The 72089-nt window shown below is 40.5% G+C and overlaps 2 protein-coding genes across 2 annotated transcripts; one reads left to right on the top strand and one right to left on the bottom strand.

The window, feature by feature from the left end:
• The first annotated feature begins 14601 nt into the window (after window positions 1-14601).
• Window positions 14602-19711, top strand: LOC115807713 (L-lactate dehydrogenase B chain). Its single transcript, XM_030768837.1, has 7 exons — window positions 14602-14900; window positions 16040-16157; window positions 16524-16697; window positions 17220-17393; window positions 18388-18505; window positions 18599-18722; window positions 18864-19711. Exons 1-7 carry the CDS (start codon window positions 14769-14771, stop codon window positions 19026-19028), a joined length of 1005 nt encoding a protein of 334 aa, XP_030624697.1. The 5' UTR covers window positions 14602-14768; the 3' UTR covers window positions 19029-19711.
• A 3183-nt stretch (window positions 19712-22894) lies between these two features.
• On the bottom strand, window positions 22895-37757 carry mpped2 (metallophosphoesterase domain containing 2b). The gene is made up of 7 exons (XM_030780923.1): window positions 37707-37757; window positions 36153-36403; window positions 33768-33949; window positions 32171-32396; window positions 24167-24282; window positions 23787-23900; window positions 22895-23016 (listed from the first exon to the last, which is right to left on the bottom strand). Exons 2-7 carry the CDS (start codon window positions 36278-36280, stop codon window positions 22898-22900), a joined length of 885 nt encoding a protein of 294 aa, XP_030636783.1. The 5' UTR covers window positions 36281-36403; window positions 37707-37757; the 3' UTR covers window positions 22895-22897.
• Window positions 37758-72089: the final 34332 nt, after the last annotated feature.

The following is a 72089-nucleotide window of genomic DNA, read 5'->3' on the forward strand; positions in this document are numbered from 1 at the left end:
CTTTCCTTGGCTGGCGCAGGTCACAGACACACGTTGGAGGCTCAGCTGAGGAGAAGAGTGACTACTGATAAAAGGAAGGTATAAATAGGTGGAAATGGTGAAGGGCAGTTGGACAGCACGTGAAGAAAAATCAGGTTAGAGGAAACGGACCTGTGAACACCCATTAACTCCCTCTCTGAGAACAGTACCATAAATAAAGACTTTAGACAAGCAGTCTCTGAGGAGGATATTACAGTACACTCATTCTCATAAGAAAAGAAAAGAAAACAAAAGAAAAAAGAATTGAAAAAAGATAGTGTCGTGCTCCTCAGAGCACGACACTAAGTCCTGCAAAACAGTTAATTACCAGCTTAAAGGTAGGTCCACAGGAAACAGGTCACTCTGCCAAGCAGTTTGAATGGGGATCATGTTTTTATCTCATCGTACCCCTATTTTAACAGGGCATCTAAAGTAGGAGAACTTTTAACAAAGTAACTTTTAGTAGGGAGGCACTGACCACTCAAATCTATAAAGACAAACAAATGTTTTGAATAAGCAGCCCCTAATTTTGTGGGCATTGCTCTGATACTCCTCAAGAGGGTATGTGAGACAGTGTGTATTTCAGATGTAAAAACGATTAGCATAAGAAGCCAAAAGGTTTACACAGAGACAAGAATAAGCCATCTAATAAAGTTGGTTAATTGTGGACTTTTATTCTGCCAACTTTGATTCTGTGTGATACCTAGAGTAACATACCTTAAATCCAAGACACAGGAAGATCATAAAACACTAATTGCAGGAAATGCAAAACCAAGTAATTGTCAAAGCAGGATGATGTCAGACATGTTTCTCAAAATGTCCCACCTCACTCTTGAAGAAAATCAACCCCAAATATACATGGTTACAAAATTACTACTTTGGGAAGTAATTGTTGGGAGTAAGTATGTGAGGAAAAAGATGGAATTAATTTTCAGTCGGATGCATGAACATAATAAAGATCAGGATGTTTCAATTTACATAAAGTAATAAAATCATAATGACAGTATTGGTAGGTGGAAATGACTATGTGTTCCAGCATAATAAGCCAGTTACTCAATGGAGCCAATGGAAGATGTCCAACACTCATAAGCCCTTCTTCCTGTGCTTAGCTGGAATATAAATATTAAGAAAAAAAACAACCCACCTTACCAAAGACTTACTGTGTGCTTCATTTCCCGTATAAATTTCCTACATCTCCTTGTACATATGAATCATGATTTTCAAGCCTAATATATAATTTCATTTCCAATCATAACACCTTGTTCATCAGAATTTCATGCCCCCAGAAATCCATCATTAACATTTGACTGAATATGAACAGATGTAAATGGAGGCCATAGGTAGAAGGTAAATGTTTGTGTAAAATTGTGATGTGGGAGGTCAGTATATGTGCTCCTGCCTTTCCAAAGGCTGCACCAGTGCCATTTTCTGTTAGTCTGGGATAGACTTCAACAAGATGAAACACACAAACAGTTCCATTCTTGTTGTCAAGTTCATGAGGTTCTTGTTTAATGAAGAAAAAGAGAGGGGGGTGGAGGGAGAGAGAGAGAGAGAGAAGGCGCGTTTCCATTGCCGTTTTGCGCAAAATAGAAGCGATTTTTTTAGTCGACAAAGCACGGTTGATGGTCTGTGTTTCCACTGAGTGATGTTACGCGATTAAACCTGAATTTTCTCCCCTCGCCACGGTCATTCCAATTAAACATGGCGACTGATCTACACGATCTTATCAATTTTGGCTCGGTGGTTGGCGCTTCATGTCATGTCATGTCATGTCATGTCATGTCATGTCATATGACTTAAATGCGAAAAACGTGTTTCCATTTCAATTTTGCGAAATATCAATTATGCGAATCGTATGAAAAACCACCCTATAGCGCGCCCAGGCTATAAACTTTTTAGCAATAAATGAGAGGGTTTTTTTTTCGAAATTCACGTGTTTTCATTACTAGTTTTTGAGTTCGCAATTTCAAATTGCGTACTACGCAGGTTAATGGAAACGAACCTAGAGAGAGAGAGAGAGAGAGACGTTCGACAAGGTAATTTAGATATGTGCATTATCGGAATACACTAAATGACCACTGGCCAGTAGAGGGTAGCAAACACTAACTCCTCTACTATGGCCTCAGCTTCTCAAGTGTTTTACACATTCATTTTCCGGTGTATTTCAAACGAAAGGCAATAATACTGTTATAGGATTAAGAAGATGTATTAGGTCTATCAAATATCAGGGTCATATGGCGACAACTTTCCTCCTACGTTTGGAGTATTCCGACCAAAAAACAAACAAAAAAACCCAACAATTAAGAAACCACTGCACTGACTGAGCGATGTCAATTAACGCAGTGATATAGCCTTTGCATGGAATCGAACTGTGCAAAGGCCAAAATCTGACAACCGGTTCGTGCTTATCCATCTAATAGATCTGGCTGAAAAGAACGGGTAACCTCTAACCTATTTTATGACAATAATCGACAGCACATGACTGAGGCGTATGTTTTTATGTATTTTCCATTTTCTTACTCAGTTTTGTCCTCTGGAATGCGTTCTCGTAATATGAATAGGGCTGATGTGATAGGCCTAACTTGTTTTATAACCACAAAATTGTTTATCACTTTCCCTTTAAGTTCCGTGTTCTCCTGTAAATTTCAGTAGTATTGTGTTTAAATTTAAAAGAAAAACTTCTTATACTCCACCCCAATTCGTGTGGCCTAAAGGCCGGGAACGGGAGACCTCTGACATTCCCAATCAAATAATTTCTTATTGTCGGAAAAAGTCGCTTCATCAGTAGTTCACGAAAAGCTAATGCATATACAGCTACGCTTAGGTGCTTCGTGCGTGCTCCCTGTGCGTGACATTTCTCACTACACTAAGAAATTGTCTCAGCGACATCTCAGCTCTCAACGCTGACGTGTGGTGTTTCCTGCAGGCACATTTCAGAGAAAAAATAAAGGCAACGCCAAGAAAGTATCCAACAAAAGAGCGGAAATTGTTTTGACCCAGGCTATTATGTCTGATTCATCTGAGTTATATCGGGATGATTTGTGCCAAAATTCAACCTACTTTTGAGTTTGATGTCGAGGACGTATGAAGACGTAAGAAAACTCAAAGTAGGGTACAATTATGACCCAAATCGTAAAAATGTTCGTGTTTAGCATCAAGTTTTTGTATCAAGTACCTTCACGATCTGTTTAACATAAGTCGTTTAATTATTGTCGATTAACTGTAAGAGTAAAACACACCGTACATTTTTGTTCGTGCAGACTACCAGTTCATACCACATTCGTTATTTCATGAATTCTTAAAGACAAATTCTTACTCTTCCGAAAAAAAAGAAAAAGAAAAAAAAAACGTTAAACGCTGGTGGCAAATAGGATGATGTCATCATTCTAAGATTGGTGGCTGATAGCATGTCAGTTCTCACAGCAAGAAGGTGACAGTTGTTTAAAATGCAGGGCTTAACATTTAACGTTCAGAGGTGAAGGTTTATGCTTGTGGGCACTTAAATAAAGGCCGCAGTGTTTGATGCTAACGTAAATTAACTGTGCGTAAATAAGCTCAACCTAGCTGCCAGATTCAAGGAAATTAACTATTTGCCAAAAATTCTTCAACCCATTTTGGGTGTGAGGGTCGTTGAGGGATCCCCCTCAACCCAGAGTCCGCATGTGACTGTGGAGCATTCCTGATGCTTCATCTATTATTTAGAAAAGCAAAGCCTGAGGAGGAGAATGACGACCAGAAAGGGGAGAGGGGGGGGGGTCCTTTGACAAAACACAACAGCCAAGAGGTGGTCCTCACACCCCTACTCACTTATTTATTAACACGGCTGCTCCCATTTCGATCTGAGAGGGAGAGCAAAAAAAGAGAGAGAGAGAAAGAGAGAGAGAACAGAGGAGGGTTAAAAATTCAGCACCCAAACACTTTTTTGGTTACCATCTTTCAGTTCCCTTTCTTATGGAAGAAGAAAAATTTGTCCTGTCCAGACCTAATGAGGCCTGCTTTAAAGTGTAGACCTACATAAAATGTTCCCAGAAAACATATTTTCAGCATTAGAAACTTTCCTCCATGTGGTTCGAACAGACAAAAAAGATTTCCTTTCTATATTAATGTAATTAATTTGGTACACATAAACAGTTCTTATTAAGCATTAAGTGATATAGTGGTTTAGTATTTTGCTTGCAAATACTTAAAGTATAAAATTCAGATTCGGGGAGGCATCTAAAAATAGACTCTTGTGGTGCACTCCACTGGAAGAACTTGATACAAGCTTATCCAAATAATTGTTTCCTGCTGATCTGGCAAACTTGATTGATTGAAACAGACAACTCGGCAAGAGCGGGGCCCAGTGGATATGACAGGGAATTGAGTTTGCCAGTTGCACCTTTCTGGAGACTCTTATGGGCCTCTACTATGGATGTGATACATTTAACTGTTTTTAGAACTATAAAAAAAAGACCGAAACATTGATTTGGCATGCTGAGTATTCACAAAAATGTGCTAGCTACTGTTACTATTAATGCAAACCAAAGTTATTTTTGGACATAAGGATATGTCCATTCAAGATTTTCTGTTACCACAAAGCAAGAAGCTGGACTTCTGGCAGAGAATATGGGACACAAGGGACTTCACGTGGTAAGAGAGGAAACGTAAGGAGTAAGCCTAGAGGCAGACAAGGGCAGAGAAATAGTCCTAAATGAAGTCATGTCCGCCTGTGTCAGGACACTGGTCTGCCCCCATCACATCAGTGCAGCGTCTCACAGTACACCGGTACAAAGCATCAAGGCCCAAAGCCCTGACGAAGGAGAGGGAGAGAGAGGGGGGGGGGGGGGGGGGGCGGCTCAAGAATGCTTCTTTCTTCACCTCAGATACACTTTTCATTTTTTAGCTGTTAACCATTCTATCCTGATGTGAACTTTTTTGGAGATGAGTCATTCAGTCCCAGACTTGGTCATTTTTTTTCTATATCTGTGTGGTCTCATTTATTCAAAACAACACTAATCCTTAACAAAGTCTAGAAATATAAAATTAATCAAATGAGCACCCTTTTGTGAACATGCAAATAATTTTTGCAGTGACAACACAAGAACACCTCATATTTTTGGGAAAACTAATTCTGCCTTCTTCTCTAAGAATGTGGACTGGACTCACACATGATCTGTCTTCCATATGAATGAAAATGCAAGCACATAGAGAAAAAGAAAGAGAGAGAGAAATCACATTTCTGATCATAAGTCAGAAATTATTTTTCAGAGCAGAGAAACTCATAATGCGTTTAACTGTGTGATATCTTCAAATTACCACGCAGTAATTATGTTTCTAGTTCCCCAAAGCCATGTAGTTGTCTGTGGTGAGGAAAAGGAGAAATTAGAGTGCTTCAGACAAGCATTTTAAGGGATCAAGACAAAATTTTAAAAGGGCACCATCAAAGCATAAGTAAAAATCCCAAAAAGAAGATACATCTGAGTCCAGTGACTAAAATTCATTGCATATGAAGCTGGAAAACAAAAAGCTACCTAGAGTGAATCTGTTCAGTGTGCTCTGATGCTCACACTAACACAATCCTGTTCCATTAGCCAAACGGTTTTTGATCTCTGATCAATAAACCTCTCCTGAGAGCATGTGCCAGGCCACTGACACATGCAGCTCACCCTCAAGTCAAAATTTTACATTCCTCTGAAGTCAAGGCAAACCCTCACACAAACATAACTGGGGAATATGTTAGCAGAAATAAGGAGGAATAAAAGATCAAACTCCTCCACTTACATGCATCATTTTTCCTTCTACCAATTCTGAAGCCAAAACAACATCACAACAGAAATTAATATCAGAAATATAAAATTATAATAGTATAAATTCAGCTAGCACCTAAATCGTTTAACAGAGAATGGGCCCCTCCAGGCCATACTGTTTCACAGTAACTCAGAAACACAACGGCAGACTGCACTAGCTGGACTGGGCTCTCTGGCACTCTGTTGTCTCAGTTGTAGGGCAGAGCCAAAATGGCGGATTAAAGGCAGCTAAAGAGCCAAAAGAGCAGATTACAGGAGTAATCCACCATCTCCTGACACCAACAAACTGATCCTGCGATGATTTTTGCCTCCGAGTCAGCCCATACTTGTATATGTCAATATGTCCTGGTGTAAACACGGCTCTGTTTTATGTATTGTCTGTCTTCATTTAATGTATTCACGTGTATTTGATTTTGCCTCAGCTAAGAACATTAACATTACATTAAACTATTTCATATAAGAGAATATGCCATACACAAGGTTATCTTCCATAATTCTGCTTAAGTTGTGTGTTTTTATTTAAGCTATAATTAGCTGCTGTAAAGCAGCAGGGTATGACAGGTCGCCATGGTGACATGCCAGTGACAGATCCTTGCGTGTGGTGATCATTAGCACAGCGTCTGGGGCTATGGGATTCACTGTTATACTGATGTGGTATTAATGCCAGCCTCATCACAGGTGCCATTCTCTGCTCCCATTTTCACCAACTTTCTCCTCAGACGAAAAGAGAAGAAGATGTGAAATTATGAGTGGCCTACATTAAACACTGTGTATGACTGGTCTGAAGTCTTGCACCACCTCCTGGCTACCTCAGTGCTGTTATGGAGTAAGACTAAGGTGATCATGAACCAGCTGTAGATGCTCCCATCTACAGCTTGATTTCATAGAAAAGCAATGGGGAATACAGAAAAGAGGAACACATACACCCGTAGGTGAGCAGTTATCAGAGCTATGGCAGCACATAGAGAGCAGCAACCGCTGAGTTTTTTTTTTGCCAGCAAGAGTGTTCAGTGTCAGGTGAGAACAACATAACATACAGCCATCTGTAAAATGTATTCTTTTGAAACCAAAAGTATCTTGAGGCAACTAAGAACTAGAATAACATCAAATACCACATAATATACCTGCTTCTAATAAAGTGTATGGCCATTTGTTTTAATATTTTTATAGCATGTGCTGCATATCATTGTCTCATTGTAGAGTGAGGACCAAGTCCAAATTGAGTTGCTTTGAAATGTATATTTGTGCACTGACACATGCAGGGGAAAACACATATGTAATGAGAGCAGCTGGTCAGTTACCTCATCTCTTTAGCTAATCTGCCGCAGATGATAGAAAGAGAGAGAGAGGGGGGAAAAAACGTAGAGATTAGCATAACAAGAGGAGAAAGAGGGGAGAACGACGACAATGGAGCCCTACAGAGAGAATAATAATCGTCCATAGAGGGAGAGAGAGAGAGAGAGAGGGTCCCACAAACTGTGGTAACCAAAATTCAGCACCAACAAGAGTAAATGTCATATATGTAAAATATCACCTACTGCCCTGAGATCTCATGCTTTCAAACTTATGTTTGCTGATTGTTGTCTGAAAGCACAAAATTTCTGATGTGCATTATTTTAGTCTAAAGTCTGAAATGTACGACCAAATTACAGATATACAGATATACAAGCAGAGCAAAAATAAAGCAGTTGTTAAAACTGCACTTTTGGATAGATTACTAATTTTTTAAAGAGTGCAACATAATATTTTGGATAAATAGCACAATCAGGAGTAGTAGTAGAAGACATTCTTGTGTTCTTCCCTCTGAATTGGAAATGTGTTACTACAATACCGAGTGTGGATTGAAAGCAAGCTCAAATTGTTCTCCTGAGTTGCAGTGGTGCGCTATTGTGTGTGTGTGCGCGCACACACACACACACACACACACACAGCCTCAACGATGAATGTGGTTTCCTATAAAGAAGAGCCTGTGAGTAACCTTGAAGCCAAAAGCTCTCCCCATCTCTACCTAACACCAGAGCTCTGCTAGCTTTGACACTGGTACAATGAAAAAAAGAAAAAAAAGTAGAACCTGACATTATGAATGCAGAATGTGAAAAACAAAAATTGCACATTGATGGCTTTTCAGTTGCAAGAACTCTGATGTCCTCTCTCTCTCTCTCTCTCTCTCTCTCTCTCTCATTGAAATGGAAATCAAAAGCCTGACTGACTATGTGTCTCTGGAGCTCAGGAGATGCAGAAAGGAGGGACAAATGGAAGTAAATGAAAATTCAGTGAACTTGTGTCACAGGGATTTTTAAAATCATTCAACCACAAGCTTTGTGACAGTAATAAATTATTTATGTGGGAGTACAACAATGCTCCTTGCTAAATTTCAAACTGTTTAGACCATGCTCTGTGAGCCAGTCCTGTAAGAAAAAAAAAAGAAAGAGAGAAAAAATGTTCACAATATTTTTTGGCTCTCAATCAGTTAAAACAAAAAAAAAAGAAAGAAAGAAAGAAAAAAAAGGGACCTCAAGAGCTCAGTAAATCTTATCACAGAAATCTAGTCAGAGTGACAAATTCAGTTTTGCCAAATTGAATGTACACGTTTCCATTAAAAGTGAATACACTCAGCACACTGGCATTGTGTTCTCGGCGCTTCCGTGTCACATTCACCTTGATTGGGAATGGATCGGCCCCTAGTGGTATTAAAGCTGGCTCCGAGCTGACCATTGATATTAGCTGTGTATCCACTTTAGCATATAGTTTACCCTCCACATTCCAGTTCACTTATCTCTGCAGCGTCTGAGGGACTGCTGTGTACACCCAGAGGTTCAGAGAAAGAGGAAGCTGCAATAATCTCCCTTTGCTCTCTCAGAAATATGATTATTAATTGATGGTTTTCGCTCTTTCTCTGAAGCTCTTCTAACAGACATGTGTGTGTGAAGAGAAGCTCTTGATATGGTTTCTTCTATTCAAACACTGAATCCATAAAGGTGTGCCCAAAAAGGTCATGTGAGTAGTCGTGTTAAACCAATGAACAGTCAGTAACACAATGAATAACACCACTAAAATAGAGCTCCAGATGGGTTTATCCTCTGGTTAAGACATATCAAAATAAGTTTACTGAATGAATGAATGAATGAATGAATGGCATGAATGAAAAGAGGAAGCTGAATATGCACACAATATACATTCACTACATCTCCATTAAAAGTGAAGTCAAAGTATCACAACGGTCTGGTTTGGTAAACCTTTGTTGTAAGGATCCTGACCATAATGCCCATGTAAGGTCATGTAAGATCATGGGTAGACCGGGGACTATGGGGCAGAGATTTTCTCCTGAAACCGATGAGAGGAGAGAAAGAGAGAGAGAGAAAGAGAGAGAGAGAGAGAGGACATCTGTTGTCCAACTTACAAACAATTCTCTGAGGGATACATCATTCACAAACAAAAAAGTGAGTACAGGGGTTGGGTCAAGAGGAGACATTTCCTCTCTGTTGACAAATCAATATTGAATAAATAATGATGATGAATAAATAATGTCCTCATAATACAAACCAACACGGTGACTAAAAAGGTCACTTGAATTTAAATGAACTGTCCCTAAAAAGAAGGTTGTTGTTTTTTTTTCTTTCTGTATTCTGTTCTGTAGATTGACCGAGGTGACTGAAAGGAGGTTGCATGCATCAGGAGATGAACATATTTAAATATGACTGGTCAATATCATTTAGAGACAGATAAAGAAAAGGTAATCATATGCTCAGTGAAGGAGGGGTAAAGGATATTGTTCAAGCACCATATGTTCATTAACTTTTGTTTTAGCAACTTAAACATAGCAAAAAAATAAAGCTATACTGCTAATTTGGTAACTGCCCTCCTCTGTCAAGATCAGTTGTTCTAAGGCCATTTGTATGGCCCCAAAAAAATTTAATCTAAGTCAAAAACTTGTTTTCATTGAAGTCATAACCAATGACTGAGCAATTAAATCAAGCATCCTAGTGTAGATCTTATGTAAAATGATGACAGTAAAGAGATTTTTGGTTATTATATGACAGAGAGAGACAGTTCCAGGCTTTTGTATTAATCAATTCAGCACTCTGCCAAACTGGAGCACCGTCAAACACAACAATGGTTCTAGGGACAGCTGTGATCAATAAGCTCAGACTGATTTTGAACATAATTAATAATATTTGTGGGAGAAACAGAGCTTATAATAGAAGAGCCAGCTCATACATTAATTAATGTCTGCCCCTTGATTTCCAGTTCATATATGCTTATGTCACTTCTACTTCATCACTGCGTATCAGGACAATCCAGTCACTGCTTTGAACAAGCGAGGAAGCATCATTTCCATCTCTGGTCTTTGAGAGATTGTCTTACCCAGTGGAAATTACACACTACATGACCTACTGTTAGAGTAGTTTTGTCGAGCAGGGTCCGGTGAGAACAAAGGTCAGGCCCTATGTTCATCTGCTTATTCAGCTGGATGAGCATGAAGCCACCTCTCTCCCCCGGTTCCCATCAGGTCCCCCCAGCCCAGTCAAGCACAACCACCTGCCATCTGCCAAGCCTTCCCAAGGCTTCAAAGCCTGTAGCCTCCCTACGCCACACTTCACCACACATCACAACGCAAAGGGTCTACCAGCTACAATTACAAAAAAACAACAACCAATAAACAGAAACAGAGTGGTGTAAACCAGTGCTTGAAATGATAAAATCATGGAATGTGATATCTGCTATATTCATAAATGAATCACCAGTCTTTGCCAGGAGACACAGATCATCAAAAGACATAAATCACCAAAAGGCATAAAGACAAATGTAAGCAATTAACCTGCATGAACAGGCCGTAAATAAAGTAAAAAAAAATGTTATTATATTTTCTTGTTTCATTGTTTACATTGCAGTCTGTCCTGATTTTTAACTTTGCTGACCCAGCACTTAGAGGGAGTGGGAGGAAGGTCTAGGGAACCTTCTAGAATCAGCACCACGGCCAGGTGGGAACTTGGAGGTAAGCTAATCCACCCCTTTAGGGGAACCTCCTGTCCTCCTCAGACGGCAGAAAAGTGTTCGTTCGGAGAGACTGACCCAATGACCAAGTGTCTCCTCATTCCACTGCACACTCCTCCACACACCCCGTACTGCCCTCACAGTCGTACACGCACTGTGCCAACGAAAGGAATGCAGTTTAGCCCACATATTTTATCTGATAAAACTTGAATTTTTAACTGGCAATGAAGTCTAAAATCCATTGGTGATATCTCTCATAAACAGTGTTCTTGCACTGTGAAGTCTAAACAGCTGTGTAGAACAGAGGAGAGTTACGAATGTATTTTATCAGAGATGTTCCCTCTCTGTTCTCTTTTCATTCTCATCACGTGTCTTTGAGACACAATGTATGGAAAGATATATGAATCAAGACACCGGCAGATGGTAAACAGATATATAAAATTATGTAAATGAAGTAAAAGACATGAGTACACAGATTCTAATCCTTCCGTAATACAGCCTGTCAAGGCATATCAAGGCATGTGTTTTAAGTATTGTCTGACTTTACAGAAGACAAAATCATTCTACTGTGTTATTTCAATAACAATAACTACGTATTTATTGTGTTGTACTACACAGTAACACTGAATACTCAGGTGTTTACAGACCAAAATTACACCAGTGCGGCTCCACAGAATGTGCAGTAGGAATTGTGTGTAAACACTGCACAAAGCAAAGCAGTGCTCAGAGGTGAATAAATGTCTCACATATTTCTGTGAACTTACATGTGGGTTAATAAACTCTTGTGAACTCTTCACTCTAGGGGTCCAGTCCTTAACACAACAATGCACAGAGTCAAAATAATCTGCCTTAAAAATACAAAGTGCAGTCATTTTTATCCTCACAGAACCATCACGAGAGCTGCCCGTGACCGTGTTCTACACTGCACGCACCAAAGTTGCGATACATTTCCATGTCGCAACTTCAGCTGTCCGACAAAGTCAGAATCGAGGAAACTAATGTGTTGTGGCAAGCTCTCCTCCACATAGCTAAACTATCCTCCGATCTTGGAAGGCCCTGTAAAAAGATTAGACACAGTGTTGGCAACTGTGTAGTTAATGCTGTTGACAGGTCCTACGCTAAGTTTATGGAAAAGTCCTGACTCCAACTTTACTCAGTCACGAAGGAGAAACACTCTGTCTTCAGGTCACTGGCTTATTCATCACACAGTACTGTCACTTCAGTCTGATCTCACAGTAGAGATCCATGGGAAAACACCATAGCCTATATTTTGTTTGCAAAACAATAAACTGAATTGATGTTAGGACTGTTTTCATAGCTGTAGTAAAATGAGAACAGAGGATGCCTACACATAAACTCATAGTAAAATCTGATTTTAAATCAACGACTAGGCCTGTCTCAACCTGCTGAAAAAATGAATCAGTCAATACTGAGAACAACCTATGCTTTGTTTAAAGGCCAGGGGGTGGTGCTTCATGTGTTATTTTACCATTTTGAGAGTACACTTTAAGTGCAGATGGAGGGCAAGCAAACAAAAGTTTCCTCCATGACCCCACTCAACTATACAGACACCGGTTGTGTGAATTAATGATTAACTAAGATTTTAAAAGAAACTTACATGGTGACTGAAATATATGAACGTATATTTGTGCTAGCCAACACAGCACTGAACGAACATGTAGGGATCACCAAAGATATGGCAAGTACATCCAGCCATTGAATTTGACACAAGCCTGGAGTGATTTAGAGCTAATTTAGCATGATTGAGAGGATACCCGTTTACAAGTCATTAAAACTAATAATGCTCCATCATCATAACAAATTCACAAATCAATATGACAGATGTCAATCATTATATAAGAAAGCTTCATTAAAACATTGCCAAATAGAGATGTTGTGTTAGCTGAACAGTGTGTGGCACACACACACCCCACACCCAAAAAACTCCTTGCTTGCGGTAAAATGTTTAAACAGATTGGTGATATGATGTAGTCTTTTAATTTTATTTAAGATGGAACTAGTTTGTATTGAACGGGCATGATGTAAGAACTGTAATGTGGAGACCTCCAATATTCTAACGACCCTCAGTCTGCTTTGAGTCATAAACTATAATTAAAAAGTCATGGAGCATTGCTAAAGTCCTAAAAAGCATATATCAGCTTTGTACCCATCACTGTGACACAGTGCAAGAGCTCATATCACAAACATGCTGTTCCTTTTACAGATTCAGAGCATTCATCCTGTGAGAGAAATGCTAAATTTATGTCTTACAGTTTTGAAGTGCATCTCAGTATTGTTTGATTTGGACCAGTCACCTCTGGCATGTCTGTCATGAAAATGCTTGCAAATGTCAATCATGCATAAGGATTTATTACGAATTTTTGGTGGTGTGTGTTTGATTCCACTTACTCGTTTTTGATCCTCCAGAGCATGAGTGACGGGCTTCCTCCTCTGCTGCTCTGACCGATGCTGATGGTGGTGGTGGTGGTGATGATGATGATGATGAAGATGACGATGATGACTCTGATGAAGGACCTGCTGTTGATGTTGGCCCATGTGTTGACATGTCTCCGATTTGCACTCCATTCCTGTATCCAGGACTGTCTCTTTCCCTTGGCACTTCCCAAACCAAAGTTCCCCTGATAGGACAGGATTTCAAATTCCCTTCCAACATGAGAATTGGCGTTGCTTCTCCCGACTCTTCACACAGTCTTAAAAGTTAGGGTGCAGTCAGCTTAACCATGAGTCAGTTTTTTCATGTTTGTGGAGACGGAGTTATTGCTTTTGTAGCCAGTGGTATCTGCTTCATTTTGCTCAGGGTCGTCTGCTGTCCTCAGGGTTCATTGTGAAGACACAGTGTCTAATCCATTGAGAAGCACTGATGAGTGTGCCTCAATCCAGAGGGGTTAATGTGCTTCTGCAATGCATGAGTGAACAGCTTCAGCTCCATCCCACATCAACTAGAAAGCTGTCAGGTCAGGATTCCTGTGCAGAGAGAGAGAGACACACACACACACACAGAGCGAGAGAGAGAGAGAGAGAGAGAGAGAGAGAGAGCAATTTCAAGTTTAAAATAGGGCGTTTTTGAAAGGAGATTCGTTCCACCTCATGATCACTAATCACCTTAGTGCTCACTGAAAATATAAAGGTTGGTATGGTACAAATGGTTGGCACTTTTAAATAGTCATGGTAAGATATCACTATATAAAATTAGCCGTACAGCGTTTGGCAAGTCAGTGTCGTTAGAGTGTTGGAGCTTCATATAAAATTTCAGAAACCTGACAACGAAATCAACGTGCATCGTTCTTGAGACTTTTCACAATTTCTTGAGAACAAATCATTGCGTGCATTGGCCAGTCCGAGTTAACTATCATTACCAAAGAGCAATACGAGTTAGCATTAGAAAGTCAACTAACCTCCAACATGTTATTCTCAACTTCTCCAGAACGAGGGATCACAGGAATCCAGCCCTCGTTTGTTTTGTGCACCGTGTATTCAACACACCACTACTCCATGCAATTCATTACGTCATGCACTGAGCGCCACTCCTCTCAAAAATCTTGAAGGCGCTGTATGTTTCCATAGAAACATTTTTATGAATGAACTTTTTGCCCTCTAGTGTGCGACGATGGAATTTCCTCAGTTTATAGTGGCCTCTTAATTAAAGGCACGCTCGCTCTTTTATGATGTTCTTATATCACTGCTGCAGTTTTTATTTTAAAGGTTGGATTAAGATATGTACTTTGTACAGCTCATCCAGGAGGAGCTTTTGTAAAGGACATTGACCTCTCAAATCGGGTTGTGTCGGTGAACGGGCTGCTCTTCGCTAATTAGACTTCATAGTTTGACCGATTCTACAGTTAGTAATAAAATTTAGGTAGTTTAAATAATCACTGAAATTTAATAGGTGCTATTTTGAAGAAAGAGGTTGAGTCAGTTTTATTAATCCTTTGTGAAAGTTCGTGCAGTATGTCCACACTTAAAGGGAAACTCATGCAAGTAGGCCAAAATGAGGGCGCGAGGGAGGAAGCAAGAGTGAAAGTAACGGTCGTTGGCGTGGGTCAAGTGGGCATGGCGTGTGCTTTTAGCATACTTCAGTCTGTAAGTATATTCACGAGTTAACAAATGTACGAGTCTTCCACTCGAGTACCGTATTCTGACTAAGATGAGATCTACAAGAGTGCGAACGCACGGTGCGCGTTTCTGTCGATCTTTCACAGTTCTCGAAATATTCAAATTCAGCTTTAGTTGTCATGTATGCATCATATATTCAAGTAACATTCAATTTGCAACCATAGAAGGCGCGCTTGTAATAGTGGGTTGACAAAAACAGTGGTGCAGCCAGTGTATTCTCGACATACAATACGTTTTCTTCAGAATTTAAAAACAATCAGCGTCATCTCACATGTGCATGTAAAGCGAAGCGTTAGAGGTTTTCGGCAAATCGTCACGATCAAGTTACTATGTAATGCTTTAGATAAAGTCGTAATTACTAATGAAGTCAACAAATATTCTTCAGTTTCATCTGTCCTTGGTCAGTTGGCCGTCACTATGATCGTTGCCATCATTTTAATCCACGAACCAAAAGAGATGTTGAATGTCTCATTGAGTTTCCCCTTATCCATGTCTTGGCTTCCAGAACATTGTGTTCTATCCATCTCCTTATATTCATTCCTTTACACTCATCCTCTGTTTTCACCAGTTACCCCCTCATGTAATGAAGTTCATAAAATAATTTCTGACTGTTATTGTTTATAGGTGTGAAGTTATTGTTTATAGGTGTGAAGAATATGACCAGAGTTATACCATAGACTATTTCCTGAATCAGAAAAAAACCCCACTAACTGTCTGACTTACCTGTGACCCTTTTAAACCTTTGTAGTGCATTTCAGCTCATATCCATATGATTTACTTTAAAATGTACCTTACTGTATTGCAGAAGTTTTTTCCATTGCTGAATAGTGGTGTTCAAGAAACTTCTCAACATTATACAGTATATTTTTCTGTTTGAGTATCACTTTGCTCAATGGCTGCTTCCTTTGCACTGGTACGACCTCACTTTGCGTCAGTTATTTATTTTAAAACAATCAAAGTGATGCAGTAGCCTGATGATGTCGCAGGTTGACTCACACTAACACATTGTGGGGACCTGAGCTAAGAAGGTTTCACAGTACTGTCAATCATGCAGCAGTTGCTCCCTGCTCTGTTGCCATGGTAATCCTCTGACTTTTGTTGTTGAGGGCATTGCTGATGATGTCACTCTGATGGATGTGATGGAGGACAAATTGAAAGGTGAAGTGTTGGATCTTCAGCATGGCAGTTTGTTCTTGAAGACATCAAAGATCAGGGCAGCTAAAGGTGAGGTGTAAGGAGCCTGAACCACAAAGAGTTCTTTGTTATTGCTCTAGTAAAACATTTGTAACCCCAGGTTTGTCAAAGGAAAATCTGCCAAGAAGGCCTATATAAGTACTAGTGAGGCATAACTAACGAATCAATGTATTGCAAAATTCTTGTAAAATTACAGTAGGTGACTTCAGTCACAGCTCAAGTGTCACTTTAAACATTTGAACATTTTAAAATTGGCAAATTTCCATTTGCTTTAGCATGTATTTGCCTATAAGGTACACTGGTATTCAGAGTAATTCTGACTTAATAAATCCAGCGTGTGTCTGACCTATGGCAAGTAGTACAGTACATGCTGAAGCCAACCCTCTGTCCTTACAGACTACTCGGACACAGCCGAGTCCAAGCTGATTGTGATCACTGCGGGTGTGCGTCAGAGGCAGGGAGAGAGTCGGCTGGCCCTTGTGAAGAGGAATGTGGAGGTGTTTAAGCACATCATACCTGCCCTGGCCAAACACAGCCCCTCCGCTCTCATCCTCGTTGTCTCCAACCCAGGTCACTCTACCTGTACCTTATGTTTCTTGTTCAAGTGTGAGAAACATTGTAATGATGCTCTGAATTGCATCGTCTATTATCATGTATACCAAGTGTTAAGGTACATGCAGCAGAGCCAAACAGATGGTTAATTCTGATTCATCTCTCAGAATTTGAATTGGAACTGAATTGGAATGATATTGTTCAATCCATTTTATGTAACACTGTGGAAAATATAAAACTGTAAGAAAAATGAATAACAATGCAACTTCAGGGTTATGAGGGTCATGGCAATTTCTTTTTTCAAATATATTTTAACACCTCTTTTTGCATCTCCATTCAAACATTCAAAATAGCCAAGCTGTGTTCAAAATATTGGATTATGTTTATTGTGGAATTGCATTTTTCATGGAACTCCATATAGCTTCATGTTATTCCAATTCCTCACTGGAACCAAGATTAATTAAAAACTGCTTTGTTAAAATTGTCATGCATATGGTCCATTAAATGACTTAATATCTGTGTGTCACTGCCTTACCACAGTGGATATCCTGAGCTATGTGACCTGGAAGCTGAGTGGGTTCCCCCAGGAGAGAGTAATTGGCAGCGGAACCAACCTGGACTCGGCTCGTTTCCGTTTCCTCATGGGGGAGAAACTTCAGATCCACCCAAGCAGTGTGCATGGCTACATCATTGGAGAACACGGAGACTCCAGTGGTGAGAATTAGAATGAGTTAGAATTAGAACTAGAGTGAAATCTGTGCAATTTCGTCTCCTTGTCCAGTTCACTTTAATAATCTTTAATCTGTCGATTGGCTGGACATTTCTAAAATTAGAAATGTCCAGCCAATTTGTTGTCATTGCACTCAAGCCATCAGACAACCAATCAGATTCTGACTCCTCACTCTCAAACGTCTTTACCATGACTATGGTCTGCACAATAGCTGTATATGTATATCATGAATGGGACAGATTTAAATGTGGGTGCTTCTGTGTTTTACCTCATGTCAGTTTTTCCTGACATGTGCCAATAAACAAAGCGTGTTAATTGTCTTGCTGATTTTGGTGTATGGGCCTATATAACGTGTTACCATGCCAACCCTAACCATATTCCCCCTGGGAAAAAGAACACCTTTTGTTACTTTAGATCAGCAATGGTAGAGGACTAGTCCTCATCTCATGTCCATCAAAAGGCTAATGATGATATCTGCAATGATTTATGTTTACTTTCCTGATGAGTATGTGACAGAAACAAAAAAAGGAGAAACAGATAGTTGATGAGGGACAGAACAAGACATTTGGCAGATGATTATGGTGTTTGAGGGAAAAGACTTCCACTTTTGAAAAAGAGAGGTCATTGGTGTACTTGTGTAAACTGAATGACATCGTCTAGTTTGTATCTGAATGAGTGGGGAAAAAGATAGTGTCATAGCTGACTGTGGTCTCCACTGTATCTGTAACTGGTCAAAGTTGAGATATTAGTTACTCAGCAAATGTTTACTTAAGCACTTTTAAGTTCAGAATGTATGGGAAATATGCTGTTAGCTGTTTCTTTACTAGGAATTTACCCAAAATGACTATATCAGTCACACTTCACAGCTGAAGTCTGAAATCACGCCGTGTATACCTTTTCACAAATTAAACAAAATGTCGTATTATCTGATCAATTTTTGCTGAATTCTTTCATGCCATTTCCCCCAACTGCCTACAGTTCCAGTATGGAGCGGTGCCAACGTGGCAGGAGTCAACCTGCAGACCTTGATCTCTGAGCTGGGGGCAGATCAAGGCTCAGACAACTGGGCTGAAGTACATCAGGCAGTAATTAAGAGGTAATACCCCACATTGCTTACATCCAAGTTATGTTCAATAACTGTATACATCAAGTGGGCCAATGTGTGTTTCTATACTTATATGTATTGCAGTGCATATGAAGTCATTAAACTCAAAGGCTACACCTCATGGGCCATTGGGCTGAGTGTGTCTAGTCTGGTCCAGGCTTTGCTGAAGAACCTCCACACTGTTCACCCAGTCTCCACCCTTGTCAAGGTCGGTAAAAGACTGTGTATGTGATGGAGAATATTTCAGTCCTAATTTAATAAGTGCCACTATGTCTGTGAGACTTCCTTGAATTGAATATGGTTGTATATGTGTGTGTGCTTGTGTGTGTGTGTGTGTGTTCTCTGTCAGGGAATGCATGGCATTGAAGGGGAGGTGTTTCTTAGCCTGCCGTGTGTGCTGGGTTGGAGTGGTGTGTGTGGGGTGCTCAACCTGCCACTCAAAGAGGCCGAAACCAAAGGCCTACAGCAAAGTGCTCACGTCCTCAGAGACATCCTCAAGGACCTGAACCTCTGAAACTCTTCACTCTACTTCTGGGATTTGCCCTGTTTGTTTGCTTGTTTGTTTGTTTGTTTGAAACAGCTGTTTAATGTCATTTCTGCTTGTGTCATTAATGAACTCCTATAGGTGAGGTACAACCCTTTTGTCATAACTCGACTTCATAGATTTACTGTGCCATTGAAGATCACAGTAGTGTTGATGGGGAATTTACGAATTCCAAATGGGTTAAAACAAATTACTTTCCACTTTCTGGAGTTTTCTGAATCATGTGTAATCTTGCTTATATAAGAGACAAGAAAAAGCAGCATCTATCACTGCTGGTGTTTAAGATAGGATCTAAGCTGATTTTTGCTTGTTCAGTATACATACACATTAATTACATGGAGACAGTGTAAAACGGCACACTTAACAGGGCTTATCAAGTTATACTTCATTTTGGCAGATGAGGGCGCCAAAGCTAAACTTTGAAGTCATAATTTACATGAAATGTTTGCCATATCAGCTAAAACTCTGATTTAGTTCTGCAGGCAAACTTAACCTGTGATTTGCATGCTTAGAGGTGATGGAAAAATTGAGAAAGTGTTTTGAGCAGAAATCATAAGTAGATGTAATAGAATGCAGATACATTCTGTTTTGAAACTCAGTTGCCTGTCATCCTGATTGATTTAACTACTGCCAAGTTTCCTAATAAAAGCTTAATGGACCAAGCTTCCTCTAGAGAAGTATTATTCCTCCTAGACCCCTATAGCACTGCATATTTTGCATCACCCCTGCTCTAAGACACATAATTCAACTCATCAGTTAATTAACACCTGCCATTAATTACCTGAGGCATGTGTGTCAGGGCAGGTGAAGGCTGAGTGCTGAGCTCTGGGCATTTAGGAGTTGGATTAGGAAACCCTGCTCTAAAGTGAGGGAAACCCCGTAAATGCCCTCCGGCACACCTGAAGGTGCAAGCAATAAACGTGCTGTGCAGCCACTTTGCTTGTCATTGAATCAGGCTCTGTGAGTCTTGCAGCCCTCTCCAGACTCTAAACCTTTCCTAAGTCCACCGAGCTACGGCAGGTTCATTTCCTGGTCGGTCTAATTATTCTGGTCTCTCTCCACAGAGAGAAGACATAGGCTGAGCAATATTTAACTGAATACACTTAAGTTTTCAACAGAATGAAATACAGTTACTTAATTGGTCCCGTCACGCATTGATGAATGACAGAAGGGAAAAAAATGACTGTCTTAAGGCCTTCACAGTGTACACTTTGGCCTGTGGCCTGAAGCAAATGTGATCTATAAGCTTCAAACCAAAGCCAGCCAGTCCATTTTTTTGGACCTCTCTCACCACACTCAGCATCTGCAACTCCAAACATCATGTGTGAGTCCCACTGTTCTAAAGTAAACGGCTATAGGCTAATGTTCTAAGTGTTGTGCCATTAAAGTCTTAAAATAATGGCAGACCTGTTAAAAGGTAAGACAGGTCTTGTATGTCCATTATGTATGATACTCAGAAAAGAGCATAAATATTTGAGCTCCTGCAACCTCACTGTGTTATAATCATGTTATTTTAAGTCAAATGAAACCTGAAGACCCAGTCTGGCCAAGTATAATCTCCATGACGAAGCAGTATCAGAGTCACTTGCTCACTGAGCCATAGGGCATTTGCATAATACTATATGACTGCCCATCAAAAACCATGACACACATGACTGAGCGGGAAAATGCAAAAGTGTTCTTACAGGAAGCAGTCTAAATGAAGAACACGCATAGTCAATACACAAATGGACCATGTATTCACAGAAGAAATGAGAGGGAGAGAGATGGTTGTTAGCCCAGACCTCTGTTCACACTGGAAACACACCAAACTCTAACAAAAAGCGGGTGGAAGGAATGAGTGAACGCTGAATCTTCATGCCAGTTAACGTCAGTGTCTAATTAGCCTACAGTACATGAGCACAGTTTATGTCACAAATCTCACAACCAAATGTGTTACAAGAAATTTTGTGAAACACTTGCCATAAAGACACTTTAAATTGTGCTACAGCCTTCCGACTGTTCATTCGTCAGGCCTCACCAGTCACAAGTTTTTGATTTGATGGCGAGTGCAGTGCCTACCCTAGTGGAATTTCCAGTTCAAATCCAGTAGAACATCTTATAAGTGCTAATTTTTCCGATTTTCACGTTTAGGTCTGATTTACACTGTTGAAATAACGTGGCCTATTTATTTTAGGCCTCACATCAAAAGGTTACATTTTCAGTGATTCACCATTTGGCTTTGTAAGCACTGCTCCCCACTTTTCAATTACCCGTAATCTTGTAAATTTCAGTCTCGCGGGCTACCACACTGTCATGAATAAAATCGACCACAGCGACTACCGAGTGGGCCACTGTGCGAGAGTAATCCAAACCGAAATGCACTTGTACAAGGCAACGGGATAAATTGCATTCTTATGATCTTCCATCCGGTCTGTAATGAATCGCTCAGATGGGTACCTTTACAGTACAACGTCATCAAACACAGTATTTTCTCTGCATGTGCTGACCGGAGACTACACATGGATACTGTAGCGCGGGTCTCGGAGGCTTTCTGAGGTGAACTCGCTTTCACTGTCGATAGGCAGGTCGGATAATCAGTCGTTCTGCTGTGCTGTCCATGACACGCATCGGAAACCCGGCTAAGGCTAGGATGACTAACCTGGGCAATCAATAATAGCAGCTGCCGATATAACACGTCCCTATAATGAATGCACCACGGCAGTTCCGGAGGAATGAAGCCAAATCATTTGGTAAAAATCTTGCAGCTTTATTTGCATATAAAGTCGGCTAGATATAACAATGCATTTTTAAAAGTTCCATAAACACAGAAATAAAGCATGTACAGCGGCAAAAATGAAAAATGGTAAATGGCAACATTGTTGTCCTATGCGTGCATGCATGCGTGCGGAGGGCGCGCGCATGCACTAGTAGGCCAGTATTGCAGATACACACAATCCAAAAATACTGGGGAGAGGGGTAACTTTCGGTACAGTAACTATGGCAACAATGGCATCCACATAATTTGAAGAACTGTGTGATCTTCCAAGGGGCAGGAGATTCCAATACTCATGTCATTCTCAGATTTAATTTTTAAAGTTTCAGATTTGTTCCCTAAAAACAGACACAAGAAAACCCAGTACTCTGCAGTGATTCTAGGCAATATCAGTATACAGCAATGTCCTCTCTCTCTCTCTGTCTCATCTGAACTGAACTGTTTGTGTCACACATTCACAGTCACGGAGGTGTGTTAAATTCAAAGCTCACATCTCAGATAACATCCCAAATGGAACAGCTTACTAAATATGTTTTCACATTTCAAACATATTTTCTCTAATATTTTAAGAGGAGTGGGGGGAGAAAGTTGTGATTCATGCTTTGTGGCTTGGCTTGCACAACAAAATACAGAACATCTTTTACAAGCAGTAAGCAGGATGTTTGAAATCAACCGGTAAATATTCTAGCTTTGCTGAGAAGGAATCAGAACCGCATAAAAGGAACACTGAGCTAAATACATGACCTCAGTTCTTAATTACAAGAATGCAAAGTCACTGAATTGAGAAACATAAATAACTTACAAAACAGTACACTTACCAAAAAAACAATATGCATATTAAATTATACTTATATGGTCAAGTATTGCTGAAACTTTAGAAGTACCTTAAAATGCACTTTCAGGCCTTGTCAAAAGAAATCTAAAAAGGTGTCCGATGCAAACCGATTATAAATATGAATTTATTCTTCCTCATCAAATCATTACTTTTAATGGCATGACCTGATCTAAAATGTCAGATTTTCATGCATTCATTTAAATACAAGCAGTATAAAATACCAAAAAAAAAGTGGGGTTTTTGTGGGTTTTAGGGGCTCCCTGGGTTGGGAAGGTCAAAAATGATGGGCGGATTGGTGGGCTGGAAGCTGACTGTGCATGTGGAGGCGTTGATGAATGTCGTGTATCCATCTGTCATTATGCCGTACCCTAGAGAGAGAAAGAGAAAGAGAAAGAGAGAGAGAGAGAGAGAGAGAGAGAGAGAGAGAACACTCCAGGTCAAAAAGCCTCTTCAACTGAGGCAGAGCACAACAGGTTCAAACACGCTTACACACACTGTTTGTCTTTCGTTTAAAAAAATACTGCTATACAAACTGGAGTGTACCAATACACACGACATACTGTGGATCAGGTATGTATTTATGTTTAACTGTCCTCAAGCCAGGAGGAGGCTGTGTTTCCTTATCCCTTTACACACACGTTCAGACACTAGATGCGACAGGCTCTGAGAAAGATTTGTATTACTCCTAGGTCTAAATCCATTTTCTGAAATCCAAGAAATATGATATTAAAGAGAGAATGAGGAGAATAAATTATTTAAAACTTTTAGGGATGAGGTGCAGAATATGAATATATCTGTCTAAGAGTAAAATTTGAAACAACTTTTTTATTTTTCAAAGTTATAATGACAGTGATATTCTGTATAACTACTCTCTTCCAGTGCTGCCAAAAAAAATGAATAAATAAAATCATGTTGGCACTAACTGTATACAAAAGCAGTAAGACAATGAAGCCATAGAGACACACACTGCAGAAACTAAATCCCATCTCCAAAACAGACCTCAGACCAGAGTAAAGGGAACACACGAACATTTGGTTAAGGTGCCTCTTTAATGGAATAGAGTCTTATTCTGTGATGGGGCAGGACTTTTGAGGTGCCCTACAGGGGTCAAAAGGGTTAAGAGAAAGCAGATGCTCACCTTCGTGGATCCCTCCGTAAGCGTGGAGCTTAGGCCTGACTCTCCTCTGCACTGTGTTGAGAAGCTCCACACAACCAACGCGTTGTAATTCTTTAGGGACCCAGTCTCTGAAACCTACAACAGACCCAACAGTGCCCTCATTAGCAATACGCTACTGCATCATTAACCACAATTTTCCTCATCAGTACAGGTCTCCAACATGAGAAGCCCAAGCCTTCGCATATAGAAAGGTCCGGTGATACATGGTCGTGGATAAAAATAGCTCATAGTGAAATAAGTAAAAGACATGAAGAAATGAAACACTGCTGCTGCGGTGTGAGAGAGAAAGTAAAGACACACAGAAACATAAGGCATGTTTGAGTGGCTGTTTTTGGACTCACCGAGAGGGGGTCCATGAGTCATGAGGATGTCTATGTCATCAGGGATCTGGTTCCACTTGTCCAGCAGAGACTGTCCACGGGGCAGGTTAAAGGCCCAGCCGTTAAACCAGGGCGTCCTGAGGAAACACACACAGACACAAACAAGCTGACCAAACGAACAAATGCAAATCAAATATTCTCTCGTACTCACACGTGCACAAACACAGGAACAGACATACTCACTCTCTCACACACATAGACACATAGACACACACACAGGATAAAAAAGGAAAAAAGAAAGGATGCCCCTGCATCAGGAGGCCTTTCATGACCAAGTCGTTCATTTTAGCCCTGGACTGACAGGCCACAGTGAGTCATTCATTTTAGCCCTGGACTGACGGGCCATGGTAAGTCATTCATTTTAGCCCTGGACTGACGAGCCATGGTAAGTCGTTCATTTTAGCCCTGGACTGACGGGCCACAGTGAGTCATTCACTTTAGCCCTGGACTGACGGGCCACAGTGAGTCATTCACTTTAGCCCTGGACTGACGGGCCATGGCAGAGCAGAGGTCATCTCCAGAGGAAGCAAATTGATCAAGCTGTCAGCACCAATGAACAGAAGCATGTTAATAGGAGTTTTATACGCCCTCTGGGACATGCCCGCTGACAGACTGCTGTAAGTGTGGCCAAACCTCTCTCCGTCTTTATTTACTGCCTTGTGGACGGGGTAATGGAGGGCAAGCGGCTGACGGGGGGCCGGACGGCTCTGGAGCGAGCGGTGTGGAGTCCACGCACGTTTAGGAGCGGGAAAAAACGGGGGGCTAGAGGAGGTCAAACAGGGCAGGGGATTAGCTCACTGCTGATGATCAGGGCTAAATGCCAGATAAAAGACAGAATACGAATACCAAGTCATTTGGAGCTCAGAGGTGTAGCTTCCAGTTCAGAATGAAGGAATACATGTTTCTACATGTGAATGTGACCAGAACAGTTCAAACTAGATCAAAGTCCACAATGAGGGGATATTTAAACTAAACGCTAATGAGACAATAACAAGTTGACAGGATTTTACACCAAATGATAAATCCTGGTGATAAGGAAAGTAAAGACAAAGAAATTACACTGCACTGTATGGAACTCCTAACCAAGAGTACTTTGTCACAAATCGTCAAACTGATACAAATCCAAAGAACGGTCTTGAGTAATTACGAAACAGAAACTTCAAAAGGTGACACTGAGCTGGTTTAAAGAACATTTGAAACGCATGTCAAAGATAAACCGAATCTCTTTTGTCTGTTAAAACCGAAACTTTATATTCAATGCTGAAAACAGTCAGTACACAGCCTGGAGAGCGTCAGTAGACAGAGAGATGAAAGCTGAAGCATGCAGGGGCCCCAGGAAAGCAGAGGAAATGAGACCTGGAGGGCAAGAGGGTTTTTTTTTTTTTTTTTTTTAAAAACTCTTCCTCAGCGTAGACTCCAAGACCTTAAAGCCATTTCAGCCACTCACTGGCGTGTTATTTGTTGCAATTTTCTTTCTGTTTATTTTGGTGCATCGTTGAATTGTGGAATGAGAGTCTACAGATATTGCTCAGTCATAAACGTCCCAATAATAGTAAATAAAAAGTATTCAAAAGTGTATAATGAGGAAAGAAAGAAAGAAAGAAAGAAAGAGAGAGAGAAAGAGAGAAAGAAAGAAAGAAAGAAAGAATACTTTCATAATGGTAAAAAGTATCTAAAAACCTCACGTAGTGAATTATGCTGTGTGAGGGAGAGTGGGTGCTGAGAAACCAATCAGACAGTCACCATAAGGAATGACAGAGAGCGCCAGTGAGATCCAAAAGCGCCGTCTCTGTACGTTCTGCTTGACTGTATATTAAAAATGCGAATCTTATGGGAAAAGCTGGTCTTCCCACTGTACCACCTTACACAGACACATAGAACCCCAGTGAATGACTGTAATGAGACTTAGGGCTAACCGTCTAAAAGCTTTTACATGACTACGTGCACAAACAAATCAAGGCATGTTTTTTGTTTTGCTGAAATTAAGCCAGATTTAAACTAGAGAACGAAAGAAAAAAGTATCCAAGTGTCATAAAACATGAGAGTGTCAGCTCGATCATCAAACAGGGCCAAACAGACTTACTCTCACAGCCCTCAGACTGTCTGTCCGTTGGGCCCACTTCTGTCACAGTAAGGAGGTTATCAAATGCATAAACAAAGTAATGCTCAGCTAGGGCAAACCCCCCCAAAAAAACCTACCATGGTTGGTTTCCCCTGCGTTGGAGGACTATGTTGGTCTAATGATGAATGGCTAAAATTTTGGAGTGCAGCCCCTTGCTGCAATTAACCTCCACACACACTCACCGCTCTGCTTTTTATCAGTAAGAAACTCCTGAGAGAGGCTACCTGGGGTCTGAATTCACGTCTCTATCTTATCGTCATCTTGGCTTAGCTTTCAACAATGCTCAAACACACAGAGACAGGGGGCAGAGGTCACTCAACAACTCAACAACAGGGTACGGCACACAGTGGAGTCCCAGAATCCATACTGAAGACAAGATCAGTCTAGACAGACAGCAGGTGATTTGTTATTTTTTAACAGGGGGGATGGCCCAATGGCCAACAGGGGAGATGGCCCAATGGTCACTGACACTACTCTATAGAGTATATAGGGGGGTGGCAGGTTAACAAGGGGGATGCATTTTAGTCATTTTGCTAATAAGGGGGATGGCAGCCCCCTCATCCCCCTGCAAATTGCCAACTGTAGACAGATACAATTCAGTCTAAGTCTATAAATGCAGACAGAGCTTATAAGCACAGTGTGACAGAGTGGAATTCAATAATAGGTATAAAAACAAATGTAATAATCAACAAAAATAGACCTGAATAAGCTAATGGTTTCCAGGGCAACATTAAAGTGGAAGGTGATTCTTGTTGAATTATAGTAATTGATGTCTATAAAAGGAATCACTATTTTTTAAGGCTTTCTCTACAAGACTGCAGATGTTACAGGCTATAGGTTCTTCTACGGGACAGATAGACTGACCAGACATTGTCATCCGAGTCTCTCCTCGTGTGGTGGCATCCGCACGGCTCTATCAGCCTCAGCATTATGAGGCTGTGACCTCTCTGTGACCCTGACATAACGCACAACACAGCGCAAGGGCAGGCAAGTGGCCATCTACAACAACTCTCAAACTGTGCTCTCGATTCTGCAGGTTATTTCTGGAACAGTGAACCAGTCTGAAGCACTGCCCCGCCCGTCAGTCCCTGGAGCTCTGAGAATCTAAGAGCATTACTGAAATATTTACCTATTTGTGACTACAGGCCAGCCAGAGAGGGTCAGAGAGATCCGAGTGTGTCCGTGTGGTGCTCAAAGACACACTGAAAATGAAAAAGAGAAAGAAAGAGAAAGAGAGAGAGAGACAGGGAGAGGGAGAGAGGGAGAGAGGGGGGCACGGGCTAGTGGGAAAGAGAGAGAAAGATGGAAGGAGAATGGGAGAACACTACCCACACTGCTTTTGACATCATCCTATTCTGCTGCGTCTTGGTGCCTCCTCTCTATTTACACTGTCGTAACATCTCAAGTGCACACAGGCTTTGTAGAAATCCTTATTTCACAAGCCGCCGTTATTTGCTGAGTTTAAGTGGGAGTAAGTACCGTTTTTAATTTGCAACTGGCGACATGCTGACTAAGAAAAAAAAAATGTAAAAATCCACCTTCTCCTCCATCTCCCCCTCAAATTGGGCTTTGCTATTCAGTGGGAGTTTGATTAGGGAAATATATCAGAGGCAATCCTCTCTCTAGAAAGGTCGAAGTGCTAGTTATTTCACAGGTTATTGTACCTGCTCTGCCAGACAGATGCTCATTATGAAACAGAACCACAGATATTAGGAAGTGAGACCCAGATGGACAGCTCCTGGTAAATAATAATAATAAAAACTAATAAAAAACCCAAAAACACGCAAGGCAGTAAAGAGAGAAAGAGATCCTTTCGTTTTGCATCTTGGAAATTGCTAAACAAATGAGACAGAGCAATCAAAGTGGTTATTTTCCAAGGGGACAAAGACCAAAATTTTGGACCACCAGTTGGCCACCATCCCCCCCCCCCCCCGACTAGCAGGGAAAAGAAGTCAACCAAATTTTTACACAGGGATGTTGTTTCAAAGTCCTCCATTTACTTTTCATTTCCATCTGTGCCTCAATGTGAAGTTCAACAAGTTTCAGCAGGAAAAAAAAAAAAAAAAAAAAAGACAAACAAAAACCAAAAAAAATTTCAGAACCTTCCATGGTGCCCCTGACTCATTCATTCCGAGGCTACATCTGACCCCCTAAATCTCTCACTGTCTGTGAACCTGCACCCCCCCTCCAATCCATCATGTCTTTGACCTCAGTCTGCTCTCTATCCCAGTCTGCTCTCTATCCCCCCCCCCCGGACCACCCCCTCCAGCCCTGTCCGGTACCATGTCTGCCCCACCGGTGCTTGACCAGGCCGGCACAGAGAGATGCAAGAGGAGCAGGCAAGCAGAGAAGTCAGTCGTTAATTAATGCTGACAGACGCCGGCACCTTGGGGCCAAGGGGTAAGTTCACACAGCCAAACAGAGTCTGCGAGAGGTCGGAGGAGAAGAGCATGTTCTGGTTTTTAGGGGTGTTCTTCAGAGGTTGAGGAAGAGGAGGGGGAAAAAAACAGAAGCCAAAACAAAACAAACAAACAAAAACCAAAAAAAACCCCAATATTTAGCTTCTGTGTCTGTAACTGGACAGATTAGACTTTGAGGATTATTAGGGGGAAAAAAAAAAAGGGAAAACACCCAAAAGGTCCCATAAGACAGTAACGTGTAAAATGGAAACGAGACTTCCTCAAGCAAGCTTATGAAGGACATAAACTAAACAAGCTTGTGTTTAAAGTAACACTTATTACCCTGACAAATTAGTCTTCCAAACAAACATGCAAAATCCTGGTAAACACACAAACAGAAAACGTTGCCAAGCAGTTCTTAGGTGTCGCTAATCTGAGCTTGAGTGAGCAAACAATCTCTTGGCCTCTGTTCTCAGTGTGTTCCTACGCAAGGTTCAGCACATTCAGTCAGACATCCATTAAGACTCAGTTGTTCAATGTCGCCCTGCACAAACCTATTTCAATACCCAGTTCACTATACTGTTCAATTCATAACCTCACAAATCTCCTGTCATCAACATTATGAGTCCAACTGGCCGGAGGGAACATATATATATATATATATATATATATATATATATATATATATATATATATATATATATATGTGTGTGTGTGTGTGTGTGTGTTTGTGCGTGTGTGCATGCATACACAGTGTCAGTGGGAGGTCTACATTTCCTTTTTTAACCATTTTAGACATTTTGGGGTTTTTTTTTTCCCTCCACTCTTGCAATTTGGACTGGTTTCCATTGATATGACAACGCAACCTGCCATTTCTACTGATGTCCCGTTAAATTTCTGCAGGAACCCTTTAGCTAGGACCTAATTACATCTATGACATACATTGTAGGCAACACACAGAGTTGCAGTCTCTGGCATTTTTCCAATCTTCATCTGTCCGGCACACACCCAGGAAATCGACAGCCCAGCAGACACAGAGATGATTGCTAATCTATCAGGCCGTAAGTGGAGCGATCAGTACTGGACAGAGCTGTCTGAAACCGAGAGACGGAGTCTGGCATCACCCTGTGGCTACGGTTACCTTAAATAATAGCCATGCATAGCAGAGAGACAAAAAGACACTACAAAGTTAGATGTCACTGAATTTCAGTTATTTTCTTTTATTTCTGGGATGAAATACTGAAAAATCCTTCTTGACGGTCCACACTTTTGCATACTCTGTTCCCTGCGACTCACTAACCTGTGGCCCACACAACATTTTACAGTATCTTAACTTAACTAGACAGATGCTATAACTCCATTATAATTACTGCTGGCAAACTAACTGAAACAAAATGTCCATTTTCTTTACTGACCTACTGTCAAGCGAAATAAATATACCAGCCTGTGTTGTTTGATGATATATTGCTTATCCGCCTACGGGATTTAATTTGCATTGCTGTGTCAGGGGAAAAAAGAAAAAAAAAAAAATCTATGAAACCTACAGCACGTTTTAGCAAGCCCTGGGCCTGAAGCCTCCAACCGACTGCTTTATAATAATAGGCTATATATTAACCCAGGAGCTGAGGCTGTCCTATAGTTTCTATGGAAACGTGGAGGGCAAAGCCTTCAGCTCAGACGAGCATTCACCCGGCGTGAACTGAAGTCACATGACCGGTGTCTGCCACTCTAAGAGGATTAGGGGAAGTCTTTGATTTTCTAGAGGCTAGACTACCACCTGGTCTAACTTGCTTATTCCTTAATCAAACCAATCGCTGCCAACAGCAAGGGAACATAACGCGACGCTTACGGGGACAGAGGTGGCACAACATTAGCGAGATTAAGCGCAACTGTCTTATTTGTTTTCTGGTACTTGCCTTGTCCGGTGACCTAATTGATATAGCACATACTTGTGAGGACTTGTTAGAATAACTGATGTTGCTGGTCCAGTTGTGATATCGTCCTGCCTGCATCAGGTCCAAGGTCATTGTGGAGGTTCTTCTGAGTGTGACATCATGAAAGGAAAGGAAAGAAACTGGTGGGGGGTGGGTGGCAGAGGGGATAGCTTGCTTACATGTCACGCACAGAGGGGTTTGCAGTAAGAGTCAAGCCTGGCCGAACTCTTTGTGAGAAGAAGAAAGACGCAGTGGAAATGACCGTCTGCGACTGCTGAGGCCCTGGGGTTAGGAAGGTCAACGGGCCCTGCTGTGAGCGTGACCCCTGAGCCGAATGCGAACAGTGCGTATTTTTGATCCTCGTTACCAACAAAGAACCAGGATGTGTTGGAACAAAAGCCACTTCCTGTAGCACAAGGCTGGGAAATCCAAGACCTACGAGACTTCCAGACCTCCCACCAGTCAATCCAATACTTCTTACCCGCATTTTTATGCAACATGGTAGCCAAAGCATTAAGGGATTTACTTTTCCAGACAGTCCTCCTGCTTCTTCATCTGCAATGTAAAAAGCCTAACTCTAACTATGCATACAAGTTCAACCATTCACACTGCGCGCCGAATTTCAACGAGGAATGAAACATTTAGTTATAGCACTATTGCATTCGTGTGCGCACTGTATCTCTGGAAGTTCACACGTAGCAAGTTTTTCATTTTGGCAAATTGAGTTAATATGGCAGCTCATTTCTAATGAACCCAGGACAACCAGTCAACTCTGTTTTCAACTGTCACCAGAGCATAATTTTGGTGAATCTTGACTAAACGTCCATCAGCGATTCAAACCCGGCACATTTTTGTAGGTTTCCCTGAGAGTGCCCTAGAACAGTAAAGTCTTACACGCCTGCTCACCAGACAGGGATGATTCAAACAGAAGGACTGGTCTGCTCCTGCATAAGTATGCGTGTGTGTGTGTATGTTTGTGTGTGCATGTTTTTGTGTGTGTGTGTTTGTGTGTGAGTGAATGTATTTGTGTGTCTGAGTGTTAACCATGGCTGACTAAGGACAAGTGAGGACATGCCCTGTGTCCTGAGGGGGAGGCTAGAAATACATATTTATCTGTAACTGACATCAGTGAATTGTACAGAGGCCTCTCTGTCTAATGCCTGTGCCCTCAATGCCACATCATGGTACCACATTGTCATGTGATAACATATGAGGCCAGTCATCCTGATTGGTCTGAGGGTGGTGAATGCTAATTTAACAGACATGTCATTAATCCGGGTCAGTTATAACGTCAGATTGAACCAATGAACAGGACATATGCTCTAGGCGCTACACAAAGGACAGACAGATCTTTAAGTGGAGTGGTTGCAGCTACAACTGGTCAAAGTTCAAAAGTATGCAAGAATTATGCGCTTGACTGACAAAAAGTGTTGTAAAGTAAAAAAACAACAAAAAAAAAACCCCAATACATGTAGCATCAGAGGAGTCCATTAGGAAATGTGTGACTCACCAAGGTGCTCCGTATATTCTGAATCCTTTTACAGTGACTTCTGAGTCCTGGAGGTACACACAGTTTGTAAGCAGGGTCTGTACATCATCAAAGTCCTCGGGCCTCAGCTTAGAGACGGAGGGAAAACGATAGTAATCCTGTTTAACCAACTCTGTCATAAAGTCCTTATCAAACGTCAGCTCGTGATTTCCCGCAATGACCACTTTAGACTCGTAGGGAAGACCGCCTGAGGGGGGGGAAAAAAGGGACAAAGGAAATGAACATAAGACAAAACCCTTTTCACATACTTTAAATGCGTCTGACTTCTCAGTCTGCTCAAGTGTTGAGACGTTATTTGTGCCAAGCATTAAAACCAGTTTCATGGCTCGATCAAATTTCACATGTTCAGAAAACTGGCAGGAGTAGATTTACAAGCATTAGAACCAGGTGTAAAAAGTCCTTTGACTGTTTTGAGCACTTGGTCTGAATATAGCTGTTTATTTTAATACCAGGTATACACTGTACAAAGACAGACAGAATGGGATACTACATAACTATCTGTCTTTCGCCTGTGTCAGACTGCGTCCATTTCATTTAGCACAATACATAAAATGGCTTTCAATATACATTTTCTAAGACACACACACACCTGTGTGTAGTTTTGCTTAAAATGCATTGACATACACACACAAACAAGTATAAAGTATAAGCATATCCATCTCTCTCTAGTGGCTCAGTTTATTACAAACTACTCGACAGAAGACCATGTGAGGACTTAGTGAAGCACCAGTTTTTAGCCATTTGTCTTAATCATGGTAGCGAAATAGTCATAAGTCAAGCAAAATTCAAACTAATGGTCTTGGCAGCATAAAACCTATAGTCGTAACAACTATAACTCATAGAAGTGCCATTATTTTATTATGGTCAGTGGAAGCATAACAGTCTAATCGTTGTGCTCCGATCTTATGGAACCTATGTCATTAAATTTAAATTTCCATAAGAAAGACAGAGGTCTAGACACTCGCAGGGAGTATTCGCTGACCTGAGTGAATCAGTCAGATCCCTATACCAAGGTGAACTGCCAAGGAAAACCATGCAGGACTTAAGAGCAACTATCATCTGCAGAACAATTTTCAATTTGACCTTTTTTGTTCTCTCCTGTCAAAGACAGGTCTTCAGAACCAGTGCCTCCAGCAAAAAGCAAAGTAATTGAGTTTAAATTAAAGAGCTCGGCCAATACAAATCCATTTTATCCTAGCTGTGACACTATTTGGGGGTTTTCAAATGAAAACTAGAAAAAACCCAGCAGAGAAAAACACGCTAACGGGACAATCCGTAGCCTACTGATTCCACTTTGAGACAGACGGACCATATTACTTTTAAAACATCAAATGCATGCCTTGGCATGTTATGTTTTGTTACTTTTGAAACAAAACGACAAAGCCCGAATTAAAACAAAAAAGAAAAGCTTTTCTTTCTTTCTTTTTTTTTTTTGAATCCAGTGATTAGGTGGTTCCAAGCCACGTTATTTGACACGGCACGATACGACAGCTGGGACGTGTCGAGTAAATCCCAGGTGAAAAGAGCAAAAGAAAAGCAGAGAAAAGGGCGTCCTCACCTAACCAGTCGTTAAATTTCTTAACCTCGGAGGGCAGTCCCAGTTCCGTAAAGTCACCCGTGTGGAGCAGGACATCTCCATAGGGCATCTGGATGCCGTCCGTTCTCGAGTGAGTGTCCGAAACACAGACGAACCTTGTGTGACCCGCCGGCTTAGGTGCATCATAGGGAAGCGGCTCCACCCTAAGCAAGAAAAAAAATTGTAAAAATTAAAAAAAAAAAAAAAAAAAAAAAAGAGTATAGTGTATTTAAGTAAGGATTGTGTATTTATCTAAATGAATAACCGTCATTAGCAGGACTATTCCTAACATAATGCTTGTTTGATTAACATGCAAATTTCAGTTTAGAAATTCAGTGAGGTTCAAGGTTGGCTGCTTTTCAAATACCACAACATAACAGCAAAGTGTTCAGTTTTTCCATGGGAAAACCATGTTTCACAGCTGTAAACTCACAATACTCAATGTGCAGACAGTGATTCCTAATCACACAGAGGACAAGTTGAAAGCCTCCCTATTTTTTTGTCATACTAATCAGTTAAACTTTTCCTCTGTGAAAATAAGAAGAAAATGCCTTTCAGGTTTCTTTCTCTTTGACATCTGCCATCAAAGTATCCACTACTAACACTCCATTTGTTTTGAGAGACAGAGGAGTGTCTTAATCTACTGAATAAATCTAATCAGTGATTGAAATATGATTAATGTAAGCAATTCTCTCTTTTTAATGAGTCAATCTCCTTAATGTGACCACCTCAGAAATGGGCATTTGTTTTTCAAGCGGGGGGGTTTGAGAGGTGACTGGGAAGGTTGCCTGCAGTACACATGCAGTAAAACAAGGCCACAAATCACAGACTGTTCACTTTCATTTTTCCCCTCCTAGCGTTTCCATGTTATTTACGTTATCTGGGCTAGCTGGTCGTCTCATGCTGCTTCTTCGCTGTTTGTTACGAGTGCTATTTATAGCATTGCAGTGTTTGAGAACGCTTCCTTTCAGGAGTTACTATCTGTCTTTCTCAAGTCTACAAATCAAACACAGACTCCTGTGTGTTTACCACATGTCAGCTTAACAACGCTTCTCCAACACAGTTAACTAACGTCATAACACATTCCCGTTACCACAGACTGGTAGAGCAAACCACAGTAAAAAAAACCCCCCAAAAAACAACAAACAAAAACAAAAATAAAAAAACAAACAAACAAAAAATCCCACAAGTCTTCATAGCATCTGAGAGTCTAAACTAAATACGAGTATGGAGTATGTATTATTCAAAAATGATAATCTGAACATGTCAAGTCCTATATTCTCTATCTGCTCGATTTTCTCTTGCTAGAGATCAGCTGAAAAAATCAGTGGTTTTACGTGGCACAGAAGCAACCAGTGACCTCCAATCAGAGACGGAGCTGATCACCGAGGTATCTTCCTCCTCATCCGCACCGCTCCTCATTAGCCCCTCATCACGAGGAGTCAATGGCCGGGCTACTTAAAGCCGAGCTCTGACCCCTGGGTCAAAGAGCTATTGTTAAAAGGCTAATCAACTGCAGTGACCTTTGACCTCCCTCAGTTAATAAATACAAGAACCAAAGCCTTGCACTGTATATCCCAAGACATCTCAATTATGGTTTCCTACGAAGCACTTGCTATAGAAGATTCAACAAATGTTTTAGCAGTTCTACAAAGCAAAGGGTAAGATATAATGTGTTTAACACAATACCTTTGCCTGATTTATGCGAAGACGTAGACTTGGACAACATAAAATCATAAAATAAGTAAATAAAATTTCTTATCTTTATTGCTAAGTATCATAAGTGAATTAAAAAAAATCACTTTCTGACAGGCTAATTAATGGACCCTTACACTTTTACTTATCATTTGATTTGACTTAAGGAAAAAAGAAAATTGAAAAAATAACACGTTGCTGTCATCAAGAGTATGGTATCACAGGCAGCAAGTGCAGTTAGATGTCTGACTATAGGTGAACATCATTTTTATACAAGATGATCTCTGTAGTGCTCCCCTATACAAGTTAAGTCATCACAGATCCCTGGGTCCAGAAAGTGCTTCTGTTTCTACACTCTCCATTAACATACAAGAAAAAATTAAGTTGCTGAACACACTCCACCAAACAACACACAGATGCATTAAGTCAAGCAGACGAAAGTTCCAGAAACAATTAACAGCAGGTGGGCTTTATAAGACTGTGCAGACAGATGTCCTTATTCTAAGCATCCTGTCTCCCTGAATCATTCATTCAATCAGTCACTCAATTAAATCAATCTATCAATTACACAATCCTTATTAAAGAACAGTTAGGTAAAAAAAAAAAAAAAGAAAAGAAAAGAAATGAAAAGAAATGAAAAAATGAAAAGAGAGAAGAGATTCAGGCTCTCACATATGCACGTGGGGAGGCTGGAATCGACTCTGGTTAATGTTGTAGTGGGTGAAGGCCTGCGTAGGATTGGAGCTGTACTCATCCACAGCGACGGTCGCCTTACCCTGGGACGACATTCGACCAGCCATCTCTCCTCTGACTGGGACATGAGCAGGTCAATGGGGCCCAAGTTCAGACCAGGACACTGGCATCCTTCAAATCTGTTTCTTCATGCTCGTTTGGTTAATTTGGAGTCCCAACCTACAGAAATGCTGACACACAGAGAAGAACCTATTGCTTCATAAATCTTAAGCGAGTTCAAATGGATATGCGGTATACGCGCTCACAACTTCGCGAGTGCAAGTCACAGTCGATGGCAAACTGAGAAATACTGCCAGATTTTTTTTAAGCCTGGCGTTTCTCGTTAGGTATCAAATTAAAATTAAGTAAGCAAACCAAAACTGGGCACAACCATCTCATTTAATCGCATAAAGACATCTTATCACGTCTGATTTTATCGTATTATCTGTTACTGTAACGAAACGGTTGGTCTTGAACAAGGCATGATCATAATTAATACCGAAATGAATTTCTATAAAACAGAGACTGGAACTTGAATATTATGCATGCCACAAACGTATAGCAGTAGTCACTATGTTAAAAAAAAACGTTAGAGAAGGCGCCCTATGCCAGTAACCCCTGCCTTCAGGCTGCACAATAAAAACCTGCTTTTTCTCAGATACTCGGCGTACTTCAATTCACAAACCAAAGAATCCCGACTATGACATGTACTAATCTGAAAAGTGCAACTATTTTGTTTCATTAGACAATAAAGCAACGAAGCTGTCACGTTCAGTAGCCGCCAAAATGCAGCTAATAAAATGAGAACGAGCGAATGGATTTATTTTCCCGTACTAAATTATAACCTCATTCAGTGAGCCAAACAACTACTTTGTAAAGTTTGTTTATTTTCTGCTTAAAACAAGTCACGGTTACAGTGTGAACTTTGGCCCGTGTTTTAAACAGCAGAGCAGCAGAGATCCTTTAAGAAAATAAACAAGGCTAAACGGACCAATGGCTGGGGTAACATGCTTAGCAGCAGACTCCATAATTAGCTATCTGACAGTAGAAGGCTTCAAAACTGGCGTCGCGGTAGTCAAGAGAAAGCGCCTCTTTCACGTTGCATAATGTGCATTTTTGTCCTCTTTACAGGCATATGTTACGGATTAAGATACATTTTAAGTGATGATGTTTAGACCTTATCACAGGTCCCCTTTCAAAATCTCGCACTTTTGCTCTCAGGTTAAGAAAAGCATGAGCACACTGAATCAATTACACCGCGCATCAAAAGCTGTCAATGATTACCGTTTCTCTCTTATTGTCGGAGAGCTCAACATTAAGCTAAAATACAAACTTGTTCACTGTAAAGTGTAACAAAATGCCCATGTTGTAAGCCAAGACAGGAACCCTTTTGATCTTTTTCCCTCTAACATGACAAACCACTACCTCTAATCCAACGCTTTGTGCCTCGATATTTTCCCAGCGATTTTTTCTTCTCGAACGAATCGAGAATACCTTCTTCTTTGGACGAGAAAAGCTTGATTCCTCTCTGCTGTCAGATACGGCGACGGTGGTCCCCAAGCAACAATCAAATATTTGGAAGCCGTAAAAGGTTGAGGTCGTGGCGGGCAGGGCAAAACCTTCGACCTGAAGGGTCTCTATTAATGCTCTCGCCAAAATGCGACAGACGAGGAAGGAGGGAGACAGAGAACAGCCTCGATGTGGGAGGAGCGGGAGCCTGAGAGAGCAGTGCAATGAGCGCGCATTGCCACTGGGGTCAGGGAGCACAGCGGTAGCAGGGCTGACATGTCGAAAGGAAAAAAAATGAAACCGACTCATGTTGTGAAACCGTGGAGTGACCCTCCATTTGACAGAATGATATAACAGTGCTGTTTGGTGTTCCATCGTTTTTTGCATCCACATCAGATTTTGCTTCCAGTGTACCTTAATTTGATCGAAACCCCACTTCTAACCTAAAACATACGTGCATGCGTACACATGGGCTCAAACAGCAGGTAGGGTACTCGGATGAGTAGGTTGTCAGGTTGGTGGAATAGATTAATCACATAGGATAGTGAGGCCTGTTGAAATATGATTCTTGCATGTGGGACGTAACTCTGTATTCTGAGTTTAGACTTCAGTACTGTAATCCCAACCGATCACTGGGAGACATTTGAAAATTTCGCCCTCTAAAGACACTTCAGATAAGTAGAATATAGATTCATATACACGTGTAAATAAAAAGTTAGAGGCTTAAGCTGAATAAAGAACAAGAAGTTCACGGTTGTTACAGTGAGCAAAACATTCTGCCGTTTTGGCTATGTTAACGTTACTAGAACGTCCGTGTGTGCATGGTTTTGCGTTGGCATTATGTCGAAACAGTGACAGAATAATCAAACACACGCAACAACTTATTTGGTGTGCTAACTGACACCAGCCTTGGCCAAATTTATACGTAATTAAACTTTTAAAATTTATGAGTCTGTGTTCAAATGTTCTTCTTTTCAGCGTTAAAATAGGCAGATGGAAAATATTTCTGCCACCCACAAGATCATCATATTACTTCTCGTACATCAGTCCTTTGCTAATTTACACTGATTGTGGTGCGAACGTATCAACCGCAGTTTTCCAATAGTCCATGTTCCTTGTCAAAAACACGATGAATTGAAAGTTTTGCCAGTTCCAAATGAGTCCCACGAGTAGCCTAGTCCGCCCCTCATTGGCGACCAATCATTATGCTTGTGGCATCTGGGGCGTCTGCGCAGACCTCCGTTAAGTTTCATTTTTGCGGTGATGTATGGAAGCAGACGCTTTACCCTACCAGAACCTTGAAGGTGTTCAACTCGTGCTGCGCAGGCCTTCCGCACCTCAGAAGAGTATGTAAATGTCCACGTGATGTGATCCCTTAAACCTGGATTGAGTTGGTCTGTTAACGGATTTCCGTTTTGTGATACGGATTTAGTACTGATTCAGTAATCCTCAATTCGCATGTGGTGGCAACACGACAAAAGTTCTTCTTTTCCAATGCAAATTTAACCCACATGTAAGCAGAAATGTCCTTATGTTCCCATGCTTTTACAGTCTGAATGATCATAAATGTGATATTTAAATGGTATATACCCTGAAGCAAAATAACCATTTTGACTATTAAGACATATGTTAACTATTCTCAGACATAAATAAGTCTCTGAAAAGTTTTCGACAGCTATGGTACTTGTATTCCAACATTTAGACAGCGTGAAAAGTTTTTACCATCTTAATAAACGTGTGATACATTAGCAGCATTTAACAACTGCGGGGTATGACTCAGGTTTTTGAACCAACACTCCTTACTACACCATTTACTTTACCATTACTGGTGGTGACTGTGTTTCCCAGTGCACTATTTCTAAAATGTCAAATGGGGAGAATCCAGTCTTGTGTAATCCAGTTTTGTGTAATCTGGTGAATACTGCTCACACTGACTTTCAGAGGAGGCAGGTAAAAACAGCATGTCTAACTGCTGGTGTAAACCAGATTTAAAGATTTTCTCCAATCAGGCAGCCCAAAAAAAAAATCACATACTGAGATCAAAATTGGATTTCAAAACACTAAAAAAAACATTGGCAAATACTGGCTTACATAAATAATGTATCAGAAAAAAATGATCTCATCTCATTAAGCCAAAATTTGAAAAATGGTCAACTTTCCCTTTAAGGAGCAGCTTCACTGCAACTCCAGTGGCACAGTGGAAACAATGCTAGTCTACCAGAGACCTGGGTTCAAATCCCAGTGACAGTGCTTCTGACTTGGCTGCACATCCACACAAACACAAATGCAGTGTGTCGAGCAGAGGACTGTCTCCCCATTGTACCAACAGCAGCTCACACTGGTTGGTTGGAGAGCTAGATTAGCAGATGACAAACCTGGGGAGCATAGCGTGAACCTCCACATGCATATTACAGCTTCCCAGAGAAGTCCTCCTCAGTCTGGTGAAAAGGAGCAGTGCTTGATTCCACATGTATAGGAGTATACACATGTGGAGGTCTGCATCCCTCCCTCCCAGTCAACCTGGGGGTTGTACAAGTGATGGGGAGAACACGTGCAAGGAAAATGGCTATGACTAAATTGGATGAAAAGCAGAAAAGTCCTTTTCCTTCCTTTAAATGTGATAGACTCAACTGTGGAAAACCTTTTACATTTATTATATGTTAGGACTGAAGTGATGCATTTAATAAACAGTGGAAAACAAGTTGTTTTAAAAGGCATTTTGGTTGAAGCTATCTATTTTTCAAGTATCTTATTGGAAGAATACCTGACCTGAAATTTAAAAAAAAGAAAAAGAATTGCTGTGTTTTTGTTATACCATAAGTTACTTTTAGATTTGCATCATGTTTTGCATCACTGTTTTGGCTGAAACAACAACAACAACAACAACAAAAACAGATTTGTCTCAAGACACAAAGTGAATTATTCATACTCATTTAAATTCTCCCCTTTTATTACCTCAATATTGTCTAGGAACAAAACACATTTTAACTGGGTAACAATCCTGCTGTTACCACCTGTTGTGAAAGTACCATATGTTCCAATTTTGATGTCATACTAGTTCCATTTTCTTGTCAGGTTCTTCTCTCTCTCTCTCTCTCTCTCTCTCGTTCTTTCTTTCTTTCTCTCCTTGACAGTACACATTTTTTTATGTTTGCAAAAATAACAATGTAAAAATGGTTTCATCTGTATGAAGATGTGAAAAAAACGAACTTATACCAGATGGTCAGACTCACTGCTGACTGTACATTATCTTTTGATTACTTTTGTAAGGAACACAGGTTGATGGAGACAAGCACGAAAGTGCTTCCAGGGGGTTTTCACTTCCATGGCAACCGGTCTGTTCAGTGCTCTATGCCTTCTGTCCTCTATCTTTTATAATGATATGCCACCATTCTGGCAACAGAGCTGTAATGAATGCAAATCAAACACAGAGACATTCTTGGTCTTTTAAATGAAGTGTAACATGTGTACCTTATAGCCAAAAGGCTTCACATAAAAAAAATTCTGTGTTTGTCTTAAAGAGAAAATCCATAAATGAAGTTAGCGTAGCCACTTAATTTGCTGAAAGAAAATTGCTAACGCCAAAGTGAGACCAGCAATGCTTCAAAAAGCAAGTGAAACACAGAAATGTTGAAATATTCAACATCTTTCACACACAATGCTTTCCCTCAGGCAGCATTAAAAAGGAAGAGCTGTGTTGAAGAGCACTTAGCTTGAAATGCTTTGCGTATGTCTTCAAGCATTTTAGCCATTATACATGTTCTAGCCTTTTTTTTTCTAGTGTTTTGAATTACTGTGAGTTCACAACAACACATTATCTGCTCAGTTCCATTTTCAGCCTGCGAATGAAGCGCTCCACGCTTTTACTTTTTGGATGCGCTCAGTCCCTTTGGAAGATCCTCTCCTGCTCTTTTACCTGTTGATGTCTTAAGGGGACAAAAATATATACTATTGTGTTTGTTTAATTACGAGCACCAGAGAGCTTTCAAGCAATAACACAAATATTGCATTCAGACCACTGCATTCAAAATGTTCAATTTCAGACCACACACACTAATTATGTTCTCCAACATATGGAAACCTCTTTGGGGCACTGTAGGGTTTGACAAGAAAGACCCATTGTTGAAAAGTGCAATTATGTCCAGCTTGCATACACGTAAATTGCATTTCATCCTGAACAAAGACCAATTTCCGAATAAAATCCTAGGAACAGTCAAAGCATGTAAATGCTTGATGTTACCTTATCTATAATAATGCACAGTTTAACGTAGTTATCATTTTATCATCCCCGCCATTTTGTCTGACCTATTTGATTGATTTCTAACGTACAGTAGAACCCATAATCCTGAACAGATGACCGTCAGCTGACCTTCCACAGAATGATTAAGAGTGCAAATCCATTTTTCGAAAGGAGATGAATCAATAAATTCTAATTTCAAAGAAGGCAATGGGTTCCTTGCACCCTCAACTCTCTGGACATTACTCGGTCTCCCTTTTGGGACACAAAAACAACAGCAGCAGCTTGCCTGGGGTCCACCCCTCAAAGACGTATTGACTGTAAGCAGGCTCAGATAATTGGTTGAGGGAGACACTGGTCTTGCTGGCACTGCTCTATTGTCCTGAAACCTGCCCATACATAGGAGGAGTGTGTGTGTGTGTGTGTGTGTGTGTGTGTGTGTGTGTGTATTTTGACTGTCTAGTTTGTGCTATGACATCGAACACCTTGTGAATGAATGGTTATGAGGACAAAAATGTAATTCAGAACTGTATTATGAGGACAAACGTGTAATTGATCTTCAAATTTTTCACAAATTAAAGATGTCTCAGTAAATCTTGTCAACTGCACTTGCTCTGATCAGTTTAAGTGAAACATTGCAGAAGTGATTTAAGATCTGCTGTTTCCTTACCTTTACCAACACAGATACAACCTCTGACCCATGCTAAAGATGGAGTGCTTGTGACATTTGACCTCTCTGGTAATTACAGGGTGTCTGTAAGAATAATGCACTGACTTTCAAGGCGAGCAGAGGTTAGACAAAATACACAAGCTGGTAATGGTTACAATCAAGAATTGCCATTTCCCTGAGGTTTCATAAACCTACAAATGCAATGTAAAACATATGTCATAGTTTGAGCCATATCATGAAATATGAATGATATGATGTATTCATAAAATTTTAGGACCAATCTAAAACTGATCTGGTAGCTTCCTGGTGGCCACACTAGAAGCTCTTTATTGTCTTCTGTGTTTCAAATGTTTGATGGATGAGTCTCTGAGGCCCCAGAAAAGAGTGGATAAAGTAATTAGAAGTTGACAGCTGGACACTAATTAACCATTAACATGTCTATTTCTGTTATAGGGAAAAGTACATACTCATTATATTCATTAAGTATGAGAAATGACATAGTATGTGTCCCTGGTTCATCTTTATCTCTACAGCAGGATGTGTGCACACACGCACGCACACACACACACACACACACACAAACACACACACACGCGCACACACACACACACACACACACACACACACACAAGGCAGAAACAACTTAAAGGATGCAGCAGCCCTCAGTACTTATCTCTAAAATGAGGTTGCTATTGCCTTGGTTACCATTTGGCTTCCAGTAAAATGATGTGCCTGCTTTATCTACTAAACTAGAGTACATTAACTGGTGCCAGCACAGTCTGCCCACTGGTTCCCCACATGAATATAGCTCAAATGGTATGACCGCAATAACAACCAATCAGATTAAGAAAGACACAGAAATGCCACAACCACATGGTGTCACTTCTTCTTTTCAACAGGGGACAAGCAGAAGGCAGAAGTCTCACCTCTGAGCAACTAGTGAGCATGCATGCTCTGGTTGCATGTGACCCAGTAAATGGCCAATTGTAAAGAAAAAAAAGGCTTTATAGTGTGTCCACATCTTTGTTTTAATACCTTCAGCACTCACTAATAGAGTTCTTATGGAAATCTGCCAAAATACTGACTCTTCATGAACTGACCTGTATGGGTCTGGCCTTGAGAACTGTTACTACTGTTGCTTTCTTCATAAAGCTTTCCTTCAGAACATTTGCTTTCATAAACTGCTTTCCATAAAGTTCAACAACAAGATATTGTTCATTCCTGGGAAGTTAGTTTCTGTAAAGAAAAAAAAAAAAGATTATTTACCTTAAAAGAATATTCTACACAAAATAAAGACTTTTACGACCACACATTTTTTGCTAAATCCATTTATGATCTGTTTTAAAAGACTTTAACTGACTTTGCGACAGTTTGAGTCTAAACCATCTCCTCAATCCAATTAAGTTTTTATCTGTACAGCATTTTTACAACAGACATTGTCAAAAAGCAGGTTCATGTATAATTTAAAGAGGTTTTAATGCAGCCCAAGGATGTACTGTACAAACAGAAGAACATTGCTTTAGGAAACCAGTTTTAATTCTGGTGGGGCTGTGGCCCTGATCAATGACAAACAATGAAAGACTGTTAGTAAACAAGTCATTTTGCTGCACAAAGAGGAGAATAAAATTGCATCTCATGTAGAGATACAGAAGAATATTAGGGCTGCCTACAGAGAAGCTGAATATTAAGTTGAAATTGAAAATTAAGTTGAAATTGAATATTGAGAATAAAGTCGAACTTGTATTTCAAAAATAAAGTCGAAATGTTGAGACTGAATTCGAAATTTTGAACACTAAAGTGTAATTTCGAGTTTAATCCTGAATAGCAGTCGTTTTTTCTCTCTCTTACATTTTTTTTTCTCTCTAGGTGACCCTAATGCTCTTCCATAGAGGGGGAGTATTCCACCCCCCTCCCTTCATCTGCCAATCAATTCACTTGTGTTTTGTACTTGTTTTATTTATTTATTTTTTTAGCCTTTATCCGTGATCTTTATGTATCCCACTGATGCGCAGCTATTGTCAGAGTTAAATGGCTCCAGTCTGACAGTTTGAGATGACTAACCTACTTACATTTTCACCTTCACATCACATGAGATCATTGACCACCTCCGTCGCACAGGCAGCTCACCGAAAAGCATGAGCAAAGGAGTAAAGCCAGCAGCTAGTTCGCTAGTTTTAGTTTGTAAACAGATCGTTCACAAACTGACAGAGCAAAATTCCTGCCTGCATGTTGTACACCTCAGGAAAACTACAAGGAGCAATTCACCGAGTTTACTTGTTGTCATAAAATAAATTAAGAGAAAATAATGTGTACACAAAATACACACACACATACACACACACACACACACACACACACACACAAACTGATACAGAATCCTGGATTTGTGTATGACATCGGTTTTCATGTGGTGTGCTTTTCTGTTACTTCAGTAAGGTTCTTGGCATCCAATTGCACTCTGTATATTAGAGCTGTTCCCTGTTAACGAAATGATTTGTGATAGTCCCAGCTAACTCTCTCCAGTTACCTAGTACTCCATCTCAACTATGACACCATTTCTCACTGGCCATGACACAAGAGTTGTGAGCTGCTGTGCTGAATGTGAGAGTATGTTTTATTGATTTACGAGCTTTAAAAGAGAGAAAAAAATAAATCGGCGCATACGGCAGCTTATTTTAAACAGTTCCATCACGTACCTAACCTAAAATAACTCGTATGTGTGTGTAAGCAAAATCTAATGCCGCTAACCCAAAAGCCTCTGCTGGTCTTTAACCCAAATCTGATACACTGCCCCATAAAACTTTAGAAAAGTCATGAAACTTACTTTCTGTGTGTTAACCTTATTCTTTTTTATACAGTTTTGGGTTTTCACGCAGTTGGCCGTGTCTATATGCACGTCGTTGTTTCAAATTGTAACCTGAGGGGTCTCGACTACGGATGAACTCGACGTTTTGAAACCAAAGCCTGCAAAAATGAGGTTCTATTTCTGAGACACACAACTAAAGGGCTTCTTGCTAAATGATCACTGAAGCCACGTCTTTGTCCAAACATGGGCCAAGACAGAGAGAGAGAGAGAAAAAAAAGAAGAAGCCCTCCCCATGCCCTATGCTTTACACATGCATATATAGCTGTGTTTTGCTGTGCTTTCCTCCTGTTTAGTGTCTTGTGTTTTTCCTTCTCTCTGTCCTGGTGCTCATGTTCTGTGCTTGTGTTGCAAGTGTTTTATAGGTGTTGTCTGGTATGTGCTTCTGTCTGTGTGTCTGACATTTTATATGGAGGTGTCCAAGTCATTCTCTTTGGCTCCCACACTCATCACAGAGACTACTGTTTTCTTTTACTTAACATTTGTAAATATATAAATATAAATATTGAGTGTGTGTGTGTTAGTTAATTTGTCGTTTTGATATGATTTTTTATTTTCCACTTACAGAGTGTAAGGTGTATATATTCATTTTGTGTCTTTTTTTTAGTTAAAATAAACCTGGCTAGGTAAGCAGAATCCTGAAGGGCTCCTTTCTTTATTTGGGTAGTTATGCAAGATCTCAACGCCCTTAAAGCTATGAGGGGGAGATATAATCAAAAGGGATCTACTCTTCTTCCCCGTCGCTATCTGTCCCTCCCTCTCCCGCCCTGTTTGTGTGGTGGCTGGCTGTTTATTCTTCTTTAGTAACAATAAAAAACGAAACTTTCCACATGAAAATGACGTGGTCTGGTTTTATTTGTCACAGCAGTGACTCTGTCTTCGGGGGTTATAGTAAACACAGAGGGTTTCCGTGCTGCAATAGTTTCTCTCAATGCTCTTTTCCTGCGAGCTCCCTCAGACAACGTCTTTTCATTGAAGATGACGATGACATGCAGATCTTTACTTGGTGACCCCAAGATAAAAACAAGTTTCGTGTTTCTCTCATATTAGCCAATCCTTTTTTTTTTTTTTTTTTTACTTTGCCTCCCAAACCATCTTCTTCGCTGTTCACTGCAAAAAGATGATCTTGAGTTCTCTACTTTTTTTGCAGTTTAGACTGGTTTACAGTTTAAGTGGCAATTGGTGAGGTCAAAATTGTTATTACTTTTTTCATAAATCTATTGTCTGATCTATGTACGTTAATAAGCATCTCTTTCTTTTTATTAGTGAGTTGTTTATGTTCCCTGGATGTCAAATGGGTTGTACATGTGTTATTTTGTTCAGTGTACCCCACTGAAACAGGAAACCCCATGCAGCCTCAAAATGATGACTTTGGACTGAGATGGATTAATGAAAGTGATGCAATTGCATGCTTCATTTGGTTTCACTCTGTTCAGGGAAATGTTAGTTGCTATCTTTTAAAGAAAACATGAACAAGTTTTGTAGCCATATTAAAATACAGCAGTAAAGTTTTCCCACATATAGTGTAGACCCGTTCCTGTTTTAAAGTAGTAGTTTTCATTCAGAGTACTTAAAACTGATTTGAGAATCTGCATCATCCACAATATCCTCCTACCTGCTTTTGACTGTTTTCTGGAATCATCCATCCTCAAGTATGCATAATTAAATCTGTGTAGTTGACTGTTGCTAAGAAGAGAGTAAGAAAGGCCTGGGTGAAGCATAAGCATTACCTTTACTATGGGTAAGATGATTCTCTCTAGATAATCTCCCATATAAATTTCCATTAATTCTGCATCACTCTACCTATCTTCTGGTTTTGTGCTATCTACTGGGCTGGCTTGGGTATATCTGAACAAACAGATAAAAAAAAATGAATTTTTTCTGTCTTTCTTTTAAATGTTGGACAACCACTGCAAAGACATCTCTAATAACCACTTGTCAAGGTGAGTGCCTCCGAATAGTTTTCTCTGACGCACAACATCCTCCAATCAGACAGAAACCTTGACTTCAAAAATGTTTGAGTCTTTTCAAAAACAAGTGCATGAAGATTTTGACAGATAGATTTAGTGGTAGGGCTCTCTCCATTACTATGAATAGATTTTCTTCCCCTTGTAAATACTGTTTTAGTCGTTAGACCATGATATAGTAAAGAGTGGAACATACAATTTTAGTCTTTTGTTAATATCATGGACTTATGATTCTAACAAAGACTGAAAGGCCATTCACACTTGATGGCTTTCAAAATCAAAAAGGTCAAGATAACTCTTGAATTTTTGACCCGTTGTGAGGATACAAGTTGTGAATAATTTCTGACTTGTTCAAGATAAGATAATGTGAGGTGACCATGTGACGTCTAACTGTGTGAATCGTGTCCTTACTCTTTAAATAGGCTTTGCCCTCTTTCACAACCTCTTGTGTTCTCAGAAAATTGCAGAGTTTTTTTTTTTCAGCAAACTGTTTCTTTTTTTCACGATATCTGATGGGTTTTGATAGCAGTGTGTAAAGCCAAATCTCGTTCAGCAAATGGAGTATTGATCTATGACTCTCCTTGCGGCCTTGCCACAACCTTGTCCTGGTGCCGTGAGTGACATTTCCTGGAGGCCTGACTGAGTGAGAGAAGACTCTGTACATCATGTTCTCTCTGTCTGAGATCTTATTTAGACCTCAATCTCCCCTACAAAAGCCTCATGTCATCTCCTGACCCCTACTGTCTCTTTTAATCCGGCTTCAACTATTTCGACTGTCATTAAACACTGACGTTGTAAGATGGGGAGGTTTCGTCAAAATGTGCGAGCTTTGGAGGCGGCCGCGTTTGTACGGGATGCATGAAAAATACGATTTAAATACTCGTAGTCAAGAAGATGATTATGAAGAGCCCCTCTTGCCATCTTCAAGCCTAGGTTTAAAAAAAACAACAACTAACAAAGTAGTCAACCTTCCCTAAGGTGACCGAGATCGCCCTTTGAGTGTTTCACAAAACACATCTGACATGTGTATAAAGAATAACACGTCCAAATGTCGAGTGGTTTGCACTGCCTGCAAATGCTGTCCTGATCCATTAGTGAATAACCACGAATCACAGAGGCGCATCTCAACACAAAAGCCCACGAAAACAGAAGTATGCAGTGTTGATATGCTGTTCTTTTTTTTGGCAGAAACAGGGAAAGAAGTGGTAGTTCATCTTCCTATGGAAAATAACAGCAACTTTTCCATCAAAATCTGAGAAAGACTGAAGGGATAGACAGGGATAGACAGGATATCTTGATTCACACCATGCTGCATAAAATGCTATCAGACATTTCATTAAGGTGTCATTCTGTCATAAAACAGGGCGGACCATCGTTATGTCATTACAACACACTGCATTTGACAAAGCCGTTAACTGATGTGACCTTATTCCACGACTGTGACTACTGAGACAGCACCACGTGTTAGAAGTTCAGGAACATTGAGAGTCATACTACTGGTAAATTTGCCTTTTGTACCAAAAAGGAGCCATCTTGTGTTTTTCTGTTTTGTTTTGTTTTTTTTTAGTATAAACTGTCATTTGGGACACATCAAAGATTTTAAAAAAAGTGCACAAGAAAAACAACACATTGAGGGATTTTGACCAAGAATTCATAACTACTGTTACTGCCAGCTTAAGAAGTAATGTTTATTTCAGACATACATCTCTGGCACATATGCACTAAAACAGCAGATTGGAACTGAAAGCTTTCTGTGTGTGTGGGTCTCTGTTGTCACACACAAGCTGACAGGTTGGCTGATGGATGGTCAGCTAGGCCAAACTAAAGAGCCTCTGTAAACACAAACTGTGCAGTTTGTTAAAAGCATCAAGAGTCAACGCATGATAATCACTGAAGCGTGGAGTGTGGCTGTTTGGAGCTTTGAGCTTCATAAAGATTCAAGAAGATTCATGATTCAAGAACTTTATTGTCATTGTGTAAGCACAATGAAACTGCAAAAGAAAGATAACGGGAGTGGTGGATAAGTTGTTGAATGTTGTCAATGATGGATTTCCAAAGATCACACAAATCCAACAATAATAGCCTTGTTCTTCCCCCTCAAAGCAACCTACCAAGTAAAACCTGTTTGTGTAGTGACAGTTCATCTTCCTATGGAAAATAACAGCAACTTTTCCATCAAAACCTGAGAAAGACTGAAGTGATAGATGGGGATAGACTGGATATCTTGATTCACACCATGCTGCATAAAATGCTATCAGACATTTCATTAAGGTGTCATTCTATCCTAATGGAGGTAAGTAGCAAGGCTTATAGAAAGGTATGGAAAAAAGGTATCCACAGCGCTCCTTTTTACAAAGCATTGGCACACAGGGTATAGACAGCTATATGCTGCCCTCATGTGGTGATATGATACAGGTACAGGCAACATGGATAATTTTTATGGATGAGGAGAGTAGGGCTGTTTCTCAGAAAGATGGTCAAACGTCACAAAAATTAAATAAATTTAATAATAAAATAATGAACTATTAATTAACTGACTATCTAGCAATTAAATAAATGCTTGAAATGAATTTAGAAAAATTGACATATATGCATAGCCTGCCTTTTAAACTAATTTATTTAGGCTAATATCTACCCTCATTTCATTCTTTACTCAACAAACTGGTGCACTAATCAGTATGCCGACTAAAATGCTTTGATAAAAGTTGTGAAGCACTGACCTGCTCACGTCAGAGGGTCTGAATTTTTGCTGCCCAGAGGTCTTAGGCCAAATCATGACAATAAATTCAAAACCAGCTCTAGTATCGCAAAAACAGCGTATTTTTGTATTACATCAATCATCGCTCTTACGAGACAATATAACTGAAAACAGTATCCTTTTCAGAGAGAGCCTGGTAATGCGTGTTTTAGATGACAAATGAGCTAAAATATCTACTTAGCAAGATAAAGAATTACTTTCTAGGGGAATTCTTGTAGCTGTACAGTCTAGCTGTGAGTCAACTCACCAGATCCAATGTACGGTGCTGTTAATGTTAGCTACAAAAACTAAAAATCTTTCGATACAGTTGTGTAGGGTGACCATACGTCCTCTTTTTTCCCGGACATGTCCTCTTTTTCGGACCTAAAAAAATGCGTCCGGCCGGGATTTCTAAATCGCCAGAAATGTCCGGGATTTGACTTTTGCTTTCCACAGTCGCCATTCATTGTGTGTGCATTTGCATTGCTTTGACCTTTTCCTTTAGGTCCCGCCCTCTCGCACGCCACCAATGGACGGTCATGTACACTATCATGCCATAAACATTAGTTAGACCGGATCTTATTTATTACTGTTAACACCGCAGTGACAGCCAAGAGACCTTAAAATCCGTGGTGCCACCAAAACTTGAATGGAAAAAAATAGGGTCATCTTGCCACTGTTATTATGCTATCAGTCATTTGTCTTATTAAAGACTAGCCGGCTATGTATTGCGGCAGATGCAGTTTCACATAGCATTGCAAAGCATCAGCCTTACATGAGCAACGACAGGAACCAAAAGTGACATATACACTTATACACATATACTAAATAAGGAGGGAAATGCACCCCCCCCCCCCTCTTTTTTGAAAACCAAAATATGCTCACCATACAGTTGTGGCAAAGCAGCCAGTAGACTTGAATACATTTTGGTTGCTTGCAAGCTAACTTAAACATATTAGCCAACTTGAGCACATATTAGCCAGATTTGGAAACAGACCTGCTCAAATCATAAGGTGCTGTATTAGTCACAAAAGTCTCATAGCAATCTCTGATCTGCTACCTAGTGATCGAGAGCACTGCAGTATATTCAAAAAGTTCTAGCTGTATATTCTAGCGGTATAGTCGACTGAAGCAAAGGAAGCCATGCAGAATTCTCTCCCTATGGTGGCATGAGGGGACGATTGTTATCTTCTTTGACAATGTGTACAATGTTGTCTGTAAGACATTGAGGTACGTGTTTGTGTGCATTCACTGCTCAGCCCCTGGGTAGAACACAGACAGGGTGTTTATTGTACTCAGCTGGCTACCCTCACGGGCACGTTCCTTTGGGCCAGGAGCGTTTGCGGTTGGCTGTGCATTTGCTGCACTGGAGCTCTCTGGAGGAAAATGTCTGTGTCTGTGTCTGCTTGGAGTCATCTCTGTTATCCGTCAGTGTCCTCCAGACGCTATGCTACGGCTCGTCTGAACCAAAACACAGCTGGAGTCTTACTGTCTTTTTCTGTGTTCCCTCTGTCTCGCTTTCACACACACACATACCCACAAAAGTGGAAGACTGGAAACCTTAAAAGTGCTTTATTAGGACACAAAGCCCACTTTCAAGTTGACATCTCCTCTAGTTTCTTATGTTGCAATACAGATGAAGAACAGTGTTTTTTTTCCCCCCCCCTAGCACATTTGCCTCAGCTAAAGAAATATAGAGCATCTTACTTTGGAAAACAGTCCAACAAAGCAGATTTGCTGTAGTTTAGTAAATTTGCACTGCTTCTGTAAATTTGAAAAAGAGTAATACTAGACTACTAGACATGCAGAACCATGACGTTGTTGTGGGAAAAATGAAAAAAAAAAAAACAACTTCTTTGGGGATGGTATCATATGTAATGCTCAGAACTGAACCACAAACCAATTTTTCTAGCTAAGCACTAACACTCAGCTAAATCAGCTGATGACAAAGCACACTGTTGATAGTGCTGAATTCTTTATCTGTAAAAAATAAAAAGCAACAGAAGAGGGTGAATGTGAGATAAAGCCTGGAAGACGGGAGGTATGTGACTTATGGAGGACTGAGGAGAGAGGTGGTTTCAGGCTGATGTTCTTGTTGAGGTGTTTTGGGCCAGCCAAACAGTCCTCTCCTGACCGTAGCTGGTCAATATTTGTGGTCTACAAAGCTGTACACTCCAGGGGCCAGAGTCTTTGAGTTACTGAACACACTTCCACTGCATAAAAATGTTGTCTAAAAACTCACCTATCTCTTCCTGGTGACACAAAAGAACATGTTTTAAGTTCTTACAAGACATCCCAGATGGTATCTGTGTTATCCACAATCATTTTCAAAACAAAACCTAAGTCAGCCAGTATGCCAGTAACACTGGTGAACAATGCCAGGTTTTATGTGCCTCAGATGAGGCAATGGCATCTGACCTACAACTCCGACATTTAACTCTCTGTTCTGTGCTGCTTGATAATCACTGAAGGGCATGATGGAGAATAACATTAACGCCAGAGGATGTGAGCAAGGTTTTAATATCTGTGAATCCTAGAAATTGAGGGAAAAAAATTAGTAAAACCTGAAAATACCTCTTCTTTTACAGTTCTCAGGGGCAACCTTGTTCATTTAAGGATCCCATGTAAAACCAGTTCAAATAGAACGTCCAACAACATTAAGGTGAGAGATCTAGAAAACAAAAGGATTTGTTTGAATTACATTGTTTGGAAAATGTCAACCTGAACAACAATTGTGTGTAGGTCTCTGTGAAAATGTCAACCAGAATTGAAATGGTGTGTAATTCTCAGTGAAAATTCAGACAATGTTTGTAGGAGTTTGAACCTACTGAAGAAGCAAATCATTAATGTGCTGAAATGTAGTTTGATCCTTAGGATGGATGAAATAGCGCAAATGTCTGTTTAGCTGGGTAAAGCCATACTGGCAAAGTTTTGGATCTAGGCATTTTACATTCAAATCTGATAGAAAAGAAGAAAAATGGATTAAAAGAAAGCATGAGGTTGAGTTGCTCTCTACATCAGAGAAGTTCTGCTGTATTAAACCTCACAGAGATCAGAAAATTCTAGTACAAACCAGCACACCTTCAAGAGAATAGTAAACATTCTCACTGAATGTAAAAAAAAAAGTTTTGCAGGATAAGGTTCACTGCTTGGAGGGCACGACCCTGGTCTTGAGTGACATTTCCCCAGTCTCCAGAAATATACTAAATGTTGTCATTAATAAGACAAAATACTGCAAATACTATGAAATATATTGAGCAAGTTTCAGTGTCCATGTCTGCAACACAAAAACTAAACCTACTGTTACAAACATACCTTGATGCTATTGACCAGATTAGAGCTACAGTTCACAAGGCCATAAGTTTTTTATTCAAAAAACTGAATTTATGAGAGTCCTACACTTATTGCTCGGGAGGGATTAGTTTAGTTTGTCTTCATTCTTTTTCATATGTTTGTCTGACATATTATTCTGCATTCTCTAGTAAGAATTTGGAGGTCTGATCAGTCTGAGTTGAAGCGAGACCTTGGACAAAGTCTGGTGAAGCACTTGGGAACATGCTTCAGGGAGAAACTGAGCAGAACCTACTGCTGAGGCAGAATGTGGCTCAAGGCAAGGTCTGTAGACGGTCCCGGGTTAAGCCTGGAAGGAGGACTTGTGGCAAGGTTCAGCTCGGCTGGAAAATGCACGGAGTCTGTCTCTTCATCATCTTCATTCCTCATCACTCCATCTCAGGCCTAATGAAATGACAAACACACTGCTTTAGATAGCAGTAATCGTTCATGATAAATAAAATTCATTACAGCTCGCACAGTCCTTTTCCCACCAGTATCCTGGACCAAGCCTTAACTGGAATTCCAATTAAACGCCATGGTGACGACACAGTCTTCTGACTGTATTACGTCACTCTCAGAATGTCCCTGTAAAGATGTTCAGAGAAAGAACACAGAGCAACACTCTTCCCTGTGGAAGTCCTTAAAGAGCAATACAGAGATTGAAGAGTATAAAGAGTAACACTCAGAAGACAACAGAACCAGTCAAACTAAGTCAGAAAGTTTGTCTTTTTCCCAGTGACCTCCTGCAGTATAGCAAAGCACTGGGGAGCAGGATATAAAAGATAATCGATGGTGTTAAAGTTTTCATGCCTCTGTGCTGACAACTTCTGCAGTCAGTGTGAACTACTTCCAAAACTAAAATCCACCAGCATTTGCTCACAACTCCTGTAATAAGGTCCAGGTGGTGTTGTTTTAGATCAGCAAACTGTGGAAACACACAAAAGTAGAAGAAAAATCCCAGACATGTCATTCCTTCATTTAAGAGAAACCAAACATATCCAGAGAGTAAAGTCTTGGAAACCTACAATTTTTGTTACTATGGAAGTCCTTAAAGAGCCACCAGAGATGTGGAGATTAATAAGAATAATGTTCAGAGAATGCTGAACATGATGAGGAGGGAAACAGAAAATTAATCAAAAATATATAAAGAGAGTTTGTATGACTTAAGAGTTTGTATAACTTATGAGAGCACGACTTAAAATAGGGATGTGAGTTGGAGATAATTTTGCTATAAAAATGCATAGGAAACTGGTGGGGCCAAACTAACTGCTGTTACCCAGAATGTTCTATCAGTTACTATTCAAGGAGCTACAAGATGAAATATGGCACAGAACTGAGCTAAGACTGAAACTCATTGGAAACCAATTCTAAAGTCCTCATATGCAGAGATATGGAGCACTATGTGATAAAGGTGTGCAGATGAAACACATGCATCCCAGTAGACCTACAAGAGCACCACTGAAGTGCATAGTTACCAGGTATCCCTTTGAAATGGTACCAATAGACTTCTTGCATCTTGTTAACTTGAATACATCTTCGTTGGGATAAATCACTTCGCACTTCTTTGTCCAAGCATATGCATGTACCAACAAAGCAGCAAAGACAGCTGCAGAGAAGCTTGTCATAGATTTCGTGCTTAAATTTGGTTTCCCTGCCTAGGTCCATCATAATCAAGAACAGGAGTTGGAGAGTAAACTCTTCGTCGGTGTGGAGACATACTGTGGTATCCCTGGATCACGCACACAAACAGCAGCCTGTTTGTCACACAAGCAAATGGAGAAGTAGTGGAACCATTTAGAAGCCTGACAGGTGATCCTCAGAGTGACCCTTAAGATCTTGGACCACAACTTATTTACAGTGTGGGGAGCACCTGTTTAACAGCAGTCTGAACAAAACTGTCATTGTTAATTGAGAAGATTTTACCCTCTGAATGGCACTTACTTTCGGTCAATTCAGCAAAGGTTGGTAAAGGTCGTGTTCCGGTTGTGAAGACAGACTAAGCTGTGTGGGTACCTGGGAGTGGTTGTCAAAGGCGGACTTGGTTCCTCATACTGAAGACCGTTCACAGGTATGTTCCACTGAATTTTTCAGTAAAATCTTCGAGCTGCTCAGATGTTACCCAGCAGGCAGTGGAGAAGTATGGAGATCAACGACAGGTGTCAGTATTAGCATGAAAATTTCTAAATTTTATTTCAACAGCTATGGGATTGTTTGGGCACAGTGCTTCAGGTTATCGTGTTGCTTTTATGGCAGCGATTCATCTGTAGGTTTCCAAGACTTTACTTTCTGGATATGTTTAGTTTCTCTTAAATGTAGGCATGACATGTCTGGGATTTTTCTTCTACTTTTGTGTGTTTCTACAGTTTGCTGATCTAAAACAACACCACCTGGACCTTATTACAGGAATTGTGAGCAAATGCTGGTGGATTTTAGTTTTGGAAGTAGTTCACACTGACTGCAGAAGTTGTCAGCACAGAGGCATGAAAACTTTAACACCATCGATTATCTTTTATATCCTGCTCCCCAGTGCTTTGCTATACTGCAGGAGGTCACTGGGAAAAACACAAACTTTCTGACTTAGTTTGACTGGTTCTGTTGTCTTTTGAGTGTTACTCTTTATACTCTTCAATCTCTGTATTGCCCTTGAAGGACTTCCACAGGGAAGAGTGTTGCTCTGTGTTCTTTCTCTGAACATCTTTACAGGGACATTCTGAGAGTGACGTAATACAGTCAGAAGACTGTGTCGTCACCATGGCGTTTAATTGGAATTCCAGTTAAGGCTTGGTCCAGGATACTGGTGGGAAAAGGACTGTGTGAGCTGTAATGAATTTAATTTATCATGAACGATTACTGCTATCTAAAGCAGTGTTTGTCATCTCTGTTTTGACAGCACTGAGATGTCACAAGGATTTACAAAGTCATTACATTTCATGGAGTGGTGGAGAGTGAAGATGATGAAGGCACTGACTCCATCTGTGTTCAAACTAAGTTGTATCCTGCTCCAGGTCCCCAAATCTACCCCGAGCCCATATCCATCCTCTGCCCTGCTTCACCTCCTGGTTTTCCTGATGATTTCACCTCAGGGCACTTTCAAACTTTTTTTTACAGTTTTGTCTTTCACCAGATTTTGCCCGGTATTCAGCTGCAAGCCCAGCTTCAGGTCCTGCTGGACAAAACTTTTCATTTGACAGAGTACAAGCTAGGATCTCAGACAAAATATGACAATGTACAAAATCTAAGACGATAATGAGGCCAATATGCACAGTGATCTTAAACTGTTTTATTTTTACTACATAGATTTAAGACTTAAGACTTAAGACTGTGTGAACTGAACTGATCTGGTGAACAGACTGAGGGTACATTTGCAGCCGTAGCTTCAGTTTTAGTGTAGCTCTAAATGGACACTGAAACCTAGTCGATGTTTCATAATGTTATCAGCACTTTGTCTAATTTAAGACATATTAAATGATGTTTCAGGAAACTGTGGGAGATATGCCAATCAAAGCCAGGGATGTGCCTTTCATGTGCAGAGTTTTACCTTATACTACACTTATGTTTTAGAACATGGCACATGAAATGTCATTTAGGTAACATTCACGTAGCCTGCCATTTATATACTCAGTAGCCTTGAATTTTTTTCAGTGCATTTGCATATTGGTCAGATGCTGTGGTTCAGTTGGTTAACATGCCTGTCTCAAAAATAGGCAATCCTGGGTTCAAATCCCAGTGGTTACTTCAAGCAAATATTGCCCCATTGGAAATGGTTCCTTGCTCTGTAAAGCTTTGACACCTCACCTATCAGTGGCACAGTGGGTAGCGCTGTTGCCTCACAGGGTCCGATTCCCAGCCAGGGTCCTTTCTATGTGGAGTTTGCATGTTCTACCTGTGTCTGCATGGGTTTCCTCCTACAGTCCAAAGACATGCAGGTTAGGCAAACTGTAGACACTAAATTGCCCCTAGGTATGAATGTGAGTGTGTATCTTCCCTGCGATGGACTGGTGACCTGTCCAGGGTGTTTCCCTGCCTTTTGCCCTATGAGCGCTTGGGCAGGCTCCAGCACCCCCCGCGACCCTAATTAGGATAAGCGACTTAGATAATGAGTGACTGAGCAATTTCATATAAAACCATTTTATCTTTATTTCAATGACGGCTCAGACCTAGAGTAACACAATGCTAACAACGCTGGAAGTTATTTTTCCTACTTCTTGGCGTTAACTTGATTCTCAATTCCACTACTGACAATGCTAAACTTATGTGTTATTATTTACTGATCTCTCCAGGCAGGAGTTCAGTCTTAACATTTTACGCAGTCGTAACTTTTGCTCTGGGGTGCTGCTTTATACATAAGAATGGTGGACAAATTTGGTGGGACACGTAGCCTTATTCAGCGTTTGTGTTAATTATTCTAACTTGCATTTCTCATAAACTTGGGCTCATTTAGAAGAGGTGGCATTCATTGTGTTTACACGGGTCATTTCTGATCTTTTGGAATATACGAGCTTTTTCAGGATTTGACGTGGCAAAGTCGTAGCTAGAACCCTTTCATACAAAAAGAAATATGAGCAAGTTAAGAATACTACAATGTTCTTGCTCAAGGCTGATGTGTAACTGACATTTATATAAACACACAAACACAAACACACACACACACACACACACACACACACACACACATATATATATATATATATATATATATATATATATATATATATATATATATATATTGCAGCTTTCTTTACATTCTTTTTTCAACCTTTCTCTCATAGCAATGTAAAGTTAGTGCAGAATTACAATGCTCCAATGTGTGGTTCGGAAAAAAATGTATTTTTGTTTAGATTGACTGTATCTGGGTTATTTCTGTGTAAATGTAATTTCCATGTAAATAGTACAGGAAATTAGTGTTTATTTCTCCAGAATTGAAACAGCACAAACTGTGAACTCCATTTGTTTTGTTCATTGCTGCATAATGATGGTTAAGAAAAAGTTAAACTGAGCTACAGATAAATTAGAGGGTTATTTTGTTTGTTTGTTTCTTAATCAGTCATGCCTGAGTTGAGGACAACACCTATGAAAGATCAGCTTTGTTGTAGCTGATCCGCCCAACAGAGAACACAAAGACCAAACAAAAGCACTTTATGCACAGGTTAATAGTGTTGCAGTCCTAGTGGTACAGGTCTGAAGACTGTGTGTAAATCACACAAAGGGAACTGTCAACAGCTCAGTTAAGATGTAGTGGAATTATCAATGGAAAGCAGAAACAGAATTTGTCTGCATATTGCCTCATAATCATGTATGCACCTGAAAGACAAATAACCTAACTATACCATAGACATTAGAATGTTACATCTTTTTTCTGTTTTTCTCTTTCTAACCCACACAGTGACATACATTATAATTCAGTGTTATTTAATGCTTATATTCAGAATTAAATGTTTTGTAGTATTTAATATTTTATATATAATATCCGTCTCTTTGTAATCACATACATGACAGGTGATTTGCAGAGGTTGTATGTTTGTGTATGTCAGCATACTGGTGTGAGCTCCGATGAAGACCCACCTTGGTCCAAACATTTTCTGTTTATTACATGCAAGGATTTTATCAGAGGCAGTGCATAAGGCGCAGTGAAGAGCCGTGATAAGGGAGTGGCTAACATCCCAATATGAAGTGCTGAGTAAAAGTGAAGCCTGAACGATAGCAACCTTGCTGCGTTACCTGGCACAGAACGTTTGCATCCCGGCAACGAGTTGTGTAAACAAACACTTATCAAGACCATCTTTTCCTATGGGTTCAACAGAATAGACACAGATAGGTCAAAGATCCTGCATGCTAATTTGGTCATCTGAAAGACATCCAGAAAGACATACAATCTACTTAAACTGGCCAGTTTTTAGGGACCAATTTAGGAAGGCTTCAGGAATAAAAGTGCTCAACACTCCATGTGACTGATAAATGTACAGTTCTGGACCTGTACTCAATATGCTTTTTAATATGAGACCAGTCCAGTGAAGCACCTCATGCTGCTTTTCATTTGAGAAGAGATGACCAAAGACAAACTACACAACCTACACACACACACTCACTCACACTCAGACACACACACACACTAAAAATAAATTGTTTTGATCACTGTGTGCGAGCTAGATACATGAATAGAAAACAAATTGGGTTTTAAATTCTGGTTTATGTTGATTTTATCGCTAAATGTATGAAATCAATCAAAACTGCGTGCAGATTCTTCCTTTTCAGTGTAACATATCTTCGTGATAAAATCGTGATTGATTAACGGGTACTTTTAGAAAAACTAAAATTGCTCACGGAGCTTAATAATCTGCCTGTGTCTTGCTCATGAACTGTGTGGTCTTCGTCATTCCATATGAAACTGACTGAGCCTAAATGGAGACGATGTCAAGCACAAAGAAGGCGCATTTCATTACGGTTCCATTAAAGGTTAGGAAACATCAGTAAAATGACTACTGCCCTGTGCTAACAGTTTACGACCCCTTCTTCTTGGGATCCTCAGTCATGTGACAACTGAGCTGACGGGAGATGGTCTACCCGCTCCCATAACGTCTTCGCACGGCAGGTGTCTCCATAGCTGTCAGATGTTTGTCATTTCGCTCCAGGTTACAGAGGGTCATTCTGCGCTCACAGTGCTCACAGAAGCCCCGCTGAGACCCGGATTCATAAATGTTGTTTGATCATAAGTTTTTACAGTGATGCACGGATGCGATGACAGAGTACACTGGTTTGACATACATGCTTCAGTAGACACAGTGTGTGGAAAATTACGTATTATGACCACTAGGTGGAGACAGCACTCCATGACATGGCTATGGGAAATTTTTGATACAGTAAATGTCATAGTCTTAATGTTGCTCTCTCTACCAAACTATGTTTGGTACACGTTCACTTCAGCTTCTTATTCATATATTTGAATCATATGTTTTAATCACTTTCAATGTCAAGCAACATTAAAATATTACAATTATAACACTTATTCTCTTACTTTCTCCCCCAGTGTATCCAGCTTATGCCATATCTGATTCAAATGTAGCCACTATTTGCTCAGTCACAAAGTCCAATTTTACTGGAACAAGTCCAAACACACACTTTACAGGGACCACTAAGCACTGATTTACACTCCTGTAGCAGATGTGTTGAAAATGCATTAAATCCACAGAAGCTTAAGTCCATAAGAAACTCCTAGAGGGAAGTACTTCAAAAGCAACGCTATGGGTAAAATGAAGAAAAAGAGTGATATAATACTGTTTCTATGGTTGCTGGTGTGAAAGGGAGGTCGAGGAGGAGAACAGTGCTGTTTATGAAGAGAATTCCAAGATTCTCTCTGTCGGTCATCAGACAACATTCCTAACTACGAAAATGTCAGTGCACTCCCCAGGCAAGTGTGTGTGTGTGTGTGTGTGTGTGTGTGTGTGTGTGTGTGTGTGTGAGTATGTGTGTGTGTGAGAAAGAGTCTGTTTGTGTATGTGTCGGTATGGGTAGTGTGTGGGTCCTCTCCCCAGGCTCTGAATGAGAAAAGGTAACCAGCAGGTCAGAGTCAGTGTAGAGGTGTCCTAACCTGAGAGAAGACATGGGGGTGCTCTGCACCCTGAGGCTCCCAGCTGTTACACACACACACACACATTCACCTCATTTCTCTTTGAATTCAGCTTCTCAGAATGTCTCTGGTGCCCTACGATATATATATTTACACACACAGACAGACAGACACACACACACACACACACACACACACACACTCACACAGAGTTCATAGAAAGCCTAACTAACACAACTTGTGTGGCTCTAACTGCAGGTAAGTTATAATGTTTGCATTTTGATTTGATATCGACATGTATTGATTATATCTTAATAATTATACTGTATAATTTATTGTATACATCATTAGGATTTTTCTTAATAAATACCAGTTTTATTGATACAGTGTGAATTAATAAAGTAGACTAAAGATCATTATGGTCCCCTGTCAGGGAACTGAATGTTTTTTTTTGTTTTTTCCATATTCATTGCCTTAAAGCCTACGCTACCATATACATAAAGGCCATTTTTCAAGTCCCTATTACACAACAGGTCGGAGAAGGTTGGAGAACATATTACTTTAAACATACCAAGTTGTCTGAATATAAACTAGCTTCAGAAATTACATTCATAACAAATTTTGGTTTTGATATATTGCAGAAACATTGTTGTATCATGTATGCATGGTTGTAGAGGATGGAGAGACTGGAGTATTCTGCAGTGAGTGCTGAGTGGTCAGGATAGCATGCTCTTTGACAGCCTCTGCTGTGTTAAGTTAGGACCCCATAAGACAACAGAAGAGAAGAGGAATTAAAATTTCAATAAGGAAAAGATCAATTATTCAAGCATTTCAAGGTAAAATTGAACACCCTAAAAGTGAGGAAGACAAGAAATGGGTTTAAAGTGCAAAGATCAGCATAAGATTGACAGGAGTCTCATATCAGATTAATCTTTTAATCCCTCAATATCGATCGGTTTCAAAGATGTGTTACTACTATACACCGCCTCTCATCTTTAGTCTTTAAGACCTCTAAGTCTGGTATATTTTTGTAACTACTCAGTCTAAATACACAGCTAACTCAACTTGTCTACTAGTCACCTGTTCCTCTTTTAGTCAAATCAAATGATTATTCCTGAATAAATAGAGTAAAAAGTAAAAATGCGGTACCAGACATATCTGTTTACTAATTTTGATAAATGAACTCAGTAATCCATTCTGTTTGGCATTTTCCCAACTAATTTCCTCATGAGCAAACTTCATGGATTTTGATGCTTTGATTTGCACTTACACCACATATTGTAAACATTCATCCCTGTTCTGATAATGAAATACAATGAAATACGCCGACAAAATTGTCCACCCCTATCCCCACCTCACCACACCCACCTCATCTTTGAATCTGCTCTCTCTCTCTCGTTCTCACTCACTCTCATCGCCGGGGCTTTTCATCCTGAAAATAGCTTTCAAATTACAGGCCTCACATTTGTTGTGTGACCAAAACAATTATGAAAGTCTAAAGAATTGGCTAATTAAAAGGTAATTTCGGCTCATCAGATCACAGACGCTCTCTCTCTCTCTCTCTCTCTCTCTCTTACTCTCTCTCTCTTATCCTCCTCCCTCTCTCTCTCTCTCTCTCTCTCTCTCTCTCTCTCTCTCCCTCTCTCTGTGTGTCTGCGGGTGGGATGGACCATCAGGGCTGACATTTAAATGGGCTGATGTTGAACACAGGCGTAATGACGGGACTGCGCCTGATGGGGGCTCCCCGCTGAGATGATTGGCAGCGTGCGGCCGGCCCCTGCTTTGCCTCAATCAGAGCGGTCGGCTCCATTTACATCCACGGCGCTGTCATTAGCGCTTATGCAAACGAGGGTGCTGATCTCATTCCCATCTCACCTGCACCATCAAAGGGAGGACCATTTGAATGAACGTGCCGCACATGAACACAAACACACACACACACACACACACACACAAGCATGTGCACACACACACACACATACACACACAACCAGTATGCACACACACGCACACACAAACACATGCGCGCGTGTACACACACACACACACACGTGTGCACACAAGCATGTGCACACACACGCATGCACACGCGCACGCACACACACACACACACACACGCACACACAGCTGAAACCCAGAACAAAAAATGAGGCCTGAAACTTCCTTCATGACAAATACAGATGTATGAGTACCACATGACTCACGCAAGACTCTCAAACTACACAGAGTCGAAAGTTAATTTTATAACATGTTTTATTTCTCTTGTCATCTGGTATAACAGTTTTTACAGTTACAGAGGGCATAGATATGTGAACAATGCATAACAACTCTATAGTTCCCATATGAACTGTGTATGTAAAGGTTTGAAGAAGCATGCCATTGTGTCACATGTGAGTGCGTTTTCAGGATCTTATATGACGCTAAATACATTTTTTTCTTCTCTTTTAGGGGGCACTGATTTACATAAACAAGTGTGTGTGGGCCTGATCAAAGAATGAATGTGCGAATTAGGTTGAGTTTACGCGCTCTCCCTCTTTTTTGTCCTCTGGAGTTCCCTTGGTTTGTCTGTCACCTCATTTGTGAATGAATGACTTTGCCACGTGGGCCAACTCCCTCACACCAAAAATTGTGCCGGAGGACACCGCTCCAAACGGACAGTCACAGCTGGGTTTTCTGCCTATGAGGTGACCACACATACAGAAGGGCAGACCACTGCTGGGGCCAAGTGACACAGTCTGGTTTGTGACCCCTGCCATGAGAAACAATGTTCATTCCTAGTCCAGGACAAACAGCTGTTGGCATAAGAGAGAACACAAAACATTACAGGAGAAATGTTCATATATTATTAGCATTATTTTTAACATACAGGCAAAAAACCCTCTCATGAAGAGGACTCAGGGAAGAGACAAAAGCAATGAACCATCTGGAATAGTTTACTTACAGTAAAGTCACTTTTTGTACGGTTGTTATTTTGTACAGTTTTTACTAAACTCTGTTCAAAACAAAGCAGACTGTGTGTATCTGCACTGGGGTTACTAGTGTAATCCTTTAGCATAATCACTGTCAGTTTCACAGCAATGTCTTGTAAGTAGTTTGGCTGACATTCTATATGAGAAGTTTGGAGGCTTATAACTCTGTTATTGTGGCAATTAATCATAATGTTATTGATTTATGGAGGTTAACATATGACGGTATGACTGTACTGCTTCAGTTACCACAATACGTACCTCTCTCTCTCTCTCTCTCTCTCTCTCTCTCTCTCTCTCTCTCTCACACACACACACACACACACACACACACACAGGTTATGTTCAGACTGCAGGCAACAGTGGCCAAAATTTGATTTTTTGCTCTTTTGTGACTCAGTTCTGTTTTTTTCATGACAGTGTGAACAGCACAAATCACATGGAATCTGATCTTTTCAATTCTGATTTGGGCCACTTTCAAATGTGGTCATAAATCAGATTCAAGTCTGATTTTTTGCAATGCAACCTCAGTCTGAACAGTCATATCAGAATTCATGGGACTCTTACATCACTCTAGATCGACATTCATCTAAATTCTGCACGGCGGGAGTCACATGGTGAAAACAAACATGGAAGACAGCTGCGATGGAGGTAGACAGTGGAGGGACAGTGAGGTGTTAGACCTCATAAGTATTTGGGGTGAAACTGCTGTACAAGCAAAACCTGAGGGGTCGTATCGTAACTGGTCTGTGTTTGAAAGCATATTGAAACAAATGTCCGAACAGCCATGTCACAGAAGAACATGGCTGCAGGGTCAGAGAAAAGTTAAGACCCTTAAAGCCCAGTTTAAAGAAGCTAAAGACTCAAACCAACAAAGCGGTCATTGCTCCACAAAAAGCCATAATTAAAAATTTGTTTCTCTTTCTCCTTATCCTCGTCCTCATTGTCATCTGCTCACAAATTTGCTGGCTTCAACTGCACATCAACTTATAAGTAAAACCGTAAATGCTGACTTCAGTGACCTCCATGTTTACTTCTGTATGACAGTGTGCGAGTCAGTTCAGGACCATGACCAGTTCACACTAGAATCTGATGTTGGCTGCATTTAAAAAATAATGTGAACAGCCAAACGAAAAAATCGGATCTGAGCAATAAATCCAAATTGAGCACTAAGGCTTGCAGTGTGAACGTAGCCATATACATACACACATACATACACATACACACACAAGGACACACACACGCACACACTAAGGACCAGATTCACAGGGCTGTGAGCTTCCATGTCTCATTCCTCTTTCAAGTGTAAAAACTCCTGTCTGTGCAAGTTACTCCTATCACCTCCTCTCCACTGTGGCTAATTACTGTACCCTGGCCTGCAGGGCTCTTTCTCCATCTTTCTCTCTCTCTCTCTCTTTCTCTCTCTCTCTCTCTCTCTCACACACACACACACACACACACACATACACACACACACACACACAAACACAAACCCTCGCTAGTGTGTGCTCAGTGAGGAGGTAGCGGGCTGTGCCCAAATGCCATGTGACAGGGCGGTGGGTCCCATCACCTGGGGTCAGAGCCGCGTCAGACCTGCCGCTCCACTGATCACAATGGGAGACGGACAAATCGCCAACAGATTGTTCCTGACACAACTCGTACCACGGACGCTGACAAGACGGCGAGGACCACAGCTACCGGCTTCCCAGCACGAGAGGGGAAGCTTTCAGGGAGTTAGTTCACGTTGAGGCAGATGAATGGATGATGGATGATGGATGGTTGGATGGTTGGATGGATGGATGGTATTGGGAGGGTTTGAAGGAACAATAAATCAAAGCTTCAAAACTGTTGAACGTGATGTGAAATGTTCCTACCAAACAAAGTCACCCTCAGGTGAAATCTTTCCCCATATTGTTAGATATGACTTGCTTTTGGTGTCCTCAGGTCCTACATTCTCTACAGAAGAGACCCTGACAACTTAGTACAAGGACAGAGGCAGAAATGGATCCATCTTTATGGTTTGAAAACCGCAGAAGCATGGTGAAAGTTGAACTGTCAGTACAATTGCACAGGTACTGTAAATAGTTTTGAGTTTAGTCAACATCCCTCACAAGAAGGCACATGACTATGTGACTATGGCACCAAATCTAGTGCTATTGATAAAGGAAAAGCCAAAATACAGGTTTTTATTGAGGAAAAGCCAAAATACAGGTTTGACCTCCCTAATTAATGTTCTTCTCCTCCAAGTTCCCTTTTTTTAAATGATAGATGATTCACTTCTTAGTACTCACATGATGATAAAACATGATAAATTCACAATAAAATATTTTGGAAGGTGCCCATATAATCGAAGGCCTTTCAATGCCAACCTGTCACATGAACATATTTTTGAAAGATTTGCGCTGATTAACATGCCAGGTTGGTTGGCACTGCCTGCTGGTGCTATGGTGAAGATTTAAATTGCTGTCTGGTTGAGCATGGAAAAGAGAGTGAACGCTCTAATGGAGGTCATGGAGTTGCTTCACCAAAGTGGCACAAGTTGCTGGCAGACATCTAGCTCCTGTTGCTCGCATAGTGCTACAACTCAACACTGGAGAGCTTAATGCAGCGCTAATGTGGTACCGCGGGCAACTTAATTACAGTGCACACAAAACAAAATGCCACCAGAAAGTTTTTTTCCCCTCTCCCTCTCTCTCGCTCTCACTCTTTCTCTCTCTCTCTCTCCTTGGTTTTGACACGGTCAACATAACGCCTACTGGCGGGAAGGATCCTTAAGTGCTGAGTTGATTAAAAACACATTAACGCTACATTATCTTCAGACAAGGTGGAACACGGAAAGAATTACTAACTGTGGGGTGTATAGCCTTTCACTAAAATGTGAATATAGGAACTTTATCCCCACACAGATGTTTCATGTCAAATGACTTTCATATACTGTGGCTCGTTCTGGCTTGATCGTTAGAGCGATAACGAGGGACATTATTTTAATAGATGACAAAGCTTTATTTGAGCGTTTTTGCTAATGAAGCCTATTTACCAGAGGTTCAGACAACATCGTGGTCAATGCTAAAATATGTTATTACAGCAGGGCCTTGCTAACTGGGGCTCGCGGTAACTCCATAAAATAATTAAACAGCCAGTCTGTTATTATTTGAGTCGTGATTATTCCATCATGAACTAATATGAGCTGAAAATAAATCTTTGAAGGACAGTTTAATGAAGACCAATAATTAACTAGACAGCGCTATTATATTTAAAAGCATTTTTGAATATTGTGTTTAAATGAGGCAGTGCATGCCTGAATAACAATAGCATCGAGGACGGAGGAATATTAAGAGATGAAGGCATAAACGTACCCCATCAGTTGGTAAATATTGTAATGAACTGCTTGGATGATCTCTTATCCAAGCTTCAGCGAACAACTCGTGCTGTACTTTGATGAGGAATGGCATGCGTGTTACCGTAAGTGCATGGAAAACATTGTCACAAATGGATTTTCACAAAGACCTATGAAAAAAAAAAAAAAGTAAAACAAAGACATCAAATGTCTAATAGAATAAAGGTGTTTTCAGATACACACTGTGCTTCACTGTAGGGAAAATGCTTTGAAAGGTTGTTAACATGTTAAGACAGTCCTTCATGTATTTCAAAGCACAGGGCATATTTAAAAATATGTGTAAAAAAAAACCCTTCCGTTGCTTTTTGTTCTCTGGTGATGAAAATGTCTGTATTTCCAACACTTCACAGAAAAAGGAAGCATATCTGAGCACCTTCTACAAGCTTAACTACCATTGTTACAGTACATACACTGATCAAAACACACACAGTGTAGTTATGACTAACAGCAGAGTTTGAAAGAAGATCACGGATGTGTGGAAAAGAAGATCACAGATGTATGGAGGAAGAAGATCACAGATGTATGGAAAAAGCCATAGAAAACATTGTTGTGTTGAGTATGACAACCTAGTCTGACACAAAACTGGAGCTACCAGGTATACTCCTCAATTACATTATCAGTGTGTGCACCTGCATGTGTATACATGATTGTGTATGTATCTATAAGATATCAGTGTGTGCGTCTGCATGTGTATACATGTTTGTGTATGTATCTATAAGACATCAGTGTGTGCGTCTGCATGTCTATACAGGTTTGTGTATGTATCTACAAGACATCAGTGTGTGTGTCTGCATGTCTATACAGCTTTGTGTATGTATCTATAAGACATCAGTGTGTGTGTCTGCATGTCTATACAGGTTTGTGTATGTCTCTGTAAGAATCCACAGACTGCCTCTCTCAGATGTGTGTACGTTCCTGACTAAAATTGGGAGATAATTTCAGATGCTTTTCCTGAAAGTCAATTATCTTTATCTAGCACCCCCGTCCCTCCCTCCTTCCCTCCTACCTCCCTGCAAGCTTCAGTTATTACCTTTGGCAACATGTGATAGACACACCATTAAAGAGAGAGAGAGAGAAACACGGCCATTACTTAAAAGAAAGGGCATCTCACAGTTGGCTGATGGAAATTAAGCAGTGTCTCACGTCTGCTCGCGTGCGTTTGGAAATGGAACTCGACCACTGTGACGGAATTGCGCATGGAATACTTTGGCGCTATCGCTAATAGCCGCACTGGCGTCGGCGTGCGAAAAGACGTTTGGCCTTGAGAGAATCCACCCCTCTCCCTCTGCCTCCTCTCTCCGTCTCCTCCCTCCCTCGCTGGGAGAGTGTGTGGCACTCAGACAGGCAAAGCGCTGGCTTCCAGCTGGGCCGCATTTAGAAAATGCCAGTGAGCATGGGCCCAATGCTTGACTTGACTCAGCCACGCGGAGGCAGATTCTGCTGGGAATAGTGTGTGAACGTGAGTCTCAGCAAGATGCCGCACTCTTCTAATAGTATGTGTGTAAAGAAATAAACACACACACACACACCCAGAAACAGAACTACTTACCCCACAAGGGTACCCATATGAGGTTTAAACACTATCTCTGTATACAGACATGTTGACAACCAAAAACACAGACAGACAGACACACAGGCAGAGACACACTCATGCTCATCCACCCCTACGCACACACACACACACACACACTCACAGCTAAATGACCTGCCTTGTGGCGCGGATGTTCACTTTGACGACCAAACCACTCAAGTAGAAAATGGCACCCATAGATCAATGAAGTTGCTTTCAAGGGGGTGGGGGGGAACTTTGTGCGTGTGCATCTGTGTGTGTGTGTGTGTGTGTGTGTGCGTGTGAAGGGGTGTCCATTACTCCAACCCTTGACAGCTGACATGAGTTTTGACAAGGCTTCCATGACTCTAGCATTGGCCCATGAGCTTGCCGCTTGACTTTTCCGCCAGCCGTGGCTAACGCACAGCCTCTCTGCGAGTTTATCTGCATGCTTCAAGCTACAGGCCTAAGACACAGGCAACTCTTTAATTAGCACTGTGCTGCTTGGCTAGCAGCAGGAAGCCTTCTGCTCGAGGTAACAGCCAGCTATGCTATCAGCAGGCACAGCGTCGAGGGCACAACACTGGCACTGGCATGCCACAGGTGCCCCCAGAACACACACACAAACACACTCATACACACACACACACACACAGCCAACCTCAAACTGTGGGGCAGCACTCAACTCCCACGATGCCAGTCATGATAACTCTGTGTGCCTTTATTGACTTGACTTGGCCGCAGCTGACCCACACATGACCACACATTGTCACCAGCCTTTCCCATACACGGGGGTCATAGAGGGTAAAGACAACTATTCTTCGTCACAACTGTCTATACCAACTGTTCCATATACTGTAACATAAATGAAAACATTGTAGATTTTTATGCTTAGGCAAGAATAAATGTCCTTTATAAAGTAATTCTAGATTTTTTCTTTTTTTTCTTACTGAAATGCTTCTGAATGGAACTGAATCAGCAAAATCAAATCACAACCGTTAGCCAATTGAGTTACAAACAACAGATCATTAAAAACTAGAATTATTTCATGTGTATATCTCTAAAATACAATTACAGCTTTTCAGTGTTGTTTGAATCTCTTTTGTTCTCATTAACTAAAATTACACTCTTTCCACGACTATGAGAATTTAGGCTAAACGCACCAAAGAGCACTTAGTTCCTCTGTGTTCTCTATTTAAGGATAATTAGTCCCATTAATGCTCACCCTAAGATAACACTCATTAAAGCCTTCCCAGTAAGTATTATTAAGGTGATCATTTCATTATCTGTACTTTGCTTTGTTTACCTGTAATTTGCATTTATTTAAGTAATAAACTTTATTTGCTGGCTTGAATGCAGGGAGACTGAAGGAGACAGGCTTTACATGTGAAACTAATGAAGCTATATATATATATATATATATATATATATATATATATATTTTTTTTTTTTTTTTTTTAATTTTTTTGAGTCAGTGTTTAATTAGATGGCATTAAAGCTGTACAGATGTGGGTTAAACCAGTTCACAGTAGGCTGAGCAGATGTAGGCCAGGCCAGTCCACAATATTTCAAGGTCCACAATTCAGGTTGTCTGAATACAGCTGCCATTTGTTTTTCTTTTCTTTTATTTTCAGCAATGAATGTCAGAAGCAGAATATTAAGGTTGAGATGTTTGTGAATCTGAGTTTGACTTAAGAAGCTGTCTCTTTGTGAGAAGGAGCAGAGGTATTTGGAAAGGGAGAGAGAGAGAGAGAGAGAGAGAGAGAGAGAGAGAGATATGAAATGATGTTCAAATGTGTAGTCAGTTATGTTTGCCAGTGATTGTCTATTTGTTGAATAACATGTCAAATGGTCTGACAGTAACAGGGTAACTTGGCAGAGCTGGTCCTGGTCAGCACTGACTCTACTATGGATATAGTGGATAAGTCTTCACAACAATTTAAATAAAATGCCAAGGTTTCAAAAACAGTATTTGTGGTAAATTTGGCAGTCAGAATGTTAACAATGGATACTTGTTACACCTTGGTCATTAGAAACGCTGTCATCTTTCCTTATGTATGCGTGCACACACACACACACACACATGCATACACAAATACACATATTGTGTGGATTGTTACATTGGACAAAAGGTTTAAATATAGAACAGTACACTATGCAACAAGGAAGAGATGTATTTGTAGACGAAGATGATGGACAAATTTTTGATTGTTTTATCTTCCAACAACCAAAGCATGCTAAACATACACACACACACACACACACATGCCCACACACACAGTGCTTGTTCACATTTGTGGAGGTGGAGGTGTTGACTCAGCTGTACTGTTGCTGGTGAGCTCTAGCAAATATGATCTATGTGAGAGCATACTGTACACATTTTATCTGTGTGTCAGCAACCAAGGTTTCTTTTCTTATCTCTGACACCCTGAAAATCTGTGTGTCAACTACCAAGGTTTCTTTTCTTATCTCTGACACCCTGAAAATCTCTTTATGAACAGATCTGAGCATGTGTACCAGTCTCCCCATATCTGTACTATTGAGATAGAGGAACAACATTCTGGGAAGTTTAGCTGTCAAAAAATAAAGGCCATTCTCTGTATCAATGTCCAGTTATTAGATGGTGTTGTCCTGGACATATGACATTTACTTGGGCCAGTGCTAAGACATTGTTGTTATGAAAGGTTTGTTTTGTCACTGATCCCTTACATATGACATGGTACATCATACATCACACCACATTGCCAATTCAAACTTACATGGTTCGACTGTGCTCAAAAATGAGAAGAGTTTGATCCTCAGCACAACAGCTGAAGTTTCACTTAATCGTTTCTTCATTGAGTAACTTTAGAGGATCACGGGCGTTGCTTTTAACCCTTCAGCTGGAGCCCAGAGAGTTCAGACGGAGCAAAGTATCTCAAATGTTCCGCCTTAATCACGAATACTGGAGAACACTCTGCAATCAAATGAACATTCATCTGCTCATACCCAACACATCAAACAAACTCTACTCCTTCAGCATGAACTGCAAAGTCAGTAGCAATTCTGCTGGAAGGAAGGAGGGAACTGTATGTGTGTGTGTGTC

The sequence above is a fragment of the Chanos chanos genome, chromosome 1, assembly GCF_902362185.1.
Source record: "Chanos chanos chromosome 1, fChaCha1.1, whole genome shotgun sequence".
In the NCBI taxonomy this organism is placed as follows: Eukaryota; Metazoa; Chordata; class Actinopteri; order Gonorynchiformes; family Chanidae; genus Chanos; species Chanos chanos.

What these genes read in the sequence shown, in the direction of transcription:
- LOC115807713 (XM_030768837.1), top strand. Translation starts at nt 14,769, where the DNA reads ATGTCCACACTTAAAGGGAAACTCATGCAAGTAGGCCAAAATGAGGGC. An exon ending in AGAACACGGAGACTCCAGTG is followed by an intron (nt 17,394 to 18,387) that starts GTGAGAATTAGA and finishes AACTGCCTACAG; the next exon opens with TTCCAGTATGGAGCGGTGCC. An exon ending in CATCAGGCAGTAATTAAGAG is followed by an intron (nt 18,506 to 18,598) that starts GTAATACCCCAC and finishes TATGTATTGCAG; the next exon opens with TGCATATGAAGTCATTAAAC.
- mpped2 (XM_030780923.1), bottom strand. Translation starts at nt 36,280, where the DNA reads ATGGCTGGTCGAATGTCGTCCCAGGGTAAGGCGACCGTCGCTGTGGAT. An exon ending in GAAATTTAACGACTGGTTAG is followed by an intron (nt 32,397 to 33,767) that starts GTGAGGACGCCC and finishes CCCCCCCCTCAG; the next exon opens with GCGGTCTTCCCTACGAGTCT. An exon ending in GACTCATGGACCCCCTCTCG is followed by an intron (nt 23,901 to 24,166) that starts GTGAGTCCAAAA and finishes GGTCTGTTGTAG; the next exon opens with GTTTCAGAGACTGGGTCCCT.